Here is a 52,982-nt window from a genome sequence, read left to right on the forward strand (position 1 = left end):
GGTTTATTAATAAATATCCATACTATGCTTTGAACTCTGATGGATGGACTTTTGCCTGTCCAACACTAACAAAGAAATTTAAAGGTTATATTGTAGGCCTTAATACTATAACCTTATCTTAAAATTGTTGAAGGCTGAATACAGTCTTCTGGACTGTAAAGCTACATCTACACTGTGGGTTTCTTGCGCAAGAAACTTTTCTGCAGAAGAGATCTTGCGCAAGAAATGTTTGCGGAAGACCGTGTCCACACTACAAAAGCGCATCACAAAAGTGATGCGCTTTTGTGCAAGAGAGTGTCCATACTGCATGGACACTCTCTTGAAAGAAAGCTCTGATTGCTATACAGAGAATAGCCACCAGATCACCTGTATTTTTTTTGATTGGCTCTTTTTGTGCACCCCTCTCCCCCTCCCCGTTGCCCATCCACACACACCTTTTTGCGCAAGAACTCTTGTGTGAAAAAGGAGTTGTTCCTTGTAGAAAGAGGAATACTTACACCGCAAAAACCACTTTGTTGTTTTGATTTACTGTAAATTTACTTGTGCAAAAATGCGCTTGAGATGTGGATGCTCCGTGGATTTTTGCGCAAAAACGTCTGTTTATCCTACCCTGTTGTGTAGATGTAGCCTAAGGGCCAAAGGTACAGTGTTCAGAAGCACCTAAGTGACTTAGGCTCCTAAGATCTGTTTTCAAATCAGCTTAGCACCAAGAACTTATCTCATGCTTTCTTAGGTTTAGGCTCCTAAATCACTTAGGCCTGGTGTACACTTAAAAGTCAAGTCAACATAACTATGGTGCCAAAGGTGTGAAATTCACATCCTTAAGCATTACAGCTGTGTGGCTTTAACCCACAGTATAGATGCAGCTGGATTGACAGAGGAATGCTTCCATCAACCTCAATGCCACTACTTGGAGGTGGAGTGCTTATAATGGTGGAAACTCCTTGGCTACGTCTAGACTGGCATGATTTTCCGGAAATGCTTTTAACGGAAAATTTTCCGTTAAAAGCATTTTTGGAAAAGAGCGTCTAGATTGGCAGGACACTTTTCCGCAAAAGCACTTTTTGCAGAAAAGCGTCCGTGGCCAATCTAGACGGGCTTTTCCGCAAAAAAGCCCCGATCGCCATTTTCACGATTGGGGCTTTTTTGCGGAAAACAAATCTCTGCTGTCTACACTGGCCCTTTTGCGCAAAAGTTTTTCGGAAAAAGACTTTTGCCCAAACGGGATCAGCATAGTATTTCCGCAAAAACACTGACAATCTTACATGAGATCGTCAGTGCTTTTGCAGAAATTCAAGCGGCCAGTGTAGACAGCTGGCAAGTTTTTCTTGAAAAGCGGCTGCTTTTCTGGAAAAAGTGGCCAGTCTAGACACAGCCCTTCAGTCAGTGTTGGAAGCTTCCACTCTATGGTGCTACAGCAACATAGCTACAATGCCATAACATGCCAATGGGCAATCTGCAGCCCAAAAGGGTTCTCGATGTGGCCAATGAGACATTTTTTTTACTGTTGCCTCCAATTCTGCTGGCTTCTGTCCACACAGGAACAAAACAATCACTATTACTATAGTGATATGCACTTAAAGCAAGGTCACGTGATGCGTGTGCTGGTTGCACACAGCATAGCGCTACTATGGTTCAGATGGGACATCATGCAAATTCTAGGGACACAAGTGCAATTAGTTAAACTACCTTATCCCCAGAGACCATCTTGGTTACAACAATCTTGCAGCCCACTGATACGGAAGGCTACTCATGTAGTCCACGCACTAGCCTAAGTTGCCCATCACTGACCTTTAGTGCATACATGGTTTTAGACGCTTTGGAAAATGTTACCCAAGACTCTTAATCAATGGCTTCTCTTGCTTATGTTGAGCTAAATGTCTACATACTTCATTAGGCCTACAAATTAAGCACTTAGACAGCAAAATGACCTAGTTTGTACCCACACAGCAGTGTAAAGTTGTGCTCATAATTTGGCACCCGCAATTAAATGTGGAGCCAAATGTTCCTACTTGGACATCTCAATCCCTGATTTGTGAGTGTAGTGAAGTATGCCTATTTCTAAACGAGAGCATCTGTGGATCTAAAACTGTGGGCACAGTTACAGATGAAAAATACACCTGCAAAAGTAGATTATTTGTATAGCTATAACATAAGCTTGGGTTTTCCAAGGGTCATAAGGCCCTCTTGAAAATCCCAGGTCTGGAAAGAATTAAAAAGCTCAGATGCACTAATTTTCTCTGATCTGTGAGGGTATGTCTACACTACAAAGTTAATTCGAACTAATAGACGTTAGTTCGAATTAACTTTGATAGGCGCTACACTAGCGCTCCGTTAGTTCGAACTTAATTCGAACTAGCGGAGCGCTTAATTCGAACTAGGTAAACCTCATTCTACGAGGACTAACGCCTAGTTCGAATTAGCTAGTTCGAATTAAGGGCTGTGTAGCCACTTAATTCGAACTAGTGGGAGGCTAACCCTTCCCAGCTTGCCCTGGTGGCCACTCTGGCCAACACCAGGGAAACTTGTCTGCCCCCCTCCCGGCCCCGGAGCCCTTAAAGGGCCACGGGCTGGCTACACAGTTTGTGCCAGTTGCAAGCCTGCCAGCACCCAGCCAGCAGACCCTGCACCTGCCACAAGATGAGCCAGCCACCCGATGCCACCCAGCCCTCCCCCTCTTCCCGGGACGAGCCTGGCGGCTCCCAGGAGCCTGCCCGGGGCCGCAAGAGGCGGGTGCCTGCTTGGTCAGGTGCGGAGATCGTGGACCTCATCAAGGTTTGGGGGGAAGCCTCCAATGTCCACGATCTCCGCACTAGCCACAGGAACGCGGCTGTCTACGGCCTCATGGCTGATGGCCTGGCCGCCAGAGGCCACCAGCGGACCCGGGAGCAGGTCCGCTGCAAAATAAAGGACCTGCGGCAGTCCTACTCCCGGGCCTGCCTGCCAGAGGCCGACCCGGAGGCCTGCCCCCACTTTCACGCCCTGGACCGCATCCTGGGGGCTCACGCCGTCCATGCCCCCCAGGTGGCCATCGACCCCAGGGCAGAGGGACCAGTCCTGGACACCAAGGAGGAGGAGCCGGAGGATGCCGCGAGCCAGGAGCCTTCCCAGGACCCAGGACCCCCGAGGAACCCCACAGACAACATCTCCTGTGTCGTCCGAGGCCGGGGAGGTCTCCACCTGTGAGTACCATCATGTTCCCCTTATGTGTACGGGGAGGTGGGGGGAGAGGGAGCCCAGGGACCGTGCGCCTGGGCCTTGCCCACCATGGAGCAGCAGCTGGGTGTCATGCAGGGGCCTTGGCCTTGCAGAGGGGGGCTGGGTTTCACCCACCTTGTCCCCAGGGAGAACTGACCGCTGCTCTTGTTTCACCACAGCCGCAGCACCTGGGACTGCAGGGCGCACCACCCCGCCTGCAACAGCCACCAGCGCCCGGGCCAGCCAGCGTGCCAGAAACCAGGAGGACTACCAGCGGCGGCACCTCTGGTTCATGGAGCAGCTGCTCCGCAACCAGGAGCACTGGGTCTGGGAGGACCTTCGGCTGCGCCAGCTGAGTGTGGATGCGCTGGAGGAGCAGAGCCGTGGCCTCAGAGGCCACCTCCAGACCCTGGTGGACTGGTTCCTGCCTCCTCCTGCTCCGGCTCCTGCGGCTGCCGCAGCTCTCGCTCCTCCTCCCACCCCTGCTGCCCCTGCACCCTCTCCCGCTTCCTCCGCACCCCCCGTCCCTCCTGCCCCACCCTCCACAGCCGCTCCCCCCCGAGTTCCTCGCACCCGCAGTGTTGCAAGACGGGAGAGCCAGCCGGACCCCCAAGCCTGAGCTTTCCCTTCCCTTCCTCCCCTTCCACCCCCTTCCAGCTCCCTCCTCCCAGGTTTCCCCCACCCCTCTCCCACCCTCACTCCTCCCTCCCCCACCCCAGTTATGTAAAATAAAGAGAGGGTTTTTTTGCCAAATCAGGTGTCTTTAGTTGACATTAGGAAGGGAGATTAGGGAGGGGAAAGGGGAAGGGGGGGAGGGTGGAAGAAGGCCCCAGTGGGGCATGCAGGGAGAGTTCAGTCCTCCTCCTCCACCTGGAAACTCTCCCGCAGGGCTTCCCAGATCCAGATGGCCCCCCGCTGGGCTTCCCAGACGGCGGCGGTGCGGGGCTGAGCGTACTGGCCAGCCATGCGGTCAGCCTCAGCCATCCAGGCTGGCAGGAGTGAGGAGGCACCTAAATCGGGCTTTCAGTCGCCCGAAGGCCCCCTCAGTGATGATGCGGGCCCTGGTCAGCCTTGCATTGAAGGCCTGGCGGGAGGGGTTGAGGTGCCCTGTGTAGGGCTTCATGAGCCAGGGCTGTAGGGGGTAGGCCGCATCCCCCACCAGGCAGACGGGCATGTCCACGTCCCCGACCCTGATGTGGCAGTCGGGGAAGAAGGTCCCGTCCTGCAGCCTCTGGCACACGGAGTTCTGGTACACCCTGGCGTCGTGTGCCTTGCTGGACCAGCCCACATTAATGTCCATGAACTGTCCCCAGTGGTCACACACGGCCTACAGGAGGACGGAGAAGTACCCCTTGCGGTTCACGTACTGGGAGGCCTGGTGTTCCGGGGCACGGATGGGGATGTGCGTCCCGTCGATGGCCCCCCCGCAGTTGGGGAAGCCGAGGGCGCCGAACCCCCGGATGACGGTGTCTGGGTCGGCGGACCACCCTGCGGAGCAGCACCCGGTTGATGGCCTTGACCACCTGCGGAGAGACACAGCAAAGCACGAATCAGTGGGGTGCCCGGGTGGCTGGGAGTGCTCGTGCCCTGGCAGTGCCCCGCGCCCCACTCCCGGGAGCAACCCCCTCGGGTGGCGTGTAGTACGGCCGGGAGAGACCAGCCCCTCCGGTGCGGGGCACTTTTGCCTCCTTCCCCCCCAACCCCCTGTTTTCCCTGGGGCGGCCCATCCCCTCCTTGCAGCCCCCCTCGCCCCTGGCCCAGTGGCCGGTGAGTGCCGTACCTGCATGAGCACCGCTCTGATGGTGGATCTCCCCACGCCGAACTGGTTCCCGACGGATCGGTAGCTGTCCGGCGTGGAGAGCTTCCAGAGGGCGATGGCCACACGCTTCTGGAGGGAGATGGCGGGCCTCATGCAAGTGTCCCTTCTGCGCAGAGCAGGGGCAAGCCACTCGCAGAGCTCCAGGAAGGTGTCCCTCCTCATCCTGAAGTTCTGGGTCCACTGTCGGTCTTCCCAGCACTCCAGGATGATGCGGTCCCACCAGTCGCTGCTGGTGTCCAGACGCCAGATGCGGTGGGGCACAATGGCGCCCGGGCGCCGCCGCAGCTGCTCCATGGCCCCCAGAGTGGCCAGGCGGAGAGGCAGGGGGCTGACGTGCACCAGGTGGAACCAGGCAGCCTCCAGCCATTGGTGGCAGGCTTGCAGCAGCAAGTCCATAAACTGCACCAGAAAGTGCAGGGCGAGCTCTGGCTCCATGTTGCCACCTGTGGCGGCGGCCCCGAAGGGAAGCACCGACACAGATGGGCGCAGAGAAAAACGCTTTGCTGTCCCTCGGCGAGGTAGGCAAGCAAGCGGAAAAACTGAGAACCGGCTGTCCGGGGGGTCCCTTTAAGCACGAGCCTCAGATAGCGTCAGGCAGCAGCCACACAAAGCAACTACTGACCTGATGCCCTGCCGGAACCGGTTTCAGCCGCTCTTAAATGCGCCCCTGTGTCCAATCAGTGTGGACATGCTAGTTTGAATTAGCAAAACGCTAATTCAAACTAGTTTTTAGTTCTAGATGCGCTAGTTTGAATTAGCTTAGTTCGAATTAACTAATTCGAACTAAGTTAGTTCGAATTAGCGCTGTAGTGTAGACATACCCTGAGAGCCTCTGAGGTACTCTTCCTAAAGTCTTGAGCTGCTCTCATCTCCATAACTGCAGACTGAAGGGTGAACACTGCTTTTGCCAAAGTCCACAGAATCTGCTCACTTCATCAGACAAAGGCTCCTTAGAATAATGTGTGTTCCTTTCTTTCAGCTTGTGCTAGCAAAGGAGGAAAGCACTGAGCTGAATCCCTGCATATCATCAATATTAAAAAATCTGAGGTACTGCTGAGCTGGCCATACCCAGGAGTCTGAAGGCTGTTTGGGCAAACAGCTGCAGTGTTCTATGCTCCCTCTGCTGGCTCTCCACCAGCACTCAATAGTCACACAGAGGGTGACATCAGTTGGGCTGGTCACAGGATGAAATCTCTCAGGACGAAGGTGAAATGGAAGTTTCCATTGTTAATTTCAAAACCACTGCAACAAGGCATTAATTAAATGTTCATATAAACTGTGCTTTTACTCCAGCACAGGCCCTCATGCACCCATCAAGCCAGGAAACTGTCTGCTGCAAAAACATCAATGCAAAAAAGCTCCCTTCCCGACTGTTTTCTTTGCAAGCTAAATCTAGAGTCATTGTGGCCCAGTGCTGATTCTGCTTTCTCTGTGGAAATGATGCACAGCGCCTCATTCACCAGAGAGGTAACTGGTTAGTCAATAGCATCTGTGATGGGGATCCCTGGGGTGCAGCCTGGGTCTGTGGAATTGCTGTGCCCACAGAATTTTCTCCATTCTGGGCTGTCTCTCGTAAGCCCTCACAGCCAGCTAGATTGCAGGATTGCTCCCAGAGCCACTTCTGAATCACACAAAGAAGCACCAACCAGTTCTCCCCAGCTCCCAGTACTGTACCTCAGGAATATACCATCTGATTTATTAATTGGCTTTCCATTTCTTCAATGGAAAATGGCTATTCCCCTGAGCAAATTTACCAAACACGTCTGGCAAATTCATTGGTAAAGATAAAAATTAAAACAAGTCTATTGACTATAAAAGGAAGATTTTAAGTGATAGGCAAAAAGAGTGGTTATCAACTATATAATATGATCACACAGTCTAAACTCTCACTCCTATTTAAACTGGGCAACAACTAGAGAAAGCAGTTCCTCACCCCACTGGATAGTGCAGTCCTTAATATACAGGTTTGTCCTTTAAACCTGGGTCAGCCTCCTTTGTCAGCGTCTTCAGTTCTTCTGGATGTCTTTGTTGCTTTCAGCATAAGTGGGAGAAGAAAAAAGGCCAATCATGGGCCCCTGTGTTTGGGTTTTTTACTCTTTTGCTCATGTGTTTGGAGAATGCAAGTCCAGGCATCTCTGGTCATTGTTCAGTCCTCAAGCAAAGTTGATCATTTTCCTTAGTGTGGCCTCATGCAGATGAGTCACTGCATTGCAGCTCCCTTGCTGGACAATGGCAGGTGGCATCGGTTCAACAGCACCCACATGGGAGTTGGTTACCTCCCTAGTCATAGAATACCAGAACTGAGGCTATGTCTAGACTACACTGATCTATCAGAAAAAGGTATGCAAATTGTGCTCTGCAATTTGTGTACCGTTTTCTGACAGTTTTTTCGGAAGAGGCTTTCCTGAAATTTGGCCGGTCTACACCGGGCCAAATTTTGGAAAAGCCTTCTCTTTCAGAAAAGCCCTTCTTCCTCATGGGAGGAGGAAGACAGAGCTTCTGAAAGAATGCATCTGCTTTTCCCTGGATGCAGCGGAGTTCTTCTGGGATACCTCTGGTATCCCGGAAACCCCCTGTAGTGCAAACATAGCCAGGAAGGGACCCAATACTCCAAATGAGGCTTAATCAGCATAGAGGCTATGTCTAGACAGCAGGCTTCTTTTAGAAGACGCTTTTCCAGAAGAGATCTTCTGAAAAAAACTTCTTCTGAAAGAGAGCATCCAAACAGCAAAAGCACATAAAAAAGCTATCTGCTTTTTCGAAAGATAAACATCCATTCAGTGTGGATGCTATCTCGCATTTAAGCTGTAATTACTATGGACGCAGTGGCCACCTGTGCTTTTTCCTCTTTCCTTTTTTGAAAGAACTCCCTCTTCCCCATCCACACACACCTTTTTCCAAAAGTGCTGTTTTAGAAAAAGGCTTCTTCCTTGTAGAAAGAGGTTTACCAATATCGGAAAACCCCTGTGTTCTTTCAATTTCCCCCCTCCCCGAAAGAACATGATTGCAGTGTGGACATAAGTGAAGTTTTTTCGGAAAAATCAGCCATTTTTCCGAAAAAACTCTGCAGTAGAAACATACCCAGAGCAGAGCGGAAGAATTACTTCTCAGGTCTTGCTCACAACTCTCCTGTTATCGCATCTCAGAATCATGGGTTTTTTTGTTTGTTTCGAAACATGGTCTCTGTAGAGCTAGTGCCTGGGTGCCTCTGAAACTCTCAGCATGTTTTAGTGAAATACAACACAATTGTTATGAATGTCATTAATTATATGAAATTATATTTAGATAGAAAAATGACATTTGAACAGATCCTAACCTTTCCCCTGAGATCTCACATGGCATGCTTTATATGCAGTCTCACAATTGAATATTATGATGAGGACTCACAGATGAGGAATGTGCAGGTTACAGAGTGGGCAGAGTGGGGCCTCAGAGCTGTAGCCCAGGCATGATAAAAGCCACATGGGCAGCTGCAGCAGACCCTCCATCTGCCTCAAGGGTCCTGGGAGCAGCCCCCTGGTCCTTAGTCATGCTGCAGCTCCCCATAGCTGAGTCATATCATGGCCAGGCTATGACCCAGAGGCCCTGCCACCAGCTGGAGGTAGGTCAGAATAAGAATCACATGGGCAGCTCTGAGGACTTGCTCCATGCCCCTCCCAACCTGTAACCTTCCACTATCAGCATACAACTTTGAGGATCCCCTGCAGGCACCTTGCTTTCTATCTGCCTCCGCAGCAGTGCTGGAGCGGAGTCTGCTTGGATATTTCTCCCATGAGCGCCAGGACTAGGGAATAGAGGACATGTGGCATCTAGGACAACTCCCTACTACAGAGCAGAGGTACCCACCCCACAGGAGTGGGACTGGCTCCAACTCACCCATTAGCAGATGTCCACAACACTTGGGGAGCTGGCACGGAGCCTCTACCTGCCCTGGGTCTAGCAAGGAACCTTGCGACACAGGGTGGGGTTGCTCTTGGGCTCTCCACACTACCAGCCAGTGGAGGGTGTGTGTGGCTCCTGCAATTGCCCAGGCTCCCTGGTCAGGCTCCATCAGGTCCTTGCCAGGCCAAGGATGGTGCTTTGTGGGAAAGAGGCGAGAAAGGTGTCAGGGTCCATTGATGAACAGTGGATGCGCCGTGATTCCTCACCCTACATGTTCCAACACCACTGTCTGTGTGCCCCATTTCTCCTTTCTAGTTTTTACCCCTTAGAGCCTAGAACACTTTTTTAAAAACTTGTAATAATTGGCTGTGGCATTCAAAAGTTACTGCATGACAGACAGAAAGAAATGCTATCAAGTTACATGTAAAGCTTTGCCAGTTAATCTGTAGGGTTCCATTGACTTTCTTTCCAAGACCTCAAAGCACATTACACAGGTACATAAATGTTATTACTCCATTATACAACTAATGGCTCACATCAAGGGTATGTGATTTGCCCAAGGTCATCCATGAAGCAGACGGCAGAGTTGGAACTACAACTCAGCTGTAACTTCCAGTCTCTTGCTCTGACCATTGGCCTACCTGACTGTATGGCAAAGTGACCAAAAGAATTTATCATGTGCATGTAACATGCTGGCCAACTGTGTCTTTGGCCTGCCTTGGTGGCCGGGCTACAGAGAGTAGCTGTTGGCTACCGCTTCTAGCTAAATGAAGCCAGTAGTTGGGCTTGGGTAGCAGAACCCCGTGCATGTAGATCCAGGGATCCTGGAGTTCAGTCCATGAACTTGCACTGTCACTGCAAAGTACTGTATATCTATCCTTGCCATTGTTGGCATCATAAATACCTATCTAGAAAATGTGTGGTCTTACTGTCACAGGCCTGGCTGAGCTCCCTCTTGCAGATACTCACCAGGAAGTTGTGGTTGGACCCGTGCACTGCATCAGTGTCTTTTCAGCTACACTAGGGGTGAAAGTTGAACTAAGATACACAACTCAACATACCTTAGCTCAGCTTACGGTGGTATCCCCAACACAGGAGGTCAATGGGAGAAACTCTCCTGTTGACTTCCCCAACTCCTCGCAACCCCATGGAATACCAGAGTTGACGGGGGCATGATCAGTGGTCAGCCCACTAAATCAAAGGCCTCAGCTCCCTTGGGTCTAGGCAGGCTCCAGAAAGGCTCTAGACTCTTGGACACATATTCTTTCTTATATCACTTCTAGAGAACTGGGCCTCATTGCTTATGCACACCCGCATGGGTATGTCAGTTTATAGTTTAATCCTTCAGGAATATGTGAATTCCCAAAGAAATTCCCAAAGCAGTCACTCTTTATTAATAGATGAAACCCAGGAGACTCATAGAATTTAGGCACAGAAGAAACACTTGTATTGAGTTCCCTCCATCAAAGTTCTCATGACTCAGGAGCCTTCTTTAGATTTTGATCAGCACCTTCACAACTCCCCGGTGCCCTCCCCTGTTCACTCTTCTCTTTTCTGACTCCTGCAGTGTGTTCAGGTTTGGTGACTAAAAGATTCCCAGGTCAGGTTTGTGTTCCCTGAACCTCCCAGTCTGTGTGTTTGGGATTTTAAAAAGCCAGCTTAGCACCTTGTTTTTGTCCCTTCTGTTCTGGGAATTTTCCACTTCTCCATCTCTACGTCCTGTAGACAATTTGGTGAGAACTAGTTTTCCCTCAGGTCACATTTGTTCTAAGATCTTCCAGTTTGAATGGAAGGCTATTCAGATTAATATCTCTCAATTGTTTCAGGGCTGGGATACACGACACCAGAAGGAATAGCAAGTGTCTGATTCAGTAAACTCCAAGACAATGATACAACAGTCTCATAACATTAGCCTAGTCTATACTAACCCTGCCACACCCCATTGATCTAACCTATGCAACTTCAGCTATTCAAATAGCATCGCTGAACTTGACATACTTACTGCATTGTTATCCATTTGGTAAGGTCAGTGAGAGCTGCTTTGCTGTTGACTCCAACTACTGTTCTTGTCCTGGTAGAGTACCGGACCTGACGGGAGAGGGCTCGGAGGTTGATTTGTGGCTCAATCGCTGCAGCATAGATCCACGGTGTATGAAGACAAGCCCTTAGGCAAGTAACTGAGGACAAGCTCTTATCTCACGGGACCTCATGGATTTGTTTGATACAGCATTAACAAGGAGCATGCTTCTTAACTATGGAAAACTGCATTGTGCATGCTCAGGTGTGAACCCTGAGACTGCAAAAATTTCCAAATTGTCCTGGGGCACAAGAAGTCTGGCTCTCCACTGTCTCACACCTTCCGTAGTCATTTACATCCATTCAAAGTGGGGGTTAAATGCTTGTATTTTGACTTGGTGGCATTTTACACCCACTTGGCACGGATGTAAATGATTACTCAAAGTAGAACCAGTGAAGAATCTGGCCTACTGTTTCCACTTCTGCCCATGAGAACTGTTTCTCCACAGCAAATGAAACAATATTTCCCACAAGGGGAAAGTATTTTTTTTAAATCATGCCAGAAGATACTAATGTTTTCAGCAAATGTATCCACAGCAAACCAATGTTCCCTCTAATTTTTCCCCACTCATGTGTGGAATGAAATTTGTTATATGCACCAATATGGAGGAGCTATGTGTAGCACCTCCATATTAGTACACACAACAAATTTACATTTCAAGGATGACAGGCCCAGCTTTAGGGCAAGGTGAGCAAGGCAGTTGCTTTGGGCCACATGCTGCCCGGCACCCATGTGACACTGTTGCTGTCTGCGTGCTGCCTTGGGCACTGCAGACTCTTTGGCCAGGCCTGAAGGGTGGGACCAAGGATTGGGTGCAAGGGGAGTGAGGTCTCCAACTAGGGGTATTGGCTCAGGGATGGGGCCAACGATGAGGAGTTTGGGGTTCTGGCTGTCTCAGGACTATGGGAGGGTGAGAGGACTCGCCCAGCTTTCTCTCCTCACAGCTGTCCCTGGGCTGAGGGGAAGAGATACTTCTCCTTGCTGTGGCAGCTGCAGGGCTGGGGCCATAGGATAGGAACCTCCCGCCTGCTGAGGCAGGGCTAAGCTGGGTTGGAGCTGTGAGTGGGGGTGCTTCTCCTTGCTTGTGTCAGTTGAGGGGTTGGAAAGAGAGGCATTTCTTTCCACTGTAACCTTGAGCACCTGCACAGCACTTAATACTCTTAGAGGGAACTCAGCAGCAGCCCAGCTTTTTCATTTCTTCATTTTCACCAGAAATGGTGGGAGTTTTTTCTTTGGTTTTTGGACACTCCTTTTCTTTCACAACCACCTACAAAAATGCTGAAGTGAAGCTATCTAATTGCAGGAAAATGCCTCTCTCATTACAATCCCATGGGCAATCCCTCCCATCTGCTTTTTTGACTCAAATCATATTAATATGGGGACAAACCTACTGCGTGGAGTTAAGCAAGTAACACAACCAGTCTGTGCATCCATTTCCCCAGTTTTAAATGGGCTAATATGACTTGCCCACCTTTCTTGAGTATTTGGGGGTACTGTGTATCAATGTTTATCATGTCTGTAAGGTTGGAGGCTGAGCTCCTTTGAAATTCCGTTGTTGTTTATGTGGAGCATGACAATAACTGAACTATTGCAGTGCTCTTGGTACCTATTCTAAATAACCCTTGACCATGTTCTGCCCTGAGCTGCAGCCCCCTTGAACTGAAGGCAGAATTTGTCACCCGGCCTTCCTCCTGCATTCAGGGCAGGAGACATCACATGCTTCCCCTGCAGTGTTAGCAAGCTTCTCTCTTACTCCTGCAGCAGCAGCGGGCGGCCTGTGCAGGGCGGGGGGAGAGGATGTGAAGCTGCTGTCTGTGCAGCCGGAGGAGCAAAGAGAAACAATCTCTTATTCATGTGCGGGAGGAGGAAATGCTTTCAAGAAATGAAAAAATAATGAAGCTGAGGCCAACACACAGCACAAGCAGAGAGAAAAGGGAAAAAAAACAAAAAACCCTGAGAGCCTGTGGTCTGGGTCCATTAAACTGGTTAATAATTTATCTGTGGTGGCGCAGCTTGAGTGGCTGCCTCAGCTCACGTAGACCTTGCAGGAGCGAGCGAAGCTCAGGAAGCGGAAGGCTGAGGCTGCACGTACGGGGGAGACTTTGGCGCAAAAGCGCGGCAGCATGTGTCACGTCTCTAAGGGCTCCCAGTGGCTCTCATTGTACAGGGAGCCCCGCTCAGCCCAGTGATGAAGAAACAAGAGACCTTATTCCACCCTATTGCAAGAGAGCTTAAAAAGCCCCCATCAGAGAGTAGCCCTTACACACAAACACTTCTGCCTCTGTTTAACTTCTCTATAGGCAACTTGTGTTCCTCTGGCTCTGTTTTTCAGTTCTTCCTGCTTCCTCAGTCTCAGTCTCACTGACTCCTACCCTGATTCTTCTCTCTCGCTGGTGGTGTAAATCAGGGCTCAGAGCAATTCCACTGAAATCAATGGTTACTGGTGAGTGACCATTGTGCCTCTATCCATTATGGGAGCTTCTCTTTCCCCATCATCTCTACAAACATCCCCCGTTAGTACCCTGATTTGATTGTGGTTACTTCCCATTCCTATCCCTTTGTTAAACTCCTAAGTATAAAAAGTGCATCATTCTTTTGTCTCCTGAATTTCATGGTAGCTGCTTCCCCCTCTGCCAGCTGCTGAGCTCTTATATACGGCAGAACGGTGTGAAATTTTCTTCTCACATTTCACTGTGAAACCGGAATTCACATCAATTACCCCATTTTTGCTTTTTACATACTTTTTGTGTTTTTTTTTTAAATTTAACTTGAAGAGGCTGTTTTCAGGGGTGATAGACCCATCCTTGAGCCAGAAAGGACAAAATATGGCTTAAAAACAAGTGGTGTTTCCAGCAAAGTGAGGCCATTTTCTAGCACAAGTGAATTTGCAGCAAAAGCATGTAGCCTCTGGCATTTGTGCATTTTTTCCTGGATAGACCCAATGTCATACAGCTTCAAGCAACGTCCTAAGAGATGCAAAATTACACAACACAAAATGATGAACATGCTAACACAAATGCTTTTTACCTTCAGTTTTGTGCAGTGCACAGATGCAATATACATTATCCCCCCATTGTTACTTCTAATAAAGGCTGCTTCTGCCATTATCTGATGTTCTCTGCTAGGGCTGGGTGAAATCTTCTGCATTTTTCACCAAAATATGGTTTTCGTAAATTTGGTGACATCAAAACATTTCTTGCATTGGTGTCAGTTTTGTCGACCAGGTCATGCTGGGAAGGGAGTGGGAAGAAATTCCAAACAAGTTGAAATGTTTGGTTTCAACACTTTCAAAATGAAACATTTTGATTTTTTTCAGTTCCATCAGTGACACCGGGTAGCATGCAGGACGGACACTGCTTCCTTATGCCCTGCCAAAATTTTAATGTGTCCTCTCCCTACCCCTTTAGATGGCCCTTCTTGCATGCCCTTCTTTCACAGGCACCAGTCACCAATATTTGGTTGAAATGACTTTTTTCCCTTGAAAATGTCTTTTAATTCAGGGTTTTAAAAATAAAGAAAGTCTGTACATGAACACCAAAATTCTATTTGACCCAAAATGATTTCTTTCTTTTTGATGTAATAAAAATGCTTTAAAAATCCAGTTCTGGGTTGACCCAAAAAACTATTTGTTTCTACTTTTCTGGATTTGCCAGAGAACCAAAAAACATTTTATTCACCACAGCTCTTCTTCTGATTAACTCTTTTGTAGTTAAAATGCTTCCAGTGTTCACTGCTTCGTTGTGGCTACTTTCCTGAAAATGTGTTTAACTCATTGGGCACGGTTCCCTTTCTGTCTCTGCTCTGTTTCATTGTAATTACTTCCATCTTACTTCTGCTAATCCCCCTCGAGTATCCCCATGCACCCACATTTAGCCCACTTGTATCCCCCATCCTTGCTCTGTTGTGTTGCAGCAGTTTGGAGAGATCTTGCTTGGGAAAGAGAATTAACAGGCAGCAATAGTAGGAAGGTTCTAGGCCTTGAAAGGACTCTTCAATTATGTGTGTAGAACTTGATTCTTGAGTTTACTCCAGCAATTTTGCACTACTTTGGCATCACACTGTAGCCATTATCACCTCTCCAAAGATACCCATGGTGAAAAGTGAACTCCAGGTGGTGAGAAACGCTCCCACAGCTGTGTGGGGGGGTACTCCTGAGAAAAAGGAAATAAGTCTGTGAGGGTGTGTCTAGACTACAGGGATTTTTCGAAAAAAGTAGCCTTTTTTTGAAAAATCTTTATTTGCGTCTAGACTGCCACCGCATTCTGTCAACAGTAAATCGACAGATTGCAGTGGTTTTGTCGATGGCGGTAAACCTCGTTTTACGAGGAAGAATGCTATTTTTGACAGAGATCTGTTGAAAAAAGGGAAGCGTGGACGTGGGGAAGATTTTTTGTCAAAAATAAAGGCCCCCAGGAAGAAGCCCTGGTGGACACTCCTGCCAGACCTTTCATCTCTATTGTTTCTGCCTGTAGCCATCTTTTAAAGCCACAAGCACCCAGGAGTAGCATTGTGGCAGCAAGCCAGCTCCAAACAGGACCCTGACTGCTCAGCTCTTCCTGGTAGGGCCACTCAGAGCCATGTCCTGGGCACAAGCCCCCCGAGACTCCCCTGCCACTTCCAGGGACACATCCCCACAAGAAGCCAGGGGCACCAAACGCTGGGCACCCTCCTGGTCTGGTCCCGAGATCAAAGCCCCCTTGGGTCTCTGGTCTGAGGAGGAGTCTCTTCAGGCCCTGCAGTCCAAGAGGAGGAATGAGGACATTTACGCCAGAATGGCTGATGGGCCTTGCCAAAAAAGGTCACCACTCCTGCACACTGGAGCAGATCAGGGCAAAGGTCAAGGAGCTGCGGCAGGGGTATGTTGGGACCCGTGAGTGCAGCTCCCACTCTGGGGAAGCACCACAATATTGTGCCTATTACGAGGACCTGGACCGGATCCTGGGGGCGGGGGAACCCCTGTCTCCCGAGAAGCTTGTGGAGTCTGGGGTGGAGATCCCTGTGCAGCAGCGGCCGCAGCTCCAGGGTGAGACCCCAGAGGACCAGCAGCTCCAAGAGGAGGAGGAGGACACGAGCAGGAGCACTGTGACCCTCACCCAGGAGCCAGACACCCAGATGCAGGAGGCCTCCCAGACAACTTCGGACACCGGGGAGGGAACATCAGGTGAGTGCTGTGAGGGTCCAACACACACAGGGCAGGGGAGGCGGTAGCAAAGTGGATGGGGCAGTGCTGTGACATATCATGCTGATCACAGCCTGGGGGGGCACACACGTGGCCGACCTCAGGGAGGGCCATCCTACCCCTTCACCCGCATGGCTGCGAGGCACCATCTGCTCCTGCAGACACTGATGCCAGGTACAGGCCTGGGTTAGGGACCCTGGGATTGCCACGCAGCTTCAGGCCTCTCAGCAACCTGAGGGAACCCCAACTGTGGCCTGACACTTGTCTGTGCTGGTTGGCCATGGGGTGTGTGTGAGCGGGGGCAGGATGGTGGCCTGCACACCTTCTGGGCTCCAGGGAGGCTGTGGCTGCTGGCCAGGCCACACCATGACTTACTGAGACCACATCAGCATCCCCTGACCCTAGAGGAAGGCACTGACTGCTGAGAAGGAGGGCATGCCCTCTCAGGGAAAGTGTGAGCATGCATGACTGACGACTTTTCCCTCTTGTCCTCCACAGCTGGACCAGCTGTCCAGGAGGGGGGCGCCACACCTGCCCCACCACCCAGATGGCTGCAGGGAACCCGTTGGCACTGGCGCACATATTTGGACCTGATGCACCAGCACATCTCAGTCCTGCAAGGGATACAGGAGACGTTTAACCAGAGGATGCAGGCAGAGGCACAGTGGCGCAGTCACTTGCTGGATGAGTTTGTCCAGCAGCGCACTGCTATTTGCACTGCTATCCAGGAGGCAATGGCCTTCCCTTGTCCTGTGCCTGTTCCTCCTGCTCAGCCTGCCACCCCTCAGCCCCTGCCATCCCAGACCCAGGTACAGCCCCACCTTCTGCCCATCCCCTTACTGTCCCAGCCTGCATGTGCAGCTGACTCTGAGCAGGCCTCCGCAGCCAAGGTGGCAGGGGCTCTTCATCCAGGTGGCACCCTCAGCCCTGAGCCCCCTCCCCGCTTCCAGGTTGACATCCCCCTCCCCGCTTCCAGGTTGACATCCCCCTTACCACCTGTGAGAGTCAGTAAGGGAAGCTCTTTACTTTAACAAACAAACTTTTTGTGAACAAAAGAGTTTTATAGTTTTTGAAACAATCAACAGTGAAATAAACTGTCAACATGTTTTCAACAATACCTGTCTCTGTTCTCAGTGTGAATGTGTACAATGTGAATGTGGGGCCGGGAGAGACTTTGGTGGGGGGGGGGAGCACATTTGGAAGGCCCTGGGGAAACTCATCGGGCTCCTTGGGAGAATTGCTCCCTTAGGGCTTCCCGAATGCGCAATCCCAGCTGGTGGGCTTGCTGGATGGCAGCTGTCTGGGGCTGCTCAAAGTGCCTCCCCTCCACATCAGCCCGTGTCCCCCATGCTGGGAGGAAGGCCTCCCCTTTCCTCTCCACCAGGTTGTGTAGCACACAGCATGCAGCAACCACATCGGGGATGTTGTGTTCCCTCATGTCCAGCCGAGTGAGCAGGCATCTAAACCTGCCCTTCAGATGGCCCAAGGCGCACTCCACCTGGTAGCAAGCCCGATTCAGGTGGGAGTTAAGGAGTTCCCTGCTCGCATCCAGGTGTCCAGTGAATGGCTTCATGAGCCAGGACATAAGGGGCTATGCCGCATCGGCCACTATGCACGTAAGCATCTGCACATCCCCCACTACAAAGTTTCGCTCCAGAAAGAATGTCCCAGCCTGCAGCCTACGGTACAGGTATGAGTTCCGGAAGATGCGGGCATCGTGTGCCCGGCCTGACCACCTGACACAAAAGTCTGTGAATTGTCCCCAGTGGTCAACCAGGGCTTACAGCATCATAGAAAAATAGCCCTTTCTGTTAATATACTCGGCTGCTCGATGGGGTGGTGCACGGATTGGGATGTGCGTCCTGTCGAGTGCTCCACCGTAGTTCAGAAATCCTATCCCTGCAAATCCGGCCATGATGGTATCCAGGTCTCTGAGGCAGACAGTCCTGTGAATCAACTCTGAATTGATGGCTGTCACCACCTGAGAAAGGGACAAATAGAAACACACATAACAGGACATTAGAGGAGTTGCGTGAGCTGATGACAGGTGCTTCCCTACCCCTCCCCACCCCTTCCAGATCCCAAGATCCCCCCTCAGGGAACTCCCCATCCCTGTCTCCCTGCACCATGGCAGGGTGAAGCCAGGAGGACTTCTACCACTGCCACACCCATCCCCCATTTCCTCTGCCCGGTCCTGACTGCTCCCTTTATCTGCCCCCCCCCCCATGGACTGTCCCCAGTGAGTAGCTTACCTCCATCAAGACCTCCCCACACCAAACTGGTGTCCCATGGAGTGGTAGCTGTTGGGGGTGGCCAGCTTCCGGAGGGCAATAGCGACCCGCTTCTCCAGAGGGGATGACGGGCTGCAAGTGGGTGTCCTGGCATTGTAGGGCAGGGGCGAGCCAGGCACACAGCTCCTGGAAGGTGGACTTCCACATACAGAAGTTTCTAAGCCAAGCCTCGTCGTCCTACTACTCCATAACAAGCCAGTCCCACCAGTCTGAATTGGTGTCCAGCCTCCAAACTCGCCTCTGCGGGAATAAGTTTGGTGGCAAGGGCAGTGGGGCTGCAGCCCAAGTGAGGGGCTCAAAGCTGGGCTCTGAATCCAGCTACAAAAATCATGATGGTCTCATGAAGATGCAGCAGAATTTCCAGCATCACAGTGTGGAGCCATCACCTGTCCACAGGCAGCTCAGGCTCCAAAAACACAATGAGAAGCAGAAAAAACCCCTGAAGATAAACTGCTGTGGTATCCGAGGAAGCAGGGCAACCAGAGCAAGCACTGCAGCAGCTTTGCTTTCCCTCCAGGAGGTAGGCAAGCCAGACGCAGGAGCAGAGCAACGGCTGTGCAGGGGGATCCCTTTAAGCACGTGTCTCTGCAAAGGGCATGCAGCAGAACCTGGAAATAAAGGCTGCCCCCATGCCCTGCCAGAAGCACTTCCTGGGGCCTTTTTTTTTTTTTCAAAAGAGCATCTGGCAGTCTGGAAAAAGTGGATTGATTTTTCGATCTGTCATGCAATCTAGATGCTCTTTTTGGACAGAGGCTTTTTCAAAAGATACTTTCGAAAAAGCCTCTGTCGAAAAAGGCGTGTAGTCTAGACGTACCCTGATAGTCCTTCATGTACACAGAATTGTCACCTGGGTCTAAATAGCTGTGTATAGCTTAGGACAGCTCTGAGCCTGCCCACTAATTAGGTCAGGGAACCAAACTGGCCCCTTGTTGGTTCCATTAGTTGGAGAAAGCAAAGATGGTATAGAACCATCTCCCACAATCCACTCCAGCTGCACCAAGGCCTTGTCTACAATACAAACTTGCATCAGTATAACTACTTCATTGCTATGACAACGCAAAGGCTTCTCCTATCTTAGGGAGATGGTTTAAATACCTCAACAGGCGAAGCTCTCATGTCAGCATCTTCACTGGGGCACTATAGCAGTGCACTTGCACTAGTGCAGCTGCGCTGCAGTGGCATTTTAAGTGTGGCCCTGCCCCAATTGAATCTTAGCCATCTCTGATGATCTAATCCATAGTACCTATGCAGTGTGGCAATGTATATGTTAGAAATGTATATGGATGGCTAGATAGACCAATAGCTTGTCTTTGGCAAATGAGGAGAAATTATGGAAATGAATTATTTTTATCTTCAGATATGTAGGAAATTGGGCAATGCACTTATGTCCTGTGGCATCATGATGAGAAGCTAGTATGGGCAGGTTTTTTGGATTGATTGATTGATTGATATGCTGCCATTTGATTTAGTAATTACAGCTTCTGCTCCAGCTTCCTCTTGCTTTCAAACATTTAACATTCTCTTGACTGTGAGGGTTTTTTTAAAATACATGTACACAAATTCACTTGTTTAAATCCGGGCAAGGTCATTCCAATCCTTTACCCTTCTGAGAGAGAGGAACTGAGTTCTAGAGAGCTCTCTGTCTGTGGATTCTTTTACAATCAAAGACCTATCTGCTCTCCCTGCTAATTCAAGATCCTTTACATTTATTAGGTAAGACAAGGGGATTGCCCTCAGCTCAAATTTGCCTTTTCATTGTTTGGGGATAAATGAAAACACCAAGGACTGTTACGTTTGAGGTACTTCTGTTTTGAGATAGATACACTTCCCTGTAGGACCCAACAGATTCCTTTCCCTTCCACTGGATCAAGGGTAACATGCCTGTCTTTAAGTATTCAAGAGGTTACCAGAGAACTGTAGCCCCAGAGAATTACTACAAGTTAACAAATCAGTCCCCAGTCCATACCAGTGCGCAAGCCAAGGGACTAAGCAAGGCTTCTAGAGGGTAAGATAATGTGTTTTCACTCAGAGGGTGACTGGTTCTTACACAGTGGAATGTGGGGAATGTCCAGGTGCTGCATGGAGCTGCTTCAGTCACAATGATCAGCCAGGGCTGAAGCAGAACTCCATTACACAGATAGGGCTGCTTCAGGCTGCCTTTGTCAGGTGTGCATTTTGTGTAGAATCTTATATGACCACATTTTGAAATGACACTAAAATTGGTGAGGTGGCAAACACATGAGGATGGAGTCAGTCAGCAAAAAGACTAGACTGATGAGCGCAGTAGACAATTTGGTGCTAATAAATGTAATGAGCGCAGATATATCATGTCAAAGTTTATTTTCTCCTGGCCACTGCCTCAATGCTCTCATAACAGTATGCTTTCCTGTAAGTGTACTGTAGGCCCTAAAAGGAAAGTGTGTGGCATCATGCTGAGTCACTGATATGAAGAAGCTGGAGAGATACTGTGTCTTGCTTTTGGACTGAAAGGCTGTATATGAGACAGCAAGGCAAGTAAGACAGGGCAAGTGCAAGCACAGGTTTGAGTGTGTTTATCACCCTGGAGAATGTGTGGTGTCTCCCAGGGTGTCCTATCCACCCAGGATAGGACTCTGCTATAACCCCTAGCTTTAAAGGTAGGCTCCTTGAAAACCCAAGTTGCTACAGATTGTGCTGATAGGGCAGGTTCCTTATTCAATGCCCTACAATGGCTGAAATAGCAGCTGTATAAATAGGAATTTATTTGAATCCTAACAGGAATGGGCCTCTGACATGGGGTCTGAGCTCTGCCGAAAGGTAGTAGACATTGAAAGCTACTGATCAGTGTGTGAGATTATGAATCTCCATCTGTGCAGTAATTCTCCATCTGCGAGCCTGGCCATCAGGCTGTAGAGGTTCATGCTTTCTACTCTGGCAGTTTCTGATTCAATCTGCGGGGCGGTGTCCCTGGTGGAAGCCATTACATGTGCATGTTGGGGGAAAATTGTCTTATCCCGTCTTAGTTTGTATCTATCAACATTTTGATTTTTTGTATGACTCCCCCTGAAGGATAGATTGAGTCAAGCCATGATCAAAGGTACAAGAAGTCAGTGCTTAATCTTTGCCAGGACTGAGTCCTGGGCTTCTAGGCCCATGGCTCTACCATGTCAGTTATGAAAGTTAAAAAAAATGGCTTGAGCCTAGGTACCTCTTTCATTACAAAGTAAACATGTGAAGGCCCCGTGTCTGCCTGACAGGCATCAAGCATGGTCTGGATTGGTAGTATTAGTATTACTCCATGATTGCTTGCTGCTGGCCTTACGCTCATGAAAGGGAGCAGAAAGAGGGTAGGGCTAGAGATACCCTGGGGTGAATGGGGTGCACTTTCTGCACTAGAACTGGGGGAATAACAGCTGTATTAGTTCACCAGCAATTGAACTAAAATGGAATTTCAATTGAATCTGAAAAATAGAAAAAATGTTTCAGGTTGAACTGACTGAAATTTTCTGAAATTTTTAGTAAATCAAAAAGTCAAAATTAAAATTTGTTTCAATTTTGGACATTTTGACAAAAGCAAAGGAAGACTAAGTTGATGGTACTACCAGTACACTGCTTCCCAACAAGACATCAGGGCTTGAAATGGAAACTTGTGTCCTTCCTTCCTTGTCCTATTAGCTTTCTCTCTAACCCATCTCCACTGAATGTTCCTGACACCCTTTTCAGCCTAGTGACTTCTTTTACCTTTTGTAGTGGTGTACTTTGAGCCCTGCAGTGTAATTAGAAATAAAGGCATGAAACTGTGAAATGGAAAAGCCAGGAGAAATTCACAATGGTTAGAGGTGTTACACTGTGGACTAACTTCTCAGAGAAAATGCAGGCCTCTTTCCTTGGAACATTTAAATTGCAACTGGACAAAGTACTGGAGAACATACTGTATAGAACAGTGCTGAATTAACTCCCAGGAGGGCAATCTAATAACCTAATCATCAGCATGTCTACATTCTTACCATGCTGGATTAGAGGGACAGTTCTGCACAACTGGCCAACAATGATCTCATTAACAGCAGTGACAGGTCATGGGAGAAGTCAAAACAAACACTGAAGTAATTAAAAAAATCAGCAGCTACTTTTGAAAACTTGGCTTCATGTAACACTTCTCTAATCCTTATATATGATGCCTATCACCTGACCATCAAAACAGTATCAATACCAGACAGAGGCTTCAACCAATGTAGACCTTACAGAGAAAGAACAGAGCACACAAATAGTCCCAGAGCTTTTTAATTAAATATAACAGGGTAACTGCAATGATGAATAGGTGATGCTTCTTAACGAAGAAGAGCAATAGTTCCTTTGCTGTGTAGATAACATGTATGAAGATGAAGCAATACAGGAACAAAGCAAACTGGTTTTGGGGCATGAGAAGGTCCTGGCATCCTTCGGCAGGCTGTGGACAAAGGGGCAGAAACATGACATTGCAGGCCCATATTTCATATTTGCCTTGTCAAAAGACTCCTCTACTTAGCAAATCCCTTGCTTTTGTGACTAGACCATGGATCATATTAGTGACAAACTAAGACCAGCACAATTTTATTTGAAAATCCAGATTAATTAGATTGAGCTGTGGAAGCAATTGGGCTATGCTGATTGTCATATACTCGTGTCATACTTAGCTATGACTGTGGAAAAGGCTGTTCTACTATTGTAGGATCTGGACTCAATAGTGGCTGCATTCTCATCTCTCTAGTTTGGGCATCTCAGTAATAGTCTGAACATTCTTTATAAACAGCAGGTTGAAAACATTCTATTAATCCCTGGATAACCAGGTCAAAGAAAAATTAGTGTTCCTGGGCTTTTGTGGGTAAAGCCCACTTCATCAGATGAATTGGAGTGGAAAAAATAGAAACCAAGATATACATATATAACAGCAGAAGTTCTCTTGGTCTGTGAGCCCAATCTCCCAGAACAGCTTTCCACCACTTCTGGTAAGCACAAGGTACCTGGTACCTCTATGCTTTTTCCCCAAAGATAGATGCCAAGTTACATACCTGGCAGCTGATTATGTCGTAACACAGGTGTTCCAACAGTTACTTCTCTAACATTTTTTATACTGGTAGCACTTTAAAGACTAACAAAACATGTAGATTGTATCATGAGCTTTCGTGGGCACAGACCACTTCTTCAGACTATTTGTTGTTTTTTAAGTTTATCCTGTACAGACTAACTCAGCTACCTCTCTGAAATTTTTTATATTGAGGACCCCTATCCATATTCAGGTTTGGTGTAAGCAGGTGCATTTTATTTACTCAAAAGCTGAATTAGGTCAGACCTTTTTCTTCCAGTCCCTGATTACTGAATGGACTTTGAGAAACTGCACATGTTCATGATGTAGCTAGTATTAAAGTAATTCTCAATAACATACATACAGGTTACTCCTCTACCCCACTACTACCATGAACTCATTTTCCCTTTTCCCACCTGAGAAATATCTGAGTCATCAGGAAAGCTATTTCATGATCTCTAATGCCTTCATGTGACACTGGATTTGACTGGTGAATCTTTGTACAGCACAAAGTTATCTGCTACAACTTAAATCTGAAGCTGCATCTTACCATTTACCAGTACCTGCTCAATGTGAGCTGCTGAAAGGGGACAGTTTGAATGGTTGTCCATCAGGTAGCTCTGATCTGACAGCAGATCTGATAGCAACACTTGCTCCTTTGGCACAACTCAGCACCTTCTTTCCCCATCTGCAGCCCTTAGTTTGGATACAATGAGTCTTAAGTTCCGAGTTAATTGGGTTTCCCTTCAAGTGAATTGCTATCTGGTCTGTTCTTTTAGATCTCATTTCTCATTATTTTTTCAAAGAAGATTGCACCTGCTGTTCACATCAACCCCTACACCTGTTTACTTTGCTACACCTAGGATCTGGTCCTCTAACCACCCTCTAATTCTTTAAAACACACCCTCAAAATCTGTTCTAGTCACAAGGGCTCCTTTGGATCCCTTCTAAGAATTTGTATCCCCTTACCACAAAGTATGTTGGCCACTTACAGTAAAGTCCAAATTCTGTACTACTCTGTGTTTTTGATCAAACCATGGAAATTCTGGGACTTGAAGCCCAGAGGAATGGGGAGTCTGATTCTGGTGAGGAATTCTGAGAAGGGGCTGGCTGCAGAAGCTAACTTTCACCAATGCAAAAGGAGTTCAGGGGGCTGTGAAGAGAGGCTTGTATAATGAGTCCTGCTTCCTTTATTCCCAAATCTCAGGGTCTGAGTTTTTGGCAGAGGGTGAAGGGAAGAAAAGTGCCTGGTTCTTCAGGAGAAAGCTAGGTGTTGGAGGAGTGCAATTCTGCTGGACTTCTTTTCTGTATTGTTTGTTTTAATCTTCCCTTCCTCTTGAAGGGAAGAAATTTGAGGGCAAAGCTATCCGACCAGTGAGGAAAATTGTGGCAGCAATGTATCTGTATGGGTGAGAGGGAATCCACTCTTACCCACTCTCTATCTGGCAGGCAAACCTGTAACAAGTACAAGTAATGGTAGAAATTAACACCTTGGAGAAAAATTAAATCTCTGGAGTTAAGATCCTGATACGAGTTCACAATCTTGGGTTTGATTCTGACTGAATGGAAGCTTTCTTAAAGAAATCAACCTTTGTGGAGATTTAGATATGTTTTAAAATTGAGACTGGGACCACGGGGAGAGAGCACATCTGGGTCATGCATGCCTCCCCGGTTTATGCTTTCGCCTGTACTTACGTGTCCAGATGGTGTTTGCAGACACAATTGCTTCATCTTCTCTTTGTGCTGCCGCTGCTTTTCCTTTTCCTCATAGTGGTATTTCAGCACAATCAACTCCATATCCAGTCGCATCTTCTCCAGCTCAATCTCAGCTGCTCGGGCTGTCCTGAAGTTTGGCTGCTCCATTTCCACCCACGTGTTGATCTCACCATCATTGGTAACATGTTCTGGTTGCAGATAATCCAGTTCTTCTAGTGAATTTGTCTCCATGTGCAGGCCCTGGTTCCTAATGTCTGGTGGCTCTGTCCCATCGTCATTGACTTCTGGCGTATTTTCAGCTGTGTCCTAGTATAGATCAGTGAAAATCATCCACTCCTATTTAATTGATGCAACTTATTTAAACAATCTTCTGGTAAAAGAAGTGTTCTTCAGCTAGCTCAGCTGGGGCACATACATCCTAGCAGACCAAGTATATACAGAAATCTACTGCACTTCAATATTGAAGTCCTGTGTCAACTACAACAAAGTTATAGGCTTTACTCATAGTGTGGTAAAAAGCAGGAGCACCACTTACTATGGGGTGAGGAGGGCAGCTGCTCCCCTGAAGATTTGTCCCCCTGACTTTTCATAGTTCTATATGCTCGGTCTTACCCTTCTTGCCCCTCCTTTTCCCCAACTTCAAATGAAATCATTACACTCCCCTCTTCTAACCCTCCCCTACGCACATCTGAGTAGATGTGACCTAACACTTTCCCCACAGTTCAGGGCTTTGATCTGATTAAAACTCACTTTGACATAACTTTTGATCTGATTAAAACTCACTCACTTTGACATAAGGAAGACTTCAGCTGCAGTTGGAAAGTGAGTACGGGAAAAACACAGGGAAAAAATCTATCTCTGATTCCAGTCTAGTGGATGGTGTTTGAGCAGATATGAAATTAGAACCCCTTAGATCATGCTACCATTTTCTGTGTATCTGGCCAAGAGAGAAATTATTTGCTGTTGTGAATAATTGTTCCCTCTTTTTCCCATCCATGTGCAAAATAAATTTTGTTACATGCACTGAGGTATGTGCAGATGTGTACCACCAGTAGAAACACATGCTGTCAGCTGTGGGTGTGCTGCTATTCATCTGGGCAGCACCTGAACCTCTCCTGAATGGTTGCCCAAGCACTTAGCTTACAGGGAACACTGCTCTATACTAACTTTGTCAGTTCATAAATATGAGATACCAAAATCAGCCAATGAGGATGACACATTCCTGTCTTGGTACTGGCAATAAGCTAAACAGCAGCAGGATGGGCTGAGTTAGGGTTAGCAGACCCAAGAGGTATGTAGAGACCATGCCATTGACAGATCTGCCCTGAAGTCTTATGGAAAGCCACAATATTTATTTATGTAAAGTATATGAGAAGCATGTACAAGACTTTTGAATGAAATGGATGTAGACAGAAAATGAAAAACACTTCCCTGAATAAGAAAACAAAGAAAACTTATTCTTACCATAGACGGCTTAGTCACAAAGCTAGGGGAGACAGAAATGAGTCTGGACAATGCTGGATTCACAGGCAGTAGCTACTGTTTTATAAGTCTTTCACTGTCCCATTCAGAAAACTCAACACCAGCTGCCCTAGTTCAAACCAGATAGATGCACAAAATTCAAACCCAGATTTGTGCTAACTGCCATGCTGATGTCACAAGTTCTGCACTATGCTGTCATCATAATCCAGCTATTGCTACAACATCCTAAATGCTCAATTGCTATGGGCTTCTGACTCTCGTTTCAAAGTTCTGGAGTAAGTGAGGTGTCCCACAGCACATTGGAAATTTGCAATAGAGCCAGGGATAACCCTAGCTCTCCCGATTCCAGTCTAGACTCTTAATCACTAGATCTGCTCTTCTTCTTCTGTAGTCTCCTTCCAGCTTCTTCAGCCAATGAGATTGTGTTCCTTCACACAGCTGCAACATGCATAGTACGCAGTAGTTGGGCTCATCACATGCCTAGTCATGATCAGCAGCAGTGATTTGTTAGTTTCCATGAGAGTGGAGAGTTCTTAAGTAGGGTTTTGAAATAGGATAATACGGTGATACTGGATTCTGATGGGGGAGTGTCTTTCACTGTGGCTTAGGAGCAACATGGAAGACGGGTAGAGCTGAAAAGGTCTTGTAAGACAAGTGGACTAGCAGGAATTGAGTAGCATCAGTGATAGAGTGAAGGCAGGAGTCAGTAATGTGACAAGAGAGATCTAATTGGTGTTAAGTGGTAAGGGTCCATAAAGGCACAGACAAGAAGCTTGTGATGGGAAGCCAATGTAGGGATGCCAAGTTGAGGTGTGGACCACGCATAGACAAGGAGCTAGGTCAGCAGATAATGATGGTAGCAATGTTTCCAATGGATATAAGGGGGGATAAGGTAAACTAGAGAGAGGGATATGATGGTACTCAAGGAACAACAGGGCTACGTCTAGACTGGCATGATTTTCCGGAAATGCTTTTAACGGAAAAGTTTTCCGTTAAAAGCATTTTCGGAAAAGAGCATCTAGACTGGCACGGACGCTTTTCTTCAAAAGCACTTTTTGCGGAAAAGCGTTCGGGGCCAATGTAGACACGCTTTTCCGCAAAAAAGCCCCGATCGCCATTTTCGCGATCTGGGCTTTTTTGCGCAAAACAAATTTCAGCTGTCTACACTGGCCCTTTGGCGCAAAAGTTTTGTGCAAAAGGGACTTTTGCCCGAACTGGAGCAGCATAGTATTTCTGCAAAAAGCACTGATTGCTTACAGTAGGAAGTCAGTGCTTTTGTGGAAATTCAAGCAGCCAGTGTAGACAGCTGGCAAGTTTTTCCAGAAAAGCAGCTGATTTTCCGGAAAAACTGGCCAGTCTAGACACAGCCCAGGTGACTATCCCTATAAAGAAGTTTCAGTGAGCTAGGTCAAGCTGTGGAATTGGATGGAATAATATAGTGCCTGGGCTCAGAGGTAGATGTGGTGATCAAACCTGTGTCTGCACAGCGAGAAGCCAAATTCTACTGACAGTAATACCAACCTACGTTCCACTGCCGATACCACTCAATTCCTGCTACTGTAAGTGAAGTAATTTGGTGTTTCACCATCATAAATTTGGAGAAATGAGAAGCAAACTAGGCCCAATGGCAGATAAGTGTGCAAGGACTATGCATGCAATGGATCATGCACTGTAGTACAAAGGTATGATTTAAACAATCATTGTCCCTTAAATAATCCTTTCCCTGCATTTTTCATAATGTTCCCATTTAGGCTGTTATGCTCTGGCTCTTGTCTAGAACTTGGCCCATAAATGAAGTTTTCAGGCAGTAGGAGATAAAATCACAGTATGGAATGAACATTTGAAATATCACGTTAACAATACTATGTGCCAAAAACTGCATTCATGCTGGTATGTTGATCACGTACACAGTGTCTTGGTCAGCTTGAACATTGTTTTTGGTTGAAAATAACTAGTATTTGATGCCTCCCACCACGATAAAGGATATACTATATTAAGTGTTCTATATACATATAGTGAAACATCACCTAGTGTGGTGCTTGCAGCCATGGGATGATCAGCAGTGGCAGCAAAACTTTTCACATGCATAAGGCCACTGTCATTGGAAGTTTGCAAATTGCTTTCCCCCACTCAGAAGCACAGGAATACCAGAAAGAGACCCACTCTGACCGTTGAGAAGTGAGTGACAATAGCCCTGTAGAAACTAGTAATGCCACACACCTACAGGTCAGTTGGGAATCAATTTGGAGTGGGGGCTGCTGTGATCCAGGTAGCCAAGGCAATCAATACACTTCTGTGACAAAGGGTAATGACTCTGGGAAATGTGGAGGACATAGTAGAGAGCTTTGCAGTGATGAGTTTTCCTAGCTGTGGTGAGGCAATAGATGGTATTCACATCCCTATGTTGGCAACTGACCACCTTACCAAAGAGTACATAAACTGAAGGGGTATATCCAGGGGTGGCCCTAGACGAGCTGCCAGCACCTGGCACCTTAGGCAAACCATGCAATTGGTGCCCCCACCTCCAAACCCCTCAATGATATTGCGCCACCATTTGGCACCCCATTTAACTTGACACCCTAGGTGACCGCCTAGTCTGCCTATATGGACGGGCTGCCCCTGGGTACATCTTGATGGTATTGCAGGCACTGGTGGATCAGAAGGGCCATTTCACTAACATAAATGTAGGATGGTCAGGAAAGATGCATGATGTACGTGTCTTTAGGAACTCTGGTCTCTTCAGAAAGGTGCAAAATGGAACTTTCTTCCCAAACCAAAAAATTACCATTGGAGGCATTGAAATGCCAGTAGTGTTCCTTGGAGACCCAGCCTATCCCTTGCTTCGGTGGCCCATGAAGCCGTACAAAGTCAGCCTGGACCCCGGCAAGGAGCAGTTCAACAAAGGCTGAGCGAGTGAAGAATGGTGGCAGAATGAGCTTTTGGACATTTAAGAGAAAGTTTCTCTGTTTATTGACTTGGTTAGACCTCGGTGAAAGCAACATTCTCATTGTTGTGGCAGCCTGCTGTGTTCTCCATAATATCTGTGAAAGCAAGGGAGAAAGTTTTACGCCAGGGTTGGGTATCTTGGCATTGGACCAGCCAGGAATTATGAGCAGCCAGACAACAGGGCAGTAAGGCGAGCACACTGTGAGGCACTGCAAATCAGAGAGGCTTTGAAAAACAACTTTGTGAATGGCCAGACAGCGATATGACAGTCATGCGTGTTGCTCTTAATAAGGTGCCCCCTGCATTAGGTGTGCTTGCCTATAAACCCCTTCCTGCCATTCAACACAAGCAACAAAGATGTTGCAGTTGAGAAGGTGTCCTACTGTGGCAGCCGGAATAAGGCCGGCCTCCCCAGAAACCCTGTGAGAAGGATGAAAGAGTACCTCCGTAAGAGCTTTATGGAGATGGGCATGGAGGATTCTGTCTCCATCTCCAGACACATCAGCAAGCTCTTCCAGTAAACTCCTGCTGTGTAGGCAGAGTGGCCATTACAGGATCATGCCCAATTGCTTTAACCCACGTGTATCATGATTACAAATTTGAACTTGCTGGAAGTGTCCTACCCACCATCAGAGCCCGGCAATGAGACGTCCTAGGAGTAGGGGATTGTTTCTAAAGTTATACAAAGGTCCTGGCTGCCAGTGAGATTAGATGCTCTGCTCACCTGCTAACAATTCTCTTCCTCATCCTCCCCTTCCTCCTCCATACTGTCCTCCATGCAGCTGCCCCAGGCTGATCCCATGCAGCTGCCCCCCTAAGATCCCATGCAGCTGCTCATAGAAGCTGAATTTTTGCAGTGCTGACCAGACCTTCTGGTTGCTTCCTTTGTCTTCTGGTATATCTGCCTGAGCTCCTTTATTTTCACATGGCCATGCTGAGCATCCCTGGAGTATCCTTTCTCCATCGTGCCCTGTGCGATCTTGCCATAGATATCAGTGATTCTTTTGCTGCTTTGTAGTTCTGCTTGCACTGATCCCTCTTCCCCACACAGCAAGGAGGTTCAAGATTGCCTGCACACTCCATGCTGGTGCTCGCTTGTGACCCTGGGCATTCATGGTCAGGTGTGCTGCCTGCTTTGAGGCCTGCTTGCCACGCAGGTCACATGGGAAATAAAATTCAAATTTTTCTGGGGCTTTTCCTGTGAATGTGGAGAGCAGTAGTGTTGAAAGTCCTGGCCAGAGCAGTCACAGTGGGGGACGATGGGACACCTGGAGGCCAACAACATTGACCTTCTCAGTTCTGCATCTTCACTGACCAGCAAGCTTAAATTTAGTGTTACTACTTGAGAAAAGCAGGCTCACCAAAACAGACTTTAACAGCTCTTAAAGTTGATGAAATGAGCTTGGTGGTGGCTCACTGTTTTAGAAAACCATTCTAGTGCAGTTAAGTTCAACCTAAACTCATAGTGTAGACCAGGCCTCATATGAAAGGTGTCCATTTTCTGGCAAGTATAACGTTTTGCTTCCAATTTGCACTTACTTTTGTAGATTAATAAGTTTTTTCCCTTTCTCCCCCTGGCTGGGCTGGTGCCCTAGGAAAGCCCAAGGTCTCTAGCCTGAGGTGCTAGCCAGGAGGAGCTGAGTCCTGTGCATGCCAAAGCCTGGCATGGCACTGGTATGAGGTAGCCTCCTCACCCCTCACCTAAGCTCTGGAGTGGGGGGGGGGGGAGCGGAGGCTTAGGATCCTTTTCACCTGCCCCTTTTCCTGTGCTGGATTCTGCCCCCAGGGAGCATGGGACTGCTCCTTCTCCTAGACACCTTCCCCTGCTGAGCCACCTTTGGTTGGGTTTCCTGAAGCCCCTGCAGTCAGCTGCCCGGGGCCCTGGTTCACAATGCATCCTTTGTGCTTAACCTCTTCCTGCCCACATGGTAGCTGGGGAACAGGAGGTGGCTGAGTTATATCAGTGGCTAGTAGCAGGCTGGAGGCGTTAGCTGCCTTTTGACACTGTGTGGGCAGTTCATCCCTTCCCTCCACATTCCTTCCTGCACATTCTCCCAGCTACTCTGATCTGTTGCTAATGGCCCTGCCCTGGCTGCTCACATTCTCTCTCATACTTGTCATGCCATGTAGACAGAAAGCACTAGAGCAGGACAGAACATTTTGAGAAGGGGACAGTTCTATTGTTCTGTGAGATGTTGATAGCAAATATACAAGTCACTAATGCCACTGATGTGTGGGATATAGCACACAGGAATGTCCATTCTGAAGAATAAAGAGGAATTATTCCATGCACAATACCACATGGGTTGCCAGGCATGCCTGCGGAGCATGCTAACTGCTATATCCTCTCAGAAGGGACAGTGTAGGTTGGGAGATAGATAGAATAGTGTTTCTAAGAAACAACACGCTATTAGTCATGTTCACATAGAGTGAGAGCTGGACTGTGCTAAGCCCACATGTGGGTATGTAAAGCAGAAGTTGGGACGGGATGCAACTTAGTCAGCATGTGGAAAAGAGCCTGCCTTTGGCAACCCCTGTGTATGAGCAGGCTGCAGTTTCAATCCCTACACTCTACTCAGCACAGGGACCACTTCCTGCTAGTGCTTCCTGAGTCAAAAGTCATCCCAAAGAGGAAGGGAGGGTGCAGCATCATTGCCCTGCCCCCACACTGTAGCCTGGTGGTAGAGTTGCCTTACCACCTAGGGAAGCACGTGGCCCTTTTTCCCAATGGGCAGGGCCATGGATGTACTCCTGCCAGGTGATGCAGCTATGCATTGCTCCAGACTTGGGGTTATGCATAAGAGTCACTACTAGGCCCTCATTTACCCCTGTTCTGACTTAGCATCCATAATTACCCCTTATTCCAGTTAATTTACACCAAATCATGCCTCTTGGGACCCTTCATGCATGCTTACACTCCTTCATTACCTCTCTGAATTTGGCTTTTAGCATGGACCCCTGAGCAAGGTGCACAAGGCTACCTAGAGAAAACATGTTCAATTCATTTGCTACAAGAGTCTTTGTAATCAAACTGAAACCACAAAAACCTCCAAAGAGCAGCGAAAGCAGCTCCTCTGAGCATTACACACCATGGTGTGCACTTGCTACTGTGGAGAAAAGACTCTAGCAAAGAAGGCAATGAAAGAAAACATCATCCTGAAGTCAATAATTTCAGAGAAATGACAGCAGCACCGAGTGTAAATGCCTGCTAACTGCTAACCTCACTTTTTCAGGCAAACTGACAGCAGGCTTGGAGAGAGAAGGAAAGAAAGCAAAGCAAAAGAGATCAATCGATGAAGGAAACAGTAGCCTCCACCTTTGGGTTTAGCTTCTTTTCCGGTTTTGAATTTGGAAGCATATATATATATATATATAAAATAAAAGGTGCTGAGCACTTTCCAGGTCCCTCTGAAACCTTGGGGAGTTGACATGGTTCAGCACCTCACTTGCTTTGATCACAGAAGTTTGTGGGGGTTGCAATTTGGCAAGGAGCTGGTGAAAGGTTTATTACATTGCATAACCGCAATGTCTATTGAGCAAACACATCCTATGCCTTCTCTCTGCCAATACCATTCCGCAAAAACATATATGTATTATAAAACTGACTTCTCCCCAGTTCACCATAGCACTTGGTCCTTTCATAACCCTTCCATTAGGTTTATAGGAAGATCTTTTCAGGAGGACATCTTGAGAATCTGAGTAAATGTACCGCAATTCTGTTGTGAGGCATCACTATTTCTGCAGTGGCCATAGGATGCAATAAACTTCACTGCAAAAAGCATAAGAGAGGACTCATATTTCCACTCCAGCTTTGCAATAGTGCTGAAAGAGATGGGGTGCTGCTGCACCCCCTGGCTTGCAGTAGTGATACAAACACCTAACACATGGCTTCCATTAGCAGAACCCCTGATATGAAAATTATTCCAGGGAACCCCTGTACCATTGACTCAGAAGGCAAACCTGCATAACTTTCTGCACATCCCTAATTCTCCACTTGCACAAATACCTCGCACCAGTCCACCTACCAAAATAATAAGATCTTCAAAAAAAGCTCTTAAAAATTCATATTCAGTGCTAATGATGGGATTCTGTGCACTCATCTATCAGGTTGGGTGCCCCAGGCCTGGGATGTGAAAATCCAAACTGACACTACACTGGATAAATGATGTAGTAGGGGTGATGTCAATAATTCAATAAACCTGTCTCACTAATAGCTTCTGCAATCCTGCTCTCCACACATTACCTACAATGGGACACACCCACATTGCCTTGTCGTAGATGACTACACAAATTACAGGGCTCTCAAGAATCAAGCCCACCGTTTAGTTACATGACATGTAAGTGACAAATTCCATGCTGATAGGTGCCTTATAAACGCTAATAATACATAGGCCAACTTTGGAGCCTCATATTTCCTTCACTCATGCCCCAGACCAAACAGAACACAGTATCTGTTTTATCTAAAGTACTTCTAAGACCCCTGGCACCATAGTAGCTAAGTACCTTACACTCTTTTAAATGCCCACATGATGCCTGTGAAGTACACTCATCCCTATTTTGTAGATGGGAAACAAAGGCATGGAGAGATTAAATGACTTGTGCATGGTTACAGAGGCAAGTCTGTGGCAGAGCAGAGATTGAACCTGAACTTCCTAAGATCCAGGCTGCTGCCCTAACCATTGGATCTTTTCTTTTTCTCCAGCACTAATGATTTACATCAGTGATAATAGTGAGGATGTGGGAGGACAGCTAAAGTGACAGTTCAGACTCTTAGCAACAGAGATCATGTAATGTGTTGTGGCAACAGAGTGATTATGATGTCAGCAGAGTGTGGCATTTTATGACATCACCGTGGCAGTTTGGAAAAGTAGCTGGGTCTGGGTTTGAATGGTGTGGGTCTGCCAGAGCAGCTGGTGTTGAATTGTCTGCATGGGGGACTTGTGAAGGTGGCTGCTGCATGTGTCTCTAATGTCTAGTTTAGGCTCCACCACCACTTTTCTGCCTGAATCAGTTATGGTAATTCTTCACTTTTCCTTATCTTCTTCATCAGCTTTAGGTAACAACATAGCTCAGGAGCATTAGAGAAAGAGTTTTGTTTCCTGTCTAAATCTAAATCTAAATCTAAATCTTCCTTTAAAGATGAGTGCTGTGGCTCATGCCTCCTTCATAAAACATCTAACTACATACTGTGTAGCACAGGATAAGAAACTGGTTGCACTCTTATTTCAAATGAGTCTGTTGAAAGGATGCTTTCCACCCTGATTAGTAGGTTTTGCAAGTACTGCTCTGTGTTGAGGGCACTGAGGGGCTGCTCCAATCTGTGGCATCTGCACAAAGGAGTTTACTTCCAGAAAAGAGACACTATTCTCCCCAGAGTCCTAGGGAGTCTGTTGGTTATGCTATGCCAGACCGTAAAATGATGCCGCATACCTTCTTGGTTGGTAGAGAAGAGGATGGTGTCATATTTCATCTCATCCTTGCATACACTTTTGGGCCAGATATTTAAAGATTAAAGATGCACATAGGTGCAGGGTAGGGTTTTCAGAATTTCCTCAGTGCCTAATGTCCAGTGGTTCTAATGGGAGTTAGGCACCCGACTTCTGAAAATCGTACTAGGCACCTATCTGCATTTGCAGGTGCTTAAATACCTTTCAATATCTGCCCCTTAGCTTTTTAGGGCTCACCTGCTAATGATTTTCCCTAATCCGTGCTAGGACACATCCAGGGATACCTTGTCATCATCAGATGTTTCCCATGTTGAGACAGAGTCTCTACATGTTAAAGACCAAGAGACACAAGCCGATTTGGAGCGGCTCAGCCTGGAGGGGTCGGAGTACTCAAACCAAGCTTGTACCGCATTAAAGGAGATGCAGACAGGGTTTGAACTTACTGTGCAGATAGCTCAGTATAAAGACAACAAGCAGCAGCAGCAGCATGAGAAAATGGTAAGTGGTAGTGAAAATTCTGCCAGAGGTAAGATCATGGTATGCAATAGGAGATATCATCCAGCCAGGGAGCACAGCCCCTTAAGGAGAGTGGGCACAAGGGACATCTGATGTACCTCTCTCACAAAGCAGCTGCTTGGAAGGACGCAGCAGATTAATGTTAAACTGACAAGAAATGAAGCATTTTGATTGGGTTCAATGAACCAAAATATTCTGACCCGATCTGACCTCAATAATATAGTTCATTTAGATTTTCCTGTAGAAAAAAAATGCAGAAATTTAATTTTCTGTTGAAAAAAAAATCCTCAGAAAATTCTCAAGCAGCTCTATGAAACACTCTTTTCAAAGGGAACTGGTAGATATTATATGATTAGTGAGCCAGAATGTGAATCTTTCGTTGCCCAAAGTTTTAGGTACATGAGGTCAAATCTGACCCTCAGAGCCTGATTAGGTCTCTTATATCAGCTGAAATATAACTTATATCTTCTCCCAATTTGCACCAGGATGCTTCCAGAGGAACCCCAACATCATCGTACATCCCAGATGATATGACAGAGGGCCTGGATGGCAAGAGCCAATCAGTCCATGTGGAGAACAGGACAAAGAGAGAAGGTGACACTTTGCAGCCAGAAAGATTCACCAGCATGGGTGAGATCAGCAATCTGGAAGAGCTGGCGCAACCAGACAACAGGCCCATCACAGCTGCTGACCTCGAGCTGGAGAAGATGAGGTGGGATTCTGCACTGATGAGGCTGAAACACAAACATGAAGACAATGAAAAGCAGCGGCAGCATGAAAAGACTATGGAGGAGATAAATCAGCAAGCAACATCCAGATCAGTAAGTGGGAATGGGAAAAAAGCATGACAGGGAGGGAAGCTATTTTCACACTTCCATAAAGCCTCACTGATTTGAGTATTCGAGAACACTTTCATCCAGCTTCTAAATTATACTTCAGAATGTGATCCCTATAGCTCAGCCTTTTGCTCACAGAGAAGTCAAGATACTGCCTCCCATATAAACAGTCCTCTAAGACTGTGATAAAATTAAAATGAGTTATTACAGTACTTCTAACATGGAAATTAAGTTTACCAGGAAAAGTTCAATGGGCTTAAGAAAAACATAGAAGGAATGTTTTCCAAATGATGAATACAGCAGAGTAATGGATCTGACTGAGGTTTTTCTGATTATCTCAGGGCCCTCTTTCCATGCAGATGATCAGGGCAGCTGACCTGGGTGCCAGATTCTGAAGGGCACCAAATGACCCTCAGGGGCACGTTGCATGGTTTGGCTGTTGTTTAGTGTTTGGGTTTACTCAGCCACTGGGTAGGAAAACAATGAGGACCTGCCTCATTGAACAGGTCACAGAGGACTTATTGCTAGAACAGTTTCTGAGTGAGTTCCTGATATACGGTTAGATGACCAAGCCACAAGGATATCATAACAGCCAACTGTGAAAGCAGCTAGATATATAATAACCAAGCCTCGAAAAATATAGAGGATGGGCCAAAATTTGCTATTATTTGTTCACACAAATAGCCCTGTTGAAATCACATAGTCAAGGGGTTGTAGGATTTAGTCTATGGTTACCAGGTGTCCAGTCTAAAGGAGATAATTTCTGACAGAGGCAGAAAGATTTAGCAGATGTGCCACTTACAAGTCTCAGCTGTATGGGTTTTCTTGTCACTGTTGCTGTGTCTGGGGCTATTTCTCCTCTCACTTTCAAGAGCTGGTTACTGGTGCAAGGAATAGGAACTGACAGCCTGCTACTTGTGTGTTATGTCTGGTAAGATGGGTGTAAATACCTTTAGCATTTCTTGAAGGCTTTGTGCTGCTAGTTAGCACAAGGTATGTAGAACTGTCTGCATTTTTATTTGTACTGCAGTAGAGCTTAGGAGCCACAGTCAGGATTGAGGACCCCACTTGTTAAGGTGCTATACAAACTCAGGCCATTATCTAGACTGTGGAGAAAAGCAACGCTGCGGCGGGCCATCTTCTGGTGTTTGATTTAGCAGGTCTAGTAAAGTCCTGCTAAATCAAACACTGAGGGTGTCCCTGTTAACACCGGAACTCCTACTCCTCATAAAGAATGAGGGAAGCCAACAGGAGTGTTTCTGCCATTGACCTCCCTCTGTGAGGTCAGCACCAAAGATCAACTTAAGGAACGTCAACTCCAGCTATGTTTTTTACGTAGTTGGAATTGCATACCATAAGCCAACCTTTGGCTGTAGTGCACACCTGGCCTCAGAGATTTTAAAATTACCTGTAACATCGTCTTTGTGTATAGTTTGGAAACAAATACTGTAGGAGGAATGTGATCTCATTTACACTGTCATTTACAGTAACACAAATGGACTTACCAGTGTAAATGAAATCAGAATCAGGCCCAGTGTATAGTGCCACCCTTCCAGGCTCAATCAAAGAAGGAAACCGCCAATTTCTTTATTAACATAAGGCCTAACAATTCCCATATACAGGTTATATAAGTAGGTATTTGGAGATGATTGAGCTTTTAGTTACTGAAAGATTAATATGTGACTATGAGCTCATTCAGAGCATGGACTAGACTGGCAGTAACATACAGTGCAGACTGAGCATGCTGAGCAGGAGCATGTGAACCAAATAGTTTGTACAATGTGATCTTGCAATGTCATGCATCTCTCTTCCTTTTTCCACAGTTTGGCCAAGGACTCCATGACCTACTCCGGCCCCAAAACCAGTACACCTTGTTCCTATACTGTTTTATCTTTATACACCTCATTTACACAGTGAGGGAGCTAGCCTTCTATTTTGTTATAAAGCACTACCTGTTCTGTTTTGCCATTGTGCTCTGTTTCATTTTCAAGAAGATTTTCCAGGATTACAAAAATAAGAAAAAATGTTGCTAAAGCAACTGCACATTTCCTATAGTGGAAACCGATGCTGATCTGCTCCTACTTTTTTCCAACATTTTGTGTTCCCCATCTCTATTATCTCACTAGCACTTGGCCTAGTATTTTCACTGTCATTGTATACACAAAGCTCTAACGTACGCAAGTTTAACTTGCGCCTTTTGAAGACTGAAGCTGAATATCATCAATCAATTACATAGTCTACCATTAACATATTCAGCATAATTCTGTCACATTCACCTACACTAATAAAGGTACATGTCATAGAAATTGCTTTGGAATGTGTTCTTGTCTATTTATTCTCACTTCTGTAGTAGAAGATAGCAGCTTGCTTATGGACCTTATGTGATACACAGAGGGCCCAGGAGAGCTAGCTAAAGTTACTCAGAGTACACTGCAAGACATGGACATCCAATCCCCAAAACTGGTGATTATTCCTATTGTTCATAGTCACCAATCCAGCACAAAACCGCCTTATGGGTCAATCAGAAGTCCAAACCATACAGTTGCCTTAAAATGCCCAGGATATTCTGAGCTATCCTTTCTTATGGCTTGAAGCTTTCCCCAGGAGCATCCAAGCACATAGGAGACAAACAGTGTCTAAAGGGAGAGCACAATAGTCTTTTGATGTAACCACATGGTAATTATACATCAGGTAATTAACATAAGGTAATTTATCCCCTAAGGAGTTTATCACCGTGATTAAAGAGGTATCTTAATAATGGCATTTTCTCACCTAAGATTCATCTAAATGTTAACATTAGCTTTTGATCTTTAAATCAGTAGTTATAGTGATAGACAGGAAATGTCTGTTTACATGGTTAGCATCTATACAATATAAATATTACCTCTAATTTCTAACAATACAGGCTTGCATTTCAAAATTCTAGCTTAAGTAGCATTGAATAGCCTTAATTACCATTCATATACTTTTTTTCACATGCCTCTACAGCAGAGGTTGGCAGTAAAAAGGCAGTGGTTCACCAGGGTTAACCCCCTGTGGGCGGTCGCTTTATTTGCCTCTGCCTCCGCAGGTATGGGTCACTGCAGCTCCCATTATCTATGATCGCCAGTCCCGGCCAATGGGAGGTGTGGAAAGCCAAGCAGACTGGGGCACCACTTTCTGCCACTCCCATTGGCCAGGAATGGGATCCATGGACAATGGGAGCTGCAATTACCTGTACCTGCAGAGGTGCAGATAATTATAGTAGCAGCCATGAGTCCTACTTGGCACAAGTTTTGTTGCAGTGATATAACTGGGTGGCAGCAGTAATCTGTATGTCCACATTTAAATTAGATTATATGACACCTTGTCTTATTGAGGGGGTGTGGAAAGAGGCCCATGTGGTTATTTACTCTTGGGCTACGTCTACTTTGGCAGCTTCTTCTGGAAGAACTCTTTTGCGGAAGAGTTCTTGTGCAAAAACTCTTCCAGAAGAGAGTGTCTACACTGGCATGTGCTTTTGCGCAAGAGCATCCATGCCAGTGTAGATGCTCTCTTCCACAAGAAAGCTCTGATGGCCATTTTAACCATAGGGGCTTCTTGCGCAAGAAATTCACGTTGCCTGTCTACACTGGCCTCTTCTGAAAGAGCTCTTGTGCAAGAGGGCTTATTCCTCGTGGGGAGAGGAATAACTCTTCCGGAAGAAGCCCTGTTTTACAACGCTATACTGTAAATTTACTTCTGGAAGAACGCTCATGCAGTATAGACAGCCAGGAAGTTTTTGCGGAAGAACAGCTGTTCTTCTGGAAGAAGCTGCCAGTGTAGACGTAGCCTTGGTATTTTCTCAATGAGAGGGTTTACTTGCTCCTAGCGCAGATATGACACATTCCTTAGTTCCACACTCTTTCTTTTAAGGATGGGTGGCTTATTTTCACTAACAAGTTCTCACATTTGTTGCAGTCAAGGTCTGGTGACTACTAAGGTCACTATAAATGCAGCTCTTTTAAGGGAAGGTTTAGGAAATAATGCTTCTGACCTTTCTCTTGGGTCTTGTCAGAATTCAGCGCTGTCCCTTTTACACTACTTTTACCATGCAGCATAAGGGCCCTCCCACCATGTGTGGACAGATGAGAAGTTGTTTACCATATGAAAGGTCTGGTGAGGAGCTAGTATAATCACATCCACACACTCTCAATGTTAGAATTGGAGCATTACTTAGCCACATGTCCCTCTAAGCTTTATTGTATGTATTTAAATCATCCTAATATTTGTGTCCTTGTTCCTGCAAGGTCTGCATATGTGACATTGAATTGTTTCCTCATCATATACACAATGAGCATTTTTTGATATCTCAAGCCCAACACTTAACATGCTGGATAGAATGATACTCTGGGTGTGTCTAGACTACATGCCTCCTTCGACGGAGGCATGTAGATTAGCCAGATCGGAAGAGGGAAATGAAGCCGCGATTAAAATAATCGCGGCTTCATTTAAATTTAAATGGCTGCCCCGATCTGCCGATCAGCTGTTTGTCGGCAGATCGGGGGAGTCTGGACGCGATGCCCCGACAAAGAAGCCTTTCTTCATCGACACAGGTAAGCCTCGTGAAACCAGGCTTACCTGTGTCGATGAAGAAAGGCTTCTTTGTCGGGGCATCGCGTCCAGACTCCCCCGATCTGCCGACAAACAGCTGATCGGCAGATCGGGGCAGCCATTTAAATTTAAATGAAGCCGCGATTATTTTAATCGCGGCTTCATTTCCCTCTTCCGATCTGGCTATCTACATGCCTCCGTCGAAGGAGGCATGTAGTCTAGACACACCCTCTGTGTGTATTCAAATGGCATTCTGTTTATAGAACCCATGCTATGCATGACTCCTAGAACAAGTCCTTTGAACCGTGTCCATTGACATAAGTGTATCTCAGAGTCTGACCCAGGTCTAGTTACTGGATAAATGCAGACCCATCACAGAATGAGTTCAGATCTCCAAAGTCAACCCACAACCAGATCTATAGCTCTACGTTTCCAAAATATTGGGAGATTGCAAGTAGGATCCTCTAGCTTGCATGTCTGCAGAGATCAGCAGTAAATTCAATGGTCCATGGCATGACCTTCCCGAGAGGAGGCTTGACAAGGTAAATAAGCTGAGGTTGTCTGCCACTGATACAACCCACACTTGTGAGTTCAGGTAACCAGTCCAAATAAAATATGAGCCAAAGGATTCCTTGCAGCTAGATTTCCTCCTCTCCAAAACAAGAGACGTGGAGATATTCATCTGGCATACTTTGTGGTTCCTGTGTAATGCAGCAATTAACCATAGTGAATTCACCCACACTATATCTGGAAGCATGGGGAGGCTGCCGATTAAGACACCTGTTCTGGTTGTCAAATGCCATCTTTCATGTTAGCCAGAAAAAGCCATATTTTCTACACTGCAATTCTAGTTTACAGCTGTAATTGAGATTTTTGCAGCAAGTCAAGCAGCTGGGATATCACTTTTGTAAAAACCTTTTATATCCCAGATATGCAGATATTTCTATTAGTATCAGCAGGAGACGCTTACATCAAGTCCACCAGATGACCAGTACAGACTCTCCCCTCTGGAATCCTGTAACACCACATCAGTGTTTCCAGTGTGAACTTCCATCCTAACAGGTGTCTGCATGTCTGAGATAGCTTAGGAGTTGGTCAGAAGTTTGTACACATGTTTAAAAGAGCTTGGATTGACAGAGGAATTTGAATGGCTACTGACTGTTAAACTGTGTTATTAAGACAGCAGTAAAGAGATTACAAATTATGAATGCAAATATTAATGTAAACATGTTACAAGTTTAACTGCCTATCTTCAATAACCTGGCATGATGGTGACTAAAAGGTCCATGGAGCTGAAGCGGGGAAAATGAGGATTTTAATGGGACCTGTCCATAGATATTTCACGCAACATGAGAGACTTAAGGTGCATCTACACTACACCATTTTTCCGGCATAACTGCTGTTATGCTGGAAAATCAATACTAGCGTCCATACTGCAATTGTGTTATTTTGAAAGAAAATCAAAATAACGGCTTTTTCTGACGCTGGTAATCCTGATTCCACAAGGAATAAGGCCTCTTCAGAAAAAGCTTTTTCGGAAGAGGGTGTTTGTGGATGCTCCACTGCTGCTATATCAAAATAGCTCCTCACCGGGGCCATTCTAAAGTTGTCCCTCCTCAGTGCCTCCTGGAGCTCTAAATCGAGGTAATGCATCCACATTACAAGAGCCTGCCTCAGGCTAATTTTGAGGATTCCCTGTAGTGTGGATGCTCTATTTCGAAATAAGCTTTTCCAGGTGATATCTTCTGGAATAGATTATTCTGAAAGAAGCAGTGAAGATGTACCCTTAGTACTTAAGAGGAGAGGTAGCACAACAATCAAAGGATCTTGGCAACAAAGCTAAGTTACTGTAGCAACAGTGAGATGATGACTATGGAATCATGAGATCAGTGAAATGGTGTCCACAGTTAATTAGGTTTGGGTCTGAACTTTCTGTAGGTGTGTGATGGGGTGTACCAGCCCTGGACTGGGGAAGCTTGGCGTAACCAGGATCACCTGGTTGAAGAAGTCCCGCCCCTGCAGCCCTGCTGGGTATGATCGGACTTCAGCCCAAGTGTAAAGGCCTGGAGAGAGGCTCAGTCTGGGCTAGCTGCTGAAGAGGAAGAAGGCACTGCCAGAGCTTCTGCAGATGAACCGCCAGAGGGACTGGACCTGGAGACCAGCCTGCGAGACACCAGTGCCGTGGCAGAGGATCTGGAGGAAGGACCCTGGAAGGAGTCCAGTGGAGAATGGTAGGAAGTAGCCTAGGGTGGGAGATTGTATACCGTGGAGCTCAGCGTGTTGCAGTGGGATTCCGTGCTGAGCAAGCAGTGGATTGCATGCATCACTGCTAATAGGGCCTTGGGCTGGGACCCAGTGGAGTAGGGAGGACCTGGGTCCCCCTACCACCTCCTCAATCCCCAACCCATGGGGCCGGCACCCGCTTATTATTGACTCCAGCTACTAGGCCACACTGCCCCAGTGAGAGGGATGTTTATTATTGACGTCAGCAGTTAGACTGTATGGCCCCAATGAAAGGACCATGTGTTTAGGACAGGAGAGGAAGAGGAATTGCTGAATGCGTGGGATTGGGGTATGATTTCAAAAGCCCTAGAGCCTCAACTACTCCCCCAGGGGTAGGGGAGGGGGAGAGATGAGTGTACCACCCCGTGACAATGTGGAAGAGTGGGATCCTTGTGAAATGCAAACAGTTGTTTGAGAAACCAACATAATAAAATTGTTTTTTTTTCTCTGTGCCTAAATCTTGTGTGGTAAGAACTACATTCACTCTGAAGTTTTCCTTCAGAGGCTTTATTGTGTAAGCTAGCTGAAGCTTCAAATGACTGTCATAAATGTGCTTTTGGGTGCAATAATAGACATCAATGGGGGAGAGTTCAGTAAATGGGAAGATTTGGGGCAGCCAAGCAAGAGTCCAGTGTGACCAGCTGGTACTGAGTAGGAACAGATGCAGCTAAAAATAGAGTTCCCCAGGCTGACCTACCACAAGAATGGTAGCATAAGAAAATGAAACAGATGTCACCAGGACCCATTCAGAGAGGAAAGTGAAGGTGACAGTGGCTCTAGTGTGCCCATTACTACTTCGTGTCAGAACGCTGCCAGGCAATAGCAATATGTGAGCAAACGTGGGTGAAGAGTAATAAGGCGTTCTACTGGAAGAAAAGCTCTCAGAAAAGATCTGAGGAGTAAAGCACAAGCCACACTGATCTGTCCTACTGTCAGTAAGAGACACTAGCAATGCCTAATGAATTTCGGCTATTCAAATGAGAGTTGCAGTAATGTTTGTTTTGTGTTTGTGCAACACCAAGGACAATGGGGACCTGCTTTATGACTATGGCTCCTAGGCACTACTGAAATGCAAGTACATAATATCATATAACATGATTTATTAGCATGTATTATAATTTCACATATATACCATGGTAGCACCTAAAGGTCACAACCAGCTCCAGCACCATTGTGCTAGGGACCAGACAAACACAATTAACATTGCTGAAGGTGGGTTGAACTGGTGATGCTATACAGTGGCACCAACATAAAGAACTGGGATGTACTGAGCAGAGGAGTTTGTGACTGGGATCATCAAGGACATAAGCATGCAATAGGTCTCAGGGGGGTAGCCGTGTTAGTCTGTAACCAAAAAAACTTAAAAAATAGCAATGGTCCTGTAGCACCTTAGAAACTAACACAAATATATAAATAGTATTATAAGCTTTTGTGGGCACAACCCATTTCTTTAGATGACAAATACTATGGAGCAAGGGGCACAGATTTTGAAACATAAAGCAGAAAAAAGCGGGCTAAGGGAAGAGAAAGAAAGAAACCCTATAAATTAAAATATCCATGCTAAATGAGGCTGATAGAGTGGGCTGTAAGTACCTAAAACTTAGCCTTTGTCATTTGGGTATTGAATATAATGACCCATCCAGTTCATGTCTTTGTTAAAGTGGTGCAAGATCGTATAAAATTTGCATATACAGGCAAACTCTCTCTCTCTAATTGATTTCTGAAGTTGTTTTGTAAGAGAATAGCCACTTTTAAATCCATTAATAAGTGCCCTGGCAAGTTAAAATGTTCCCCAACAGGTTTCTGTGTGTTACTAATTTGAATACCTGATTTGTGTCCATTAATCCTTTGTTGTAGAGACTGTCCAGTCTGGCCAATATACATGGTAGAGGGGCATTGCTGGCACTTGATGACATAGATCACATTAGTGGATGTGCAGTTGTATGTGCAGATGAGCAGATGAGCCTCTGATGTGGTAGCTTATGTGGTTAGGTCCTGTGATGATGTCACCTGGGTAGATGTGTGGATAGTTGGCACTGGGGTGGGTTCCTGGGTAAGTATAATGGAGGTGTGATGTGTAGTTGCTGGAAATAATTTGTTTCAAGTTAGGGGGTTGTCTGTAGGCAAGGATTGGTCTGTCCCCCAAGGCCTGTGAGAGTGAGGGGTCATTTTCCAGGATAGGTTCTAGATTATTAATGATGTGCTGGAGGGGTTAAGTTGGGGGCTGTCGATGATGACTAGTGGTGTTTTGTTATTTGGTTTGTTGAGCCTGTCTTGAAAAGCTGATGGCTTGTCTGGCTCTGTCAATCTGTTGTTGTTTTTTCACTTCTCTGGGTATTTCAGTTTTAAGAATGCCTGATAGAGATCCAGTAGGTGTTTTGACTTTGACTGTAGGATTGGAACAAATCCAGTTGTATCTGAGGGCCTAGCTGTAAACAATGTGCCCTGGATGGGACGTAGAGGCATGTAGGTAAATATAACGGGTCGGTAGGTTTTTGGTATAAGGTGGTGGAAATGTGGCCATCATTTAATTGTATTGTAGTGTTAAGGAAGTAGAGCTCTTGTGTGGACTGGTGCAGGCTGAGGTTGATGGTGGGGTGAAAATTGTTGAAATCCCTATGGAATTCTTCAACAGTATACAGGATCATTGGGGTATGTCTAGACTACATGCCTCTGCCGAAAGAGGCATGTAGATTAGGCTACCCGACATAGTCAATGAAGTGGGGATTTAAATAATCCCTGCTTCATTAATATAAAAATGGTCACTGTGCTGTGCCGGATCAGCTGATTGTCGGCACAGCATGCGAGTCAAGACGCGGATCTGATGGCAGGGGAAGCCTTTGCCAACTGATCCTGTAAACCTCGTTTCACGAGGCATAAGGGATCCATCGGCAAAGGCTTCTCCTGCCGACAGATCCACATCTCGACTCATGCGCTGTGCTGACAATCAGCTGATCCGGCGCAGCGCGGTGGCCATTTTTATTTTAACAAAGCGGGGATTATTTAAACCTCTGCTTCATTGACTATGTTGGGTAGCCTAATCTACATGCCTCTGTCAGCAGAGGCATGTAGTCTAGACATACCCTTGTTGTTTTTAAGCATGCAATGTCACACACAGTTTTCTCCTACAGCTTGAGGAGGAGCTCAAGGGCCTTTGCCTGTCTACTATCAGTATGCATTGTTCCTGAATTGCTTCTTACCAATTATGAGGGAACTGAGCTCTTTCATTATGAAGCATCTTTTGTTCTGCATCACTTTGTGGTAAACTACTTCTTTAAACACCTTCCTGTATCATTCACATGCTTTTCTTTGTGCGCTTTCAGTTTGTTCAGATGGGGGAAACTGGTCCTCCAAGAATTTTGAGTATCTTGTACACAATGGCCAAACGGAAGAAATGGAAGAAAAGGGTTGTTAGAGGATACAGGTACTAATCACTGTGCGTCTCCATTATTTTATCTCTCTTAGGGTATGTCTAGACTACATGGCTCTGTCGCCAGAGCCATGTAGATTAGTTTACTAGACATACCCAAATGAAGCCGCGATTTAAATAATCGCTGCTTCATTTAAATTAAAATGGCTGCCGTGCTGTGCCGATCAGCTGTTTGTCAGCTCAGCGCTGTAGTCTGGATGCTCCACAGTCGACATCAAAGGTATTTGTCGACCTCCCCGGTATGCCTCGTGGGATGAGGTTTACCGGGGAGGTTGACAAATGCCTTTGATGTAGACTGTGGAGCGTCCAGACTACAGCGCTGAGCCGACAAACAGCTGATCGGCACAGCGTGGCAGCCATTTTCATTTAAATGAAGGGGCGATTATTTAAATCGCGGCTTCATTTGTGTATGTCTAGTAAACTAATCTACATGGCTCTGGCGACATAGCCATGTAGTCTAGAGACACCCCTGGAGTGCTGCTGGCCAGAGTTAAACATATGTACATAGAGTGCTCTGTGCATGGCAACTAAAAGTAAGGCACAGTAAGCCAAGCCCAAAGCTACACTTCCCCCTTCTGTGCTTCAAGTGTGAACATTTATCATGTGCAAGGCCAGTTCTACCAAGAAGTATTCTGGAAATATTGTCTCCTTAGAAGCCTGCATGACACAAGTTTTAGTTTTACATTCCAGCATTGCCAACTCTAAATATTCAAAAATCATGACTGTGGTCCCCAAAATAATAAAGTTTAAAAGTAATTTGGGTTTCTTTTTCTTTGCTGTTTAGTTTCTGAGCCACTGAGGTACTTTCAGGCCACCTTTTCAAGCTTTTATCCACAATGATGAGGGATAAAAACATAGTTCTCTTAAAAAAAAGGAAGGAAAGCTGAGATTCTCCTGTAATGACTTCCTCCAAAACCTGGGGCTTTAAGTAAAACATCAAATATCTTGAGGAGTGCTATAATATTACAGGAATTGGCAACACTACACCGAACATTATACACTTCAGGCCTGCTCCTACTTGATACTCCCTGTCTGATCAGCTTTTGTCCTGTGCTGCTGCATGAATAATGACGCTTTGAATTGTTCCCAGCGTGCTGCACACATACCTAACAACAGCAGTACCCAACACAATGGCTACTCCTAGGGGAATTCTGCACCATAGTGCAATGCAGAATTTTTCAGAAACTAATGTTTTGCTCACAGAATTTCCTTTTTTTTCCCCTCACAGAAATGGGCTGAAAAAAAAGGGGGGGGGAGGGGGAGGAGGGAGCCACTAGGAGCTGTTAACAAATAGAAGACAAGGCTGGGGGTGGGAGGCAGTGAACTGGAGGGCTCGCACCGTGCCCTTAAAGAAGGAGGAGGTGTCATGCTGGAAATTGCATGAAAGCTCAGGACCTAGCATCAGGTTGTTTCTCCCTCTGGATCCCTGGGCTCTGGGAAAGTGGGGTCTGTGAGTGACTTGGGCAGGAGGGCTCTGAGGGTAGGGGATGAAAGTGTCTGGGCTACATCCCCTCCCCCAATCTGTGCTACACTACAAGCATGTATCATGTGCAAGGCCAGTTCTCCCAAGAATAATTTTGAAAAAATCATCTTCGGAGACCAATATTCACTCGAGCTTGACTTGAAGATCCAGTGAGATTTTTAAACATTGTGGTGAACCCAGACCAAACTTCAAGTGATCTATGGGCCTGCAGCTGGACTCTGCAGAGCAGGGGTTGTGAGTTTCCGAGCTGAGGGATCCCTATGATTGACCTCTGTGGGGAGGGAGAATGAGTGGCTGGGCTGCAGGTGGTTGTCTCTGGGCTCTGGGGTGGGGCGGAGGAAAGAGGGGAGGCCCAGCAATTGGCCTCTGGCAGCAGAGAGCAGAGAAACAGGAACTGTGTTGTCCTTAGAGTTTCTTTAATTCTTTACTCCTGGGCTGTGTCTAGACTGGCATGATTTTCCGGAAATGCTTTTAACGGAAAAGGTTTCCGTTAAAAGCATTTTCGGAAAAGAGCATCTAGATTGGCACGGACGCTTTTCCACAAAAGCACTTTTTGCGGAAAAGCGTCCATGGCCAATCTAGACGCGCTTTTCTGCAAAAAAGCCCCGATCGCCATTTTCGCAATCGGGGCATTTTTGCAGAAAACAAATCTCAGCTGTCTACACTGGCCCTTTTGAGCAAAAGTATTGCGCAAAAGGGACATTTCCCCGAACGGGAGCAGCATAGTATTTCCACAAAAAGCACTGATTTCTTACAGTAGGAAGTCAGTGTTTTTGCGGAAATTCAAGCGGCCAGTGTAGACAGCTGGCAAGTTTTTCCAGAAAAGTGGCTGATTTTCCGGAAAAACTGGCCAGTCTAGACACAGCCCTGGGGAAATGTGTGTGTGCATCTGCATACTTGCTGACAGGTATTTTGCAATAAATTAACAAAAATAATTGAAACTATTATTTGACAAATACAATTTGCAGATTTTTGCAGAATTTTAAAATATTGTATGCAGAAATTTTAAGTTTAAAGGGCAGACATTTATGGTTTGAGTGAAGCCACAGGAAATGTGGTGGTTTCACACTATGGCCTGATCTGTTCTAGACCAAGCAGGTTGGTTTAAGTTATGCCATACAGCTACACAAAATGTGTAGCTGGATTCGGCTCACCTTAAGACAAGCCACCACAGTATCCACACTGTGGGAGGCAGACGGGAGCACATGATCCCACTGGCTTCCCTTAGTCCTTGCAGAACGAACGCCCTCAGCATTCAACTTACAGAACTAAATTAGACCCACTATACCAAACACCAGATCAACCTCTGGAGGATCAATCTTTTCTCTACTGTAGAAATGCACTATTTTAGCATAAACTAGGCAGAATTTTACAGCTATGTTTCATTCCAAAGCAAAACTCCACTGTTGCAAAATAGCACATACAAAGACAATGAGGCCTGGTCTACACTAGGATTTTAGATCGACTTTAGCCGCATAAGGTCAATTTTCTAAGTGATGCATCCACACTACCAAGCCTATCACATTGAACTGAAGGGCTGTGGAAGTCGATTTCTGTACTCCTGTTTTTCACGAGGAGTAATGCTATTCCTGACCTTTACATAGTCGAATTTACGCTAGCGTACATGCAGCGCTGCTGGAAAGTCGATGCTATTGGCCTCTGGGAGGCCTCCTGCAGCTTCCTGCTTCGACTACTCTGGCCAGAACTTGCATCTCTACTGCTTTCCAGCTGAGCTCCAAAAGCCCCAGGAACAATAGAAGGGCCTGTCCTGTGTGGCCAGCATTGGGGGACCATTGGTGAGCAAGCAGTACACTACGTCACGTGTGCAGATGGGATCAAGATGTGCAGGACTTTGAGGACTTCTGTGCCCCTGAGAACTGGAGCCTATGGGAGCAGAAGAGCACCTGCATGGAGGACCCAGGAGATCAAGGTATGGTGGGGATGAAGCCATCCTCAATGAGCTCCGAGCCAGCAGGAGGAATGCTGCGATATACGGCAGAATTGCAAGTTGCATGGGAACTAAAGGATATTCCAGGGGTGTGCAGCACTGCTGAGTCAAGATTAAGGAGCTAAGCAAATTTTAGCACAAGGTGAAGGAGGAGAGTCGATAGTCTGGGGCAGCGTCTCACGTGTTGTTTCTACGACCAGCTAAATGCCATTTTGGGGGGTGCTCTGGCCAACATCTCCAGTGTGGTCATAAAGTCAAGCCAAGACACACTTGGTGTCAGCCTAGAGGACACTGTAGTGGTAGAGGGGCAGGAGGAAAAAGAGAAAGAGGAGGAGGAGGATAGTAGCCAGCTGCTGATCCCCAAGAGCCAGGAGCTGGTCATGTCACTGCAGCCAGTACCTTCTCCCAGGATATTTCCTAGTCTAGCACAGGCATTTCTGGTGAGTTCATAACCTTTATCTAACTACAAGCGGGTTAAAGCAGTGGGGTGTCAGGTGCAGCGTGCTCTCTTCCTACAGCATGTTTATGTATCTGCCAATGGAGCAGGAGTCTTATCTGCACAGCTCCATGAAACTCTTACATAGGAACTCATTGATCCTTCTCACAAGGCTTTTGGGAAGGCCTGGGAAAGTAGCACTGTCCCAGAAAGCCGCCTGTTCTTGCCTCTCTGGTCATCTGTTTGCACTCTACTGCTCTGTTTTCAGGTGACCAACCCTCAGGCCTGCCCTTCGCATTTTTTTTTAAATTTGAAGGTCCTCTTCCTTTGGCTTGTGACTTGTGGTGTGTTCTCAGCGCATATTTCCAGCTGACCATGCCTGCTCCATGCAGTAGGAGATAATCTGCTTGGCTGCCCCGCTCATGCATCCCTGATGGAGACAGAGGAGAGCGGAGAGAGAGTGAGAGGCAGGATGGGGAGAAGAGAAAGAGAGATTCGGAGCAGAGAGAGAGAGTGAGACACAGGACGAGGAGGAGGAGGACAAGAGAAAGGAAGAATGAGAGGCAGGAGGGGGAGAAGAGAAAGAAAGAGACGGAGAGAGAGGCAGAAGGCGGAGGAGAGCTGAGAGAGAGAGAGGGAGGCAGTAGGAAGAGAAGAGAGAGAGAGAGATGGAGCGAGAGACTGGAGGCTTAGGAGAGAAGACCGATGTGGAGGAGAGACCTGGAAAGCCCGTCTTATGATGGGCTAATTGGCTAGTCATATATATAATAGCCCAATGTCTGTGACTCTGCAATGCTGTAGCATTACGAGTTGTCTCTAGGGGGCGCTGTTGCCTCCTGCTGTGGGGCTTGGCAAGGAGGGCGGGGCGGTAACGTTCACGGCCAGGAGGCGGGGCCTGGAGCCTCTGTCACACCTCACGTCTCTGCCCCGCCCCCTTTCCTTCCCGTCATGCTGCTTGGCTGACTTCTGTGCCGCTCAGCCGGACCGCCACGGGGGAGCAAGCGGCGCAAGCGGCCATTTGGGCCCCACGCTCCCCATGCAGCACTCGCTCTCTGCTCTCCTCTGTCTCTGTTGGGGATGCACTCTCGTCCAGGCCTCACCCCCTGGGCGTGTACGTCACCGCCCCACCCTCCTTGCCGAGCATCTCGGCGGGAGGCAAAGAGTGGCGGGGCGGTGACGTACATGCCCAGGGGGTGGGGCCTGGATGAGAGTGCATCCCCGACAGAGACAGAGGAGAGCAGAGAGAGAGTGAGAGGCAGGAGGGGGAGAAGAGAAAGAAAGAGATGGAAAGAGAGGCAGAAGGCGGAGGAGAGCTGAGAGAGAGAGGGGAAGGCAGTAGGAGGAGAGAGGGAGAGAGAGAGAGAGAGAGAGATGGAGCAAGAGACCGGAGGCTCAGGAGAGAAGACTGATGTGGAGGAGAGATCTGAAAACCCCATCTTATGATGGGCTAATTGGCTAGTTACATAAGAACTAGGGATCACCAAATGACATTAATAGGTAACAGGCTTAAAACAAACAAAAGGAAGATTTTCTTCATACAGCACACAGTCAACCTGCGGAACTCTTTGCCAGAGGAGGTTGTGAAGACCAGGACTTTAACAGGGTTCAAGAAAGAAGTAGGTAAATGGAGATTAGGTACATCAATAGCTATTAGCCAGGATGAGTAGGAATGTGTCTGTAGCCTCTGTCAGAGGTTGGGAATGGGTGACAGGACAGGGATTACTTGCAGATTCCCTGTTGTGTTCCCTCCCTCTGAGGCATCTGGTATTGGCCACTATCGGAAGACAGGATACTGGGCTAGATGGACCTTTGGTCTGACCCAGTATAGCCATTCTTATGTTCTTATGATAACGATAGGGATGTTATAATCTGCCAGGTTCCAGCTTCCAGTACAAACAATGCTAGGGGCAAACAGCCAAAAGCACACTCCGACTGCACCTGCTCAGCCTGCTATTGAACCACTCTTTGATGCTATCAAGGCTCCCAGTGTATGGCTGCATGAGCCATGGCATTAAGGGGTAGGCAGAGTCTCCAAGGATCACAATGGGCATTTCTACTTCCACGGTGACCTTCTGGTGCAGGAAGAAAATTCCCGCTTGCAGCTTCTTGAACAGACCAGTTTTTTGAAAGATGCAAACATCATAAATCTTTCCGGACCAGCCAGTGATAATGTCCATGATGATCCACAAGTGCCTGCAGAACCATGGAGAAACAACCCTTGTGGTTAATGTACTTGGAGGTTAGATGGTCTGGGGCCAGAATTGGAATATATGTGCCATCGCTCCACAGCAGTTTGGGAAGCCCATCCTTGCAAAGCCATCCACAATTCCATGCACGTTGCCCAGAGTCACAGTCTTTTGGAGCAGGATGTGATTGAGGGCCCTGCACACTTCCATCAGC

At 46.8% G+C, this 52,982-nt stretch overlaps 2 protein-coding genes across 4 annotated transcripts; one reads left to right on the top strand and one right to left on the bottom strand.

Annotated features, from left to right (window-relative positions):
* Positions 1–22,632: 22,632 nt before the first annotated feature.
* Positions 22,633–26,836, bottom strand: TMEM247 (transmembrane protein 247). 2 transcript variants are annotated; one of them, XM_075923173.2, is made up of 3 exons: positions 26,668–26,836; positions 25,183–25,539; positions 22,633–22,872 (listed from the first exon to the last, which is right to left on the bottom strand). In XM_075923173.2, exons 2-3 carry the CDS (start codon positions 25,432–25,434, stop codon positions 22,648–22,650), a joined length of 477 nt encoding a protein of 158 aa, XP_075779288.2. In that variant the 5' UTR covers positions 25,435–25,539; positions 26,668–26,836; the 3' UTR covers positions 22,633–22,647. The 2 variants fall into 2 exon arrangements, with proteins under 2 accessions (XP_075779288.2, XP_006125563.4); XM_006125501.4 differs by having other exon boundaries at positions 25,183–25,509; positions 26,668–26,832.
* A 7,653-nt stretch (positions 26,837–34,489) lies between these two features.
* Positions 34,490–38,740, top strand: LOC112546190 (transmembrane protein 247-like). 2 transcript variants are annotated; one of them, XM_025185852.3, is made up of 4 exons: positions 34,490–34,647; positions 35,346–35,576; positions 36,080–36,415; positions 38,254–38,740. In XM_025185852.3, the coding sequence occupies exons 1-4, from the start codon at positions 34,600–34,602 to the stop codon at positions 38,461–38,463; spliced, it is 825 nt and encodes a 274-aa protein (XP_025041637.1). In that variant the 5' UTR covers positions 34,490–34,599; the 3' UTR covers positions 38,464–38,740. The 2 variants fall into 2 exon arrangements, with proteins under 2 accessions (XP_025041637.1, XP_075781526.1); XM_075925411.2 differs by having other exon boundaries at positions 34,549–34,687.
* Positions 38,741–52,982: the final 14,242 nt, after the last annotated feature.

This window comes from Pelodiscus sinensis, chromosome 3 (genome assembly GCF_052426305.1).
Source record: "Pelodiscus sinensis isolate ZL-2025 chromosome 3, ASM5242630v1, whole genome shotgun sequence".
In the NCBI taxonomy this organism is placed as follows: Eukaryota; Metazoa; Chordata; order Testudines; family Trionychidae; genus Pelodiscus; species Pelodiscus sinensis.

Excerpts from the sequence above, each read along its gene's own strand:
- LOC112546190 (XM_025185852.3), top strand. The coding sequence starts at position 34,600 with ATGTCTAGTTTAGGCTCCACCACCACTTTTCTGCCTGAATCAGTTATG. Across the intron at positions 35,577-36,079 it reads AGCAGCAGCATGAGAAAATG|GATGCTTCCAGAGGAACCCC; the intron begins GTAAGTGGTAGT and ends AATTTGCACCAG. Across the intron at positions 36,416-38,253 it reads AGCAAGCAACATCCAGATCA|TTTGGCCAAGGACTCCATGA; the intron begins GTAAGTGGGAAT and ends CTTTTTCCACAG.
- TMEM247 (XM_006125501.4), bottom strand. Across the intron at positions 22,873-25,182 it reads TGCAAACACCATCTGGACAC|CCTGCCGAAGGATGCCAGGA; the intron begins GTAAGTACAGGC and ends CTTTGTCCACAG.